At 27.8% G+C, this 53,901-nt stretch overlaps 2 protein-coding genes and 1 long non-coding RNA gene across 3 annotated transcripts; 2 read left to right on the forward strand and 1 right to left on the reverse strand.

The window, feature by feature from the left end:
• Positions 1-5,578: 5,578 nt before the first annotated feature.
• LOC124813270 (alpha-crystallin B chain) lies at positions 5,579-9,350 on the forward strand. The gene is made up of 3 exons (XM_065809323.1): positions 5,579-5,734; positions 8,128-8,275; positions 8,693-9,350. The coding sequence occupies exons 1-3, from the start codon at positions 5,579-5,581 to the stop codon at positions 9,172-9,174; spliced, it is 786 nt and encodes a 261-aa protein (XP_065665395.1). The 3' UTR covers positions 9,175-9,350.
• An 8,497-nt stretch (positions 9,351-17,847) lies between these two features.
• Positions 17,848-19,446, reverse strand: LOC100214931 (heat shock protein hsp-16.2). Its single transcript, XM_065810024.1, has 3 exons — positions 19,293-19,446; positions 18,907-19,132; positions 17,848-18,465 (listed from the first exon to the last, which is right to left on the reverse strand). Exons 2-3 carry the CDS (start codon positions 19,124-19,126, stop codon positions 17,984-17,986), a joined length of 702 nt encoding a protein of 233 aa, XP_065666096.1. The 5' UTR covers positions 19,127-19,132; positions 19,293-19,446; the 3' UTR covers positions 17,848-17,983.
• Positions 19,447-46,619: 27,173 nt separating this feature from the next.
• Positions 46,620-52,409, forward strand: LOC136087386 (uncharacterized). The gene is made up of 3 exons (XR_010641766.1): positions 46,620-47,039; positions 51,894-51,962; positions 52,227-52,409. It is a non-coding gene; the product is annotated as an uncharacterized LOC136087386 (long non-coding RNA).
• The last annotated feature ends 1,492 nt before the right edge of the window (positions 52,410-53,901 follow it).

Here is a 53,901-nt window from a genome sequence, read left to right on the forward strand (position 1 = left end):
AAAAGATTATTTTAGGGCTTGTTGTTGTATGATTGTTTGCTGTTTCGAACTGATGATTGCGGTCACGCTTTTTTTGTTTGCTCTTGAAGAATGAAAGGATAACTTTTGAGTCTTGCCTGCTATTATTGACTTGTTCTTCTTTATAAACGAGATCTTTATAAACAAGTTCTGTAGTTTTGGCTTTTTTTTTCCTATTTTACTTACATTTTTGTGTTGCTTTCGTAAAAATAGTTTGTGCTACTAGCTTCGATAAATTTGCCCTAGAGTTTGCTGTTAACTTAACAGAGTTTGCGACGTCTTTGGTCACCCACAATTTGTGAATCATAGTTTAAGAGATGGTCATTGAATCGACGTATAGTGATAATGCTTTGTTGTTGTAAATTTTTCAACAAATAGTTAATGGTTAGATATTGTTAACCCGTAAAGAGCCGAATTCCAGTCAAACGTTGCAATTACTAAGAGATTGAGTCGCGGTCGGCTTTGATCCATAAAAAAGTTTCAGTTAGGGGTTAGAGGTACAGTTAATTTCTGTTTCGCTAGTTTCTTGGTTGAGAAATGTTATATATCTCTCAATGAACCAGTTTGCCTGTCCTTAGGTAGTGTAGCTAAGAGGACTGAATTTTTTTATGTTGAGTGATTGATCTGGTTTTTCGGTTATTTCAAATCGAGTGTATTTTCCGGAGGACCCATGCAAGTACAGCGCACAGTGAATAGGTGGCCAAAAATATAATCGTTTTATATATGAGGATATTAGACCTTAATTGATTAAAATGGAGATTCAAGATAATAAAAAAAAGTTATGTGTTTAACCAGCTGATAGACACAGCCTATGGGGGGGATGGGGGAGGGGAGGGAATAGATTCACATACGCGCGAGAGGCACCAGTTGGAGTTTTTATATGTGATACATTTGAACATTGTTTAAATAATTTACAATTTTTCAATGTTCCAAACTTGTTATGTTCATGCTTAAGTCAAAATATAATGAGATGCAAAAGAATTGCGGTTATTGAAGCACGGGATTAAAAACACCCCATAAAGTATGCCTTCTTTTCTTATTAACCAATGTTTTAGTTAATGAGATTGAACTAATTAGCAGTATGTATACCTTAAATAAAAATTTCAAATAAGTTTGTTTCTCTACTTTTTTTTTCTTGCATGATGTTCACAATCAAAATTATAAATTTCCTATCGAGATTTAGCTGCTTCCTTTTTCATTAAACCAAGTGGGATTGGTGAATTAATAATAACTTTCCCAGCATGTGCTAATATTTTGTGAACGGAAGCTAGGACATTGAACCAATCATATGTCTTTAACAACTTCTTATATGTATCATTACAACAATTATCAATTTTTTTCGAATCAATTGAGTCTTTGCGATTAATTGCAATTAAAATGTTATGAAGTCTGATAATGTCTTCTTCATCAATATCTAATATTATGCTGAGTAATAGTGGATCAGAAAAGCTCGTAGGCATAATCCGCCAGGATTATTACTAGAATCATTTTTAATTTATTTTTAAACATCCTATCATAAATAATTGTTTTTCTCAATAAATAATGATCTTTTAAAACCTTTTTTACTTTCCAAGTTTTTATTTCAATCCTTAATGAAATATGTAAAATAAGTTCAAAAAACCTATTCAAGCATCTACTAGTGAAATGCTATGGCAAAATGCCAGCTTATCAGTAACAAATCCTTCTTTAGAGATTTTTAGATTGCTCATCATGTTAGGTGTGACGTGAAAAATCAGGAAACATTGTGTCGAAGAAGTGTCCGTGATGTAAACTAAGATTTTCCCATCAATCATTGGAAGGACAAAACTATAGTTAATAAAAAGATACTTATGTCCTGGAAGGTAAACTTTAATAGGATATAATTTAAGAATATCTTTTTCATGTTTTTTTTATGTTATTCCATAAAATATTGTTTAAATCTGGTTGTACATATAGTTGAAGAGGAAATGTTGCTATGAATCATAGATCCGAATCTTGAAGTTTATTTTGATTAAAATTATTAAAACGTTGATGGTATTTTGAGTGACTTAATGTTCCATACCCCAACTTTTAATTAGTATTAGTTCATCAAAGTCTTTTTTTTATCATCCAAATGTTTAAAAATATCCTTTTTCTGTAGTTTCACAAGCCTCTCGGATGTGTGATCTATAAAATCTTGTAGTTTAACTTTAGCCATTGTTTCATAAACTTTAATGAATGTTTTAAAGGTAAGCGCTCGTTTTTTATTTCGGAAATTACTTGATAAGATGAAAATGTACACAAAGCCCTTTTAAAAGTATTTTTATAAATATTTTTTGAAAGTTTGTTATTCAAGAAATATGCACAAGTTTCTTCAGACGTCATTTTCTCTTGCAACGTGGTTAGCTGAGTGTAAAGCAATCACGATTCGTGTCGTCTCTTTGTGACGACATTAAGTAATTTGACTAAATTAAAGTCACGTTTATTAAATACTGTTCTTTGCGCAAACAATATTTTTTCGACGAATTCTAGTTTTGAATCAAATGATATATATGCTATCAATCGTCATATGGTGCGAGAACTCGATTCATTAAATTCTTTTGTTGGTTGACCTCTTTTTGCTGATTCATTTATTAAACTCTCTTGATTACTTAGTGATTCAACTAAATCAGATAATTAAAAAACTGAATTAAACCAAATCTAATTTCTACTATCAAACATTTCTTTTTTTCGATATGATGCATGTCATAGTGCAACATACTTTGCAAGAGATACTTTTAATTTCTTTCTTAATAAATTTATTTTGTCTTCTCTGACTTGAATCCTAGTTATATTTTATTTAAACCCACTATCTACATTATCAAAAGTATTTTTCGAAATCTGATAACATTGCACACTTTGTCTTAAATTGATTTCCTCCAATATTTTATTCACAACAATAAACTTACAAAGTAAAAAGAAATTTTTTAACAATATTTAGAAATTCATGTAGTTTTTGCTCGATAAGTAGGGCATCAAAAAATACACTTTAGAATTATTGTTTTTAAGTTAATTGTGTATTTTAAAACCATAAACACATGAAATTAAAATTTAATTTCATGTGTTTATATTAATATAAACACATGAAATTTAAATTTAAAAAATAACTTTTTTCCTTTCAAGAACAACACGAAAACAAACTTACTTTAGTCTTTTATGTCTTAAAGTAGTTTTTTTTTTACTTTTAGTAATAAATGCAAAAAAAAGTTATTTTTATTCGAAGAAGTTTTTTATTTGTTTAAGAAAACATCAATTTTTCAAAGTTATTTAGCGCTCAATATCGCGGATGATTACAGCAGCACTTCTCAGAGTAGTTAGTAGACACTGCACTTTTAGGAAGTCCACTCTTCTGAAAAACAGGAAAGAATGTTTAGAGCTACTTTTCAAAAACATGATGGAGAAACTGAAAAATCTTTTTTTTTGCACATCATTGAATCATTAATGCACAAAAATTATATTTTCTTGTTTCTTTGCTATGTTTTTCAAAAACAGTCCTTTCTAGTTCTATTAGTTTTTTGAGCAGAGTGGATACTCTGCTATAGACTGAAAGAATATCAAAATATGGATAAGGTACAAATTGAAGCAATTTTTTTTATTCTTCATCAAAGTTAAAATTTAGTACTTTTGTGATAAATTTTTCATCATCCTAACCTTCTTTGAAACCCTGACTGATTATAACAGCATATATATATATACAGTATATATATATATATATATATATATATATATATATATATATATATATATATATATATATATATATATATATATATATATATATATATATATATATTTATATATTATAAAAAATTAAAAACATTTTTATCTTTAATATGTTTTTGTGTTTTATATGTTATTTATGATTATATGAAAATTGTTTTATCAGCAAAATAAAAGGTATAATATTAAAATGAATTTTTTACTTTAAATGCTAAAACTTGTAGTACCAACATTTTCAGGAAATTTTCTATTTTTATTTTAACAGTCTATATTATAACATTTCCGATGATGCATTGTCAATTTTTCAATGATCTATGTATTAAAAAAATAATAATTACGAAAACCCAGAATCTTGAGACAATTTATCAAAAAGTCTTTAAAAACTTTGCTTTAAAAAGCCACTACCGTTGAGCCTGCCACATTTAGAGTTTCATAAATTAGAAAATTTTAAGTGAAGGTGTTAGTAACAAATAGGGCTTCCAGTTTGAACATGTTCAGGCTCGAACGTTCGAACTTTTGCCATTTTTTAAGAAGTTCAAGTTGGAACTTTTTTTCTAAAAGTTCGAACAAATATATAAATATATATATATATATATATATATATATATATATATATATATATATATATATATATATATATATATATATATATATATATATATATAAATATATATATATATATATATATATATATATATATATATATATATATATATATATATATATATATATATATATATATATATATTACATGTATGTATATAAATTAGGTTCTCTATTATCATTTTTTAACAGTTAAGCCAAAATCTTTTTTAAACTATGACTTTTTTAGAAAACTTTCGTTACTCTTAATTTTTGTTATGCAATGCTTTTTTTTTAAAAGTAACACTTAAAGTTTAAGTCACAAATAGAATATGTAAACAAATGATTTACAACGTTACTTTTATGTTTTAAAATTAAAAGAGTTACGCGCGTTAAATATTTTTAATTGTTAAAAGAATATTATGGCGGTACCCATAAAATAAATCGTTAAAACTTCTAAATTAAAAAAAAAGACGAGTTAATATAGCTTTGACGACCTAATAAAAGTTCTAGTTGTGCGAAATAAAAAATATGGATATGTTTAAAGATGTAAGCACAACTAGAAGGTCTGAGTCATAGGGCTACTTCGAATTTTCCAAAGAATTACAGAGTTTAAAGGGCAAAATCTATAAAATTATTCTCAAAACACCTGGCTCAACAACAACAGCAATTCACGGCATTTAAAAATAAAACACAAAATTGAAGTTCCTATATGCAATAACTCTGCGCCCGAGGCAGCAGCAAACATCCCTACTGCCAAAATACCACGAATTGAAAGTTTTTTTACGGATGACCATAAAACTCTACCTGAAATTTTTAGTCGGCTATCAGCTATTGATGAAATCAGCTTTCACACCATTGCTAAAACTGAAAGCGATCAGCATTTCGTGCCTAGAGATAACAAATCCCTCAAACCATTTGGATCTTGACATTAAATACTTTAGTTTAATCAAGAAACAAGTTATAAGTTCTTTGAAAATGAAACTTGAAGATAAGCGTTAATTTAGTCTTACATATGATGAGTATACTTCAGCAAAAAAACAGAAGAGATGTAAACTTAGATCTACATCATAACAAAGGATTTCAATCGCTCGGAGTGTTAAGAATCCAAGTTACAATGCCAGCAATAAAAGCCATGAAATTGATTAGTGATAAGCTTAAATCATTTGATTTGAATTTGGACAAAGACATTGTAGCTTCTGTAACTGATGGAGTTAGTTAAATGAAAAAATTTGGTCGTGACACTTAACGTGAACATCAAATGTGTTACAACCACGCTTTTCATTTAAGTGTAATTGCTGTGCTCTTTACAAAAACTAAAGTTGATGCACATGGGTTTAATAATAACTCTGGTAATGGTGATATGGAAGCTGTAGATTATGATCAAGGTTACAGTGATAATGAAGATGGAACTGATGTTAGTGATAATATTTAAACTGTTCATGCAGTTAATGAAGAATCTATTGCATTATTGAAACTTCAATATCAAGAAACTGTGGCAAAAATAAGAAAACTGGTTAAAAAATTTCGTAGATCACCAATGAACAATGATATTAAACATTAACCAAATGTAATTGAAATGTTTGGAAAATAAAAAGCTTTAATTTGTGATTCAAGGGCAAGACGGAGCAGTACTATTAATATGCTTGAACGAATATTGGAGGTGCAAACAGAAGTAAAAATAGCTCTGTTTAGCAAGAATATTGATTCCTCTAACTAAAAATGATTCATCAAGTAGACAGATGAATCCACTGGGTGTGCATTCATCTGTTTTTCTAGTACAGGCTTTGGGTTCATGTGGAAGTTATGTATATTTCATAAAGTTAAAGATGCATTATGAAAAAGTAGTTTAGCTGCTTCACAGCCAACAAACTAATTATTGAAAAAAGTTTTATTTTCTTGAAAAAAATACAATGAAGCAGCAATAAAAACTTTACACTCGATTGGTTTTACAATTCTTTTGTATTAATTTAGGTTTAGTCTTGTTATTGGTATTCAAACAAAATCATTTTAAGGTGCATTTTTTTAAACAAGACTGAAGAAGGGCGATGCTCGAGATCATGATCGTTTTTCACTATTAACTTTAAACTTGTTATATGCTTCTAAAATTGGATGTAACTACCATTCTATAGTATAATAGTTACATTGTCAATAACTCAACTTGTTTCTCCGCGCAACTGTCTTGTTCGTCAAGTTTCGTGTTTCGGAGTTATAGAGTTGAGAGAGGATTATATCCACAACTAAGTATCCTCCTCGTCTGTAGTGGCCTACTCGGCCTTGGGAAGGTGAATTAAAATAAAAAATAAAAAAAGATTGCTTTTGTGTCTTGATGGTATGATAAAGCAAAAATAAACGCTGCTGGCGGATAATCAGGTATACAAGGCTGTTTCTTAAGTGTAAAGGCTGTAAAATAGTTAATGTATACTGCTCTTATCACAAACTGACTTTATTTGTAAAGTACATTTTGTCATATGTTAACATCATTATTGGCCGCTACTGAAGCTTGTAACTTATGCGCTTTTTAAAAAGTAGTCATTACTTCACAACATTTAAACGGGAAAAACTCAAAAAGTTCCATCAAAAAGCATTGCTCTGGTCGTTTTTAATGTGCCAAAGTCATCTTATAATGAACTTAATTGTATTTTAAAAAAGCTAACTTGTGCACTTTAATAAGCTCAGAAAACATCAAGGACTTGTCTATGAGTACAAAAACAATTTAGTGTTCATAAAAACATGACTTTTCATTAGCTTTTTAACAAAAATGTTGGAATGGCTTTTTAACACAAAAATGTCTTGGCGCTGTTCCTGTGTTAATAACAAAGCATGAAAACGCAGTAAAAATTTGGTTCACAAAAAATCAATTCAGATCACTTTCTGTTCATAACCAGCTGTACAGTAAACGACAAAATATTTTATAACCACTTTAAATACGTATAACTGGATTATGAAATGTGATGTGTGAATTGAATGCTGCATGCAGTTGAGTTTCAAAAAAGGTATATAGTAATAATAAAACAAAACCAGCAACAAAACATACAAATAAAACAGCGTTTGTAATATGCCTTTGTATATACACATTTGTTAAAAGTAAACTGCACAGCTATGTAAAACAAAATGTACATTTTTTTTTAACATTTAAAAGATTATCAACAAAAAAAAAAAAAAAAAAAAAAAAAAAATTATTATTATTTGTTAAAATTATTATATTTCACAACAGATTACTAGAAAATTTCACTCGAATAATTTAATTATCAAAAACTTGTGTTGATTTGAGCGATTGTTTAAGAATGATCAGTGAACCTTAAGAAAACAAAAAGTTCAATAAAAACGCGTATGTGTAATAACTGCAACGAAGGAGAGTACAAGCAGATCGTTCTCGAATTGTTTAGAATGTCAGAATACTTTATGACGTTAACTCTAAAAAGACATAAATTTGAAGTTTCGTGTTGTTTAGCCATAAAGCGCGACGTAACGAAAAAAAAGCTACTAAAAAAGAAGTACGAAAGCTACTAAAAAAGGTAAAGATCGCTTTTTGATGTCTTGATTTAAACGTTGCCTTGATTTTTTTACAATGTCTTGATATGTCGTAATTTTTTTTTCTAATGAAACTTTAGCGCGTGTTGCTGCGTTTTTATTTCAAGTGTGTTTTTCATTGTTATTTTATATGCATTTATTGTGCAACTTGTTTTTAGTTACGTTTAATGTAGTTGCTATTGAACTAAAATTTATTTTTTCAGTGAGAAATGTCTTTGTGGCACATTCCTGTTCGTAAATATTTTGAAACCGATCCATTCTTGGATGACATAATGGAGAACTTTTCCTCCTTTAAGATATTTTCCATTATTTAATGTTGGAACAAACGCTGTTTCAAAAAAAAAGACTCCCAAAGAAGATGGTTTTGTTGTAAATCTTGATGTTAAGCATTACAAGCCAGAGGAAGTAACTCTTAAAGTAGAAGGTAATTATGTAGGTCTAAAATTTATAAATGACAAGCTCGTAGCCAGCTTTTTATATTTCGCATTCTCTCGTTAGTTTTCCGTTATCGATCTCACATTAGTCGTCCGTAGTACTACTAATCGAGTTACGGATTGCGCTTTCGGCGTTTTGTTTTGTGAAATTGTCAAAAAGATTGCTTAGCTTAGCTTAAGAGTTGCTATATACTAAAGAACGCAAAACTAACAAGTGAAGCCAATCGTGATTGGTGGTAACAAACAGAATTATCGCTGTTGTGTCGCAAACAACGCGGGCCATTATCTATTTACGGATTATGCATTTTTTATTTAAATTGGTAGGCTCACTAAGGAATATGTTCAAGATATTCCATAGTTTTTTGTTTGTTTTTTTCTGTTTGTAAATGTTGTTTGTCGTTGTTTAGGTCAAGTTCTTGAAGTAAGTGGAAAGCATCGTAACGAAAATGAAAACGGATTTGAGTCTAGTGAGTTTCACAGAAAGTACGCTATTCCCAATGACGTAGATGCAACAGCCCTTACGTCAAACATCAGTCAAGACGGCGTTTTGCATATAGAAGCTCCTAAAAAGCTCTCTGCAACTTCTGGAGAATCAACGAAAGAGACATTTAAATGCACTTTGGATGTACAAGGTTTCAAGCCAGAAGAAATTTCGATTCAAGTAAAAGGTAGAGATTTAGTCGTTCATGGGGAAACAAAAACTGAAAACAGCGGTGAACACGGTTCAAGTTACCACCACAAGCAGTTTACCAAACACGTAGCTTTGCCAGATGATGTAGATCCATCCGAATTAAGTTCTCGCTATACGAAAGACTCTAAATTAACAATTGAAGCTCCGCGAAAGCAACTACAAGCTCCACTCAAACTTGAAATCAAAATGGAAGAATAAAGTGGTGTCTTTTGTAATTGTCCGTAGTTGTTTGTAAAGTTTATTTTAATACAAACTACATGTTAATGTTTACGCAAAAAGTACTACATTTTAAATGGCTATTTTGGTTTTAAATTATAAATTTTTGTATTGGTAGTCTATTTAAAAAAAAAAAAAAAACTTATTTATTAAACAAAGTTTGTGTTTTATTTATCGAAAAGGTAACTTGCTTAAAGAGTAGTCGGAGCAAAACACATAAAACCACCTGTTAGTGTTTTTAGTTGAAAGTTTACACAGTTTCAGTGTAAACTTTCTCGGTGACGATAAACAATAGAGAAAATTGTCGAAGTTTTATGTTTCTTTATAACAAATTAGTTTTTGTCTTATTTCACGATAATTCCATTTCAATTAAACCCGACTTTGCCATCGCGTGTAATGAACTCGAAGGAACCGTACTAAAACTAAATGCAATACTTTGAACATTCCACAAGTTGCGGAGATCATGCCGCAGTAAAGTACTTTATTCTTTGCCAGAATAAAAAACTTTACTGCGGCATAATCTCCGTATCTTCTTTTGTTGGCCCAAAAGAAATCAAATCAAAAGTTTATTTTCATCTTTAAAATACGTGTAAGCGTTAGTAAAGTTTGGATGGTTTCGTATATATCTTTTAGCATAGGGTATTTTGTAACTGTAAGTTACACGTGTATCGCCAATTACTTTTTACTTGCTAAATAAATGATTTTATTTGCTTAATGATTGAGAAGAATGAAAAGCAGGCGTGAACAAAAATGTTATGCCATCAATGTTTGACTTTGTTGCATTGTCGAAATGTAAAAAACAAAACAACAAACAAAGTAAAATATGCGAAGAAAATGTAACAGGCACTACTTTATTATGCACTCGTGCAGCATTTTGCATCTAAATAAACTTAAAAGCCCAGCAAACAGTTATGTAGTGTTAGACTTGAAGTGTACCGATGTAGGCATTTTGACGTGTTCATTAGAGCGTTGCTCATTTTGACGTGTTCATTAGAGTGTTACTTAGTCGACCATTAGTTGCAGCTGCTATAAAAGGCCAGCCGATAACTTTCCGACATGTTAATAGTTGCCATCGGCTAGCCACGCTTAGCGGCTGGCACTAAAGGTCCATTGAGTACCCAATGAGCAAAACTATAGTGGACCGCACAAGTTGCCTATATTGATTTCTTAATAATAACATAGTATTATTGTATATAAAATAACGTAGCTTTTTTAAAACTCCTTTTTATTTACAATGTGATTTAGTATGACTTGTGTTTAAAATCGCAGTTTATAAAAGCATATACAAACTTATATATACAATTTATAAAAGTCTATATATAAGTTTTTATATTAGTTTTCTTATATAATACCTATTATAAAAAAATAGAAATTATTTTTTTACAACTGATATTTATACAAGTGTAGGAACTTACAGTGTGATATTGTATGTTATCGGTCTAAACTTTAAATTTATAATAGCTTTTAAATTAGTTCTATGTATGCATAGGTGCAACTAACCTAAATAATGATAGCCGTCATAAGAAATGTTAACGTTTTTGATTTTATAACTGATATAAATTTTTATCGTAAGTCACTATATGTTACGTCTAAAGTATTAAATTATACAAGACTATATACAAGTCATGTAGTCTGTATTATAGAAGTAATTGTTCAACTAACCTTTTAGTTTATCATATATGAAAAATATATATAGTGTTTCATATAGAAAATTTAAAATAAGTCTAACAACCTTCGAAATTACAATTAACAGAATGTAGTTTAAACTAGGGTTGTTCGCCGTAAACAAAAACTTACAAAAATTTCGCATTTTTATCTTCCGTATTTCAAGTTGTTTTTGCGGAAGTTGTTCTTTCGCAAATTCACCTTCCGTAATGCGTTATACGAAAAAAATAAATAATAATTATTCCGTAAAAGCTCTTTACGAAAAGAAACTTGCGAAACAAATCATTTCGAAAGAATATTTGCGAAACAGTTCCTTACGGAAGGAGCGTTTCGGAATGTGCGCTTACGGAATAAACTTGAAAGTATTCATTAAACTGTTATACAAAAAAATATTATTATTTATTATCTAAATAAAATAATGTTGTTAAATGATTCTTCAATAGTTTTTACATATAAATCTATATATCTATATATATATATATATATATATATATATATATATATATATATATATATATATATATATATATATATATATATATATATATATATATATATATATATATATATTATATATATATATATATATATATATATATATATATATATATATATATATATATATATATATATATATATATATATATATATATATATATATATATATATATATATATATATATATATATATATATATATATATATATATATATATATATACACACACACACACACTAAAAAAAAAAGTAGAAATTTCTACCTTAGGGTAGGATATGTGATATACCTTTAGTAAGGTATAATTTTCTACCTTTTAGGGTAGAAAATTATATTAAAAACAATTATTTGTCATACAATTTTCTAACTTAAAGGTATAATTTTCTACCTTATAAGGTAAAAAATTATACCTTACTAAGGGTATATCTCATATCCTACCTTAACTAAAAATTTCTACCTTTATTTTTTAGTGTATATATATATATATATATATATATCTATATATATATATATATATATATATATATATATATATATATATATATATATATATATATATATATATGTATATATATATATATATATATATATATATATATATATATATATATATATATATATATATATATATATATATATATATATATATATATATATATATATACAGTGATCTTGAAAGATTAAGAAAGTTAGGACGAAGGTGGGGTAGGAAGGGGGGGAGGGGGAAGGAGTTGCTGAAACAGAATATAAGGGGGGCCTAACGCAACTCCAATCTAAATAAAAAAAACTGAAATTTGAGTTAGTACGGAAAGGACAATATATATATATATATATATATATATATAATATATATATATATATATATATATATATATATATATATATATATATATATATATATATATATATATATATATATATATATATATATATATATGTACTTGTATATATATATATATATATATATATATATATATATATATATATATATATATATATATATATATATATATATATATATATATATATATATATATATATATATATATATATATATATATAGTGACCTAGATAGGTTAAGAAAGTTACGCAGCTAAAATTTAAATAGAAAAAACTGAAACTTTAAGTTAGTTTTGAGGGAAAGGACAACGCTTCCTCCGCAACATGTCCTATACCAGTGTTTACATGCATTAATATTTATCAAGTACCAACTTTGGTTCACTTGCGACATTCGGTTGTTTATTGTCTTTGGCTTTTCAGAAATGGAGGTTTACTATTTATATTCTTATACATAAAAACTTAGTAAAATATTTGGTTCCATTACATTTTATGTCAATTTATCACTAATTTTTAGACTATCTACAGCTCTAAAACTTTCAGCGCTTGTATAATCCTGGTGAGCTTCTATGTTTAAATTTTTTCCCGGGGCAAAGACTTGGGAAAGGGTTGTATTTTACGTACCCGCTTTTTTGCTGCAAAATCTTGCAACTAAATTTTTACTGCTCTCCAAAATAGCCAGAGCTTTATAACTTTCAGCGGTTGTATAGTTCCAATAACGTTGGGATGTTGAAAATTGCGGGGAGGGGAGGATCAAATTTAAAGCGTACGTACTTTATGGAGTAGTTATTTTTTAGGATTGACTACATGACCTATATCTTTTTTTGATTTCATCGACAGCATTGTTTCCCAATCACGCAATTTTATTCGTATAAAACCGTTTCTTTTTTTCCATTAACTTACTGACTCAGGGGCTAATTAACTGCTCTCTCACAACTTCGGGTAAGTAATGAATATAAAGAAAGGAACAGGAGAAAAACTGCCATTGAGTTAAGCTAACGACAAGTTTACATTAAAAATTAGTTCGATAACGACCCTTTTTTTTTTAACCGATTTACTATTTGAGGCAAATCTACATGATCCCAAACAAATGACTTACATGCTCTAAATTTTCTTTTTTCCCTCAAAATGGGAAAGTTTATGTTGTTCAAGTTATGTTCACTATTTAACTCTTGTTCATTGAAAGACATTTTTAGTATATCTTATGAAAGTCTAGGTTTATTTATAAAAATTTACTAACTGAAACATATCAATAATTATTATAATAATTAGTATTTTAGTTACCTAGCTAATCATACGTATTTGATTCATAAAACGTATTTAAATACTTTTAATATGCCGCGTTTCGTAAGTGTTTTTCCGTAATGCAGTTGTTTCGCAAGTTTCAGTGCGAAAGAGTTTCGTTTCGAAAGAAATTTGGTTTTTTATCATTATTTCAAAAAATAAAACCTTAAAATGTTCATATGTTGCAATACTGAAAATAAAATTTTATTATAAACATTTTGGTATATAAAAAATTTAATTTTTACAATTATATCAGTTTGGCCAACAAAATTTTGTTATAGACTCCGAAACGTCGTTTCGCGAAATAGCTCATTTCGCAAGTGCGACTTCCGTAAGCCCTATTTTCGTATGTTACAAAATAGTTTTGTTTCGTAATTCAACTTGCGGAAGACAACATTTCGTAAGAAGCATTTGCGAAATGAACATCGGCGGTTTTTTTTGTTTCGTAAAATTCGGTACGAAAAAAGAAAATTCCTTATTCTCAATATTCTTCCGAAAGAATTTTTATTTTTCCGGAATTGTACGAAACATTCCGGTTAACAACTCTAGTTTAAACTATGTTTATTCATTTGCTTTCTATACTAAAATTGAGTAGAGAAAGCGAATCGATAAACACAATCTAAATAACGCCATTTTAAAATTTCTTTACATTTAGTCGAAATGTGAAGGTATTTATAAAATGGCAAATTAAACTCACTGCAACAATTCTTTCATCTAGGATATATATGTGGTTTAAGAAAAACTCCTTATATAACTTTATCATTTATAAATAAATAAATTTAATATATTGACAAATCTAAAACAAACAAACAAGATTTCAAAATATAATCTACAGAGGAAGCACTTTATAATTTCTTATGGAAACCTTTTTTAATAAAAAGTTCAGTTGTTTTTCAACAGATTTGAATACTTAATTTATATATATATATATATATATATATATATATTTATATATATATATATATATATATATATATATATTTATTTATTTATATATATATATATATATATATTTATATATATATATATACATATATTTATATATATATGTATATATATATATATATATATATATATATATATATATATATATATATATATATATATAAATTAGTAAAAAACACTTATCTAACTTTTATCTTCTACTTTAAGTTTCGCCATTGCTGGATCATCAGGAAGAGTTCTCTTCATCAAGAAGAGAACTCTTCCTGATGATCCAGCAATGGCGAAACTTAAAGTAGAAGATAAAAGTTAGATAAGTGTTTTTTACTAATTTATTATTGCTCTGTTCTTTAAGAACGTTGAGCACTCGTTTTGCAAAATACACTAACATAATTTACATATATATATATATATATATATATATATATATATATATATATATATATATATATATATATATATATATATATATATATATATATATATATATATATATATAAGTAATGTATATATTTATTAACAATATATATATATATATATATATATATATATTTATAAACAATATATATATATATATATAATATATATATATATATAATATATATATATATATATAATATATATATATATATATATAATATATATATATATATTTATATATATATATATATATATATATATATTATATATATATATATATATATATATATATATATATATATATATATATATATATATATATATATATATATATATATATATATATATATATATATATATATATACAGGAGCGGATCCAGACTCTAGCAAGTGTAGCAATTGTTACAGTCAGCTCTGTTTTTTTTTTCTCTTTTTAATTTTTTACATACATTTTTTTTCATGCAAAAGAGAAAAATAACTTAAATAAGTTTACAATAAATAAGGTTACAAGTTAAATGCGGCGCTTTAAAAATTTAATCAAAATTGTAGCTGAGCCAAGTTGACTATGTTATGGAAATATTTCATCGGAAAAATGAAGTACTTTATGGGAAAAACCATATTTTTAACGGGTTTTGTCTCACCAGCCCATTGAAAGAATGTCAAACATTTTGCAGCGTATCAAAATAAACTGGACTGGGAGTTAAATAAAATGGCAAGTCGACTTTAGCAACTGTAGCAAAAGTCAAAAATGTCATGTTTTGAAACAACTCTACATGCCCCCAATAATTTGTTATATATTTAAGCTATTTAGCTGCAATCTTTTTATTAACAAGGAGGTCTTATGAATTGACTGAAAGTCATCGAGAACCTTTAGCAAAAACAGAGTTTGTGCAGCAAAGATAGAAATCTGTTCTATATCTGCTCTTCGTTTAAAAAACTTTTTTGAATGAAGTGAATAGCAATCATTGAATGAAAACGATAATTTTGTTAATTGTAAAGACTAAACCAAACAGCAGCAGTATATAATAGGTCAAACGAGCATCTGCATTAATTGAGCTATTATTTAAAATGCCTGTTGGTTCGCTTATACTTCTTCTTTATTTATTCTATTATGAAAATGGTGAAACTTGCTTATGTTTATGAAAAATGGTGAAATGTGTCTATTGCTGTTCTGCAATGTATTTTTCATTGAAGAAGTCAAACGATTTAAAAACGTTTTTAAAAATTTATAGATTTCCCAGAGACAAAGAGAAAAAAACACGTTGGATAGAATGTTTACCTAATGCGAGTTTTAAAACGTCTACTTTATTATATGATCTGATTGACATCAAAACTTCGAAAAGGTTAAACTAAAATAAAATTTTGAACAATTTTCCTCTAAGATAGATTTTTAGTTTATTCGAAAATTGCAAAGAACTTTCTATTATCCTTTTTTTCTACTTTAAAAATTTCTACTAGAAACTATTATTTTCTGTAACAAGATATATGTTACAAAAATGTTATTGTATCAGGAAGTTTCTGTTTTTGAAAAACCAATTATATGAATTCTCTTTCAAAAAGTCTTTTAGATGCTATGATAACTTATAATACAAGTTGAAGGTTTGATGGTCCTAAATTTTATTTGAAAATGTTGTGAAAACCTATAAACAAGTAAATCCCTAATTTTTATGTGATCAAATTTATTTAACTCTAGAATCAGTAAGAGAGTCAAATAGTAAAGCAAAGGTATATGAAATAATTATCTGACTCATTTTATGAAAAACCTTGGTTAACTACAGATGGAACTCTTTTGTTGTTTGACTTTTGTCCACGTTATCTAAAACATACAAAATAATTCTAATAGATTAAAACTTATACTACACATGCCCACATGATTATTTTTCCCTTCCCTTTCCCGTTTTCGTAAAAAACGGATGAGTGGAAACTCACCTAAAGACATCGATTTAATAATCTTTTTAATGTCAGCCAAACAACAGTATTGATGGGGACTAAATGTGAGAAAAATCATACTAAGTTATTTATATTCTAGGATAAAATTACCTAATTAAAATAACCTGGTTTACACCAAGTTAAAATTATTTTGATCTCCATATTTTCAAGTTTTAAGATAAACGATTTAAAGTATAAAAACTTTAGGAGACCCCAAATTGAATGGTTTTTATTACTTATGTTTTCTATTTATTTAATTTTCTAATTTTTCTAATTATTTTTTTAATTATAACTCAGTTTTCAATATAGTAGAAATTTATTATTATTTTAAAGTACAAATCGCTTATCTTTTCCTGTAAATTTGAAGGTTTACTCGTTATCGCTATGGAACAAAAAAGTTATTCGAGTTACGCAGTCCGCATCTGGTACGCATTTTATCTATTAAAAATGACGATAGCCCGTATGATTATGAAAATAATGTTGAGGTGAATTTGTTGATTTTATCCAAAATAGAATTAAAATAATTTATCCAAAAAAAAAAAAATCGTTTTTAATCTATATGAAAAATTTCAATTTTATTGAATCAACCTTTTGATTCTATTAATGAGGTTTTTTATACTCCTTTTTTACACCTTTTCTTAATTCACTGCGTTGTATGCATGTCCAATTTACATAACAAAAGTCTTCTCAGATTCAGAGGCTCATTTGAGCACCTTCCACTTATCGTAAAGACCTGAATTTTATTTTTATGTTTCTCATGAGAAAAAAAAGATTATTATCTTATATATTTATAACATCGCTGGTATTTAAACTAATTGTATTAGTATTATATTAGTTGACTGAGAAAAAAAAAAAAAAACTAATTACAAATGAAAATATTTTATTGTGCTGACTTAAATCAAACATAAGTTTAAAAGTCCTGTACTGAGATTTCTTTTCGCTATCTTAATTTTTAATGATTTTTTAAAATACGTTTTAGGTAATAAAAACTATAGAACGTATATAAACTACATTTTTAAGTCTTTGCTAGGCCTGATCTTCTGCTTTTTAAGCAAACTACTTTTTGAAAAATAAACCACAGACTTCAATAAATAAATACTCTTTTTCTTTAAATAAACTATTACAAATATTTCTAATTAAAAACAATCCAAAGTAAAATCACCAAGCAAAAAATAAAATACGACTAAAAATAGTTATAAAAGACATCATAACAATTAAACTACTCTTCCATTTTGATTTCAAGCTTGAGTGGAGCTTGTAGTTGCTTTCGCGGAGCTTCAATTGTTAATTTAGAGTCTTTCGTATAGCGAGAATTTAATTCGGATGGATCTACATCATCTGGCAAAGCTACGTGTTTGGTAAACTGCTTGTGGTGGTAACTTGAACCGTGTTCACCGCTGTTTTCAGTTTTTGTTTCACCATGAACGACTAAATCTCTACCTTTTACTTGAATCGAAATTTCTTCTGGCTTGAAACCTTGTACATCCAAAGTGCATTTGAATGTCTCTTTCGTTGATTCTCCAGAAGTTGCAGGAAACTTTTTAGGAGCTTCTATATGCAAAACGCCGTCTTGACTAATGTTTGACGTAAGGGCTGTCGCATCTACATCATCGGGAATAGTGTACTTTCTGTGGAACTCACTAGACTCAAATCCGTTTTCATTTTCGTTACGATGCTTTCCACTTACTTCAAGAACTTGACCTAAACAACGAGAAATAGCATTTACGAACAGGAAAAAACTGAAATATCTTTAACGCATTTCACAGTGAGCCTACGAATTTAAATAATGTATCCACAAATCCACTAATTGATAGACATGGCCCGCGCTGTTTGCTACTTAACTACGATAATTCTGTATTACCACCAACCACGATCGACTTGGCTTCAATCGTTAGATTCGCATTTTTCAATAGCAACTAATAATAGTTTATCAGTTATCAAAAATTTTCTTAAATATCGAAAGCGTACCTTTTTTTAATTTGTAAACAAATACGGACAACTAATGTGACTGATTTCGAGAACAAATTTGTTAAGAACTACGGATAACTAATAAGATCGAATGCGGAAACTAACGATAGGATATAAAATATTAGAAGCTAGCTAAGAGCTTATTATTTATTAATTTTAGATCCATAAAATTACCTTCTACTTTAAGAGTAACTTCTTCTGGCTTGTAATGCTTTACATCAAGATTTACAGCAAAGCCATTCTCTTTCGGAGATGACTTTTTTTTTGAAACAGCATTTGTTCCAACATTAAATAAAGGATAATATCTTAAAGGAGGAAAAGTTATTTCCATTATGTCATCCAAGAACGGATCGGTTTGGAAGTATTTATGAACAGGAACGTGCCACAATGACATTTTTCACTGAAAAAAAATCAGTTATAACGTAACTTTAACGAAAGTAAATATATTACACTAAAGACAAAAGAAAAAGTAAGAAAAAAATATAGTCAAATACCCAGCAAAAAGTGCTAATTTTCTAAGAAGAGCTATTCTAAATTTAGACTTCAGAAAAAATTTTTACCTTATGGTAATTCTGACTCTCTCAAGATTTATCTGATACTTTTGCGTTTAATTCACCTTCTAATGAATGTTTGCAAATGTTGAAATTTATATTTTTCAAGAGCTAACGTCATAAAGTGTTCTAAGTATTCTAAGAAACTTCCAGAAAGATCTGTGACGTTACGCTGATCTCAACCGTTGTGCTTATTTTTTTAGTTCGTGCTAGTTCGTATTTTTTCGTATTGTTGCTTTTATTTTATTCAACTTACGTTCGTAAGTTCCAATTTTTGCTTTTATTTTATTCAACTTATGTTCTCCGTTGTCGAGGTTAAATAACGCAGATTTAGAACTTCAAATGACATCCTTACGGTAAAGCGAATTAAATTTTTGATAAAAATAGTCACTGTTATAGAACTAGTCAGCTGGTGAAGATTTCGTTGTTTTATACTATTGAACAAAGTTATTATTAAAAAACATTATTTAACAAAGTTGTTCATTAACTATTGTTTGTAAACTGTTGTTTAAAAGCTTTCGTTAATACTGAAGATTTAACAATATTATTAATAAAATAATATTATAATCGCTAACTAAATTGTTTAATACGCTTACAATAAAAGTTATATTGTTAATATAAAAATATTACATTGTTAGTTGGCAACTATAATAGATGTTTTTGGCATATTCAACTATAACTTAAAAATTTAATGTGGGGTAACCTTTTAGTTATTGTTATAAACAAATACAAGTTGCAGTGATGTTAGCAAAAATGAGGAGGCATATTTTATTTTATATACAGGTTTTCAACTTTATTTTACATATATTATATATGTGTATGTGTTTACTGTTATATGTACACGGTAAAGCTACAGTTAAACAGCCTAAATTTTTTTTTTTGCATATTGTGCTCTTGCCAGTGGAAACTATTAAACGTAAGGAATATTTATTGGCTTCAGTAAATTTGGTAGTGTCAGTTATTGGCACCTAAACGCTTTTTTTGATACTAATTTCTGTACAAAAATTGTACCAGTGAATGAAATCTTTTGGCACAATATTAGATAAATGCCTTGTAAATGACCTGACACAATTAATTTCTCATTTGCGCAAAAAATCTAGTATATTTATTAACATTATAAGTAAGTTGATTCGTTGTCCTAAGTTATTGGCACTTTGACTCAAATATTGGCATCAATTTTTATCCAGATCTAGAGAACCTAAACATCAATTATTTTTTTTTATTTTTAAAGTTTTATTTTTTGTTTGTACAATAACTACTAAGCATATAGTATAATAAATACACATAAATAGTAAAAGTTGTATTTTATCAATAAAAACCACGAAATTGAAAAGAATTTAAAGAAATAAAATTATTTAAGTGCATTCTTGGCATGCAAGAGGAAAGTTCTTTCTTTTAATAAGTTTTTTTATGTTTGTCAGTAATCCTCAGATAAACAGTTTAGGTGCATAGCACAATCACGAGTACCGCCCACAACTTTAATCTTATCTCTTCTTCATAATTTAACTTGCACACAAAACAAATCCAATTTTTATCTTCTATTGATCTATTGACTTTATTTGTTAGTGTTTCTCTATGCTTTTGTGTAGATAGAGCATATACCTAGACGTTTCTTTCTTTTATTTATAGGTTTATTGGAAACAAGAGCTTTTAGTATTTCTTCCACTACCAACATTATTGCATTATCTTGATCTAAGAAAACTTGGAAATTATCAGGAACTTCATCCATATATGATCCATAATCTATGAAGTATCAATCAAAAAATATAATTAAAAAAATATTAAAAAGTAACTGAGTTGTTTCTTTACATAAGTAATTATTATGTTGAATTACCTAATAAGCTATTATCCAAGCTAGTAGAAATGATAGAAGTGAATTTGGCTCTGAGTTTGCAGAAATCTCTGTAATGATAGAAAACATAATATTCGCGTTTTTATTACCTCAAAATAAAAGTAATAATAATGTTACTTTGTGCAAAATAAATTTCATTAATTACGTTCTTAGTATTTAGTATTGGCTGACTGTTTATAAATCCTGGAGTAACAACAAAATCTATGACTGATAAAGTTGCTAAAAATCAAATTTCACTTAATATTTTTCCTGAAACATATAAATATAAGAATACATACCTGCGCTGTCAGAAGACTTTGATGATACTTCTGCACCCATATCTCTCCATATTTCATATAACCTGCACCAGTGCTGTAAACAGTTAGTACTGTCTTTGTTCCATACTTTAAATTGCTTGAGTTCAAATTCTGACAAGCTTTTCTCTAGGCCTTCTAATGCAAGTTTTTTAGCCACATCAAATGTAAAAATTGGCTGCTTAACTTGTTAATAAGTTGAGAGTGGCTTGTTAAAGTTAACTCTATCTGGATTAAATGGGTATAAATTGCAGCACTCAAAAGCTTTTTTCATGATTAGAGCAGTTATTTGAATTATAGCATTGCCATAGCAGGAAATTCTCACTTATAATGGCAGCTCCTATGTGGCTCGTTCTGTAAATCTGCACTTCATGTGCCCAGTAACCTTGAAGTGAGTTCATAACGCCAACATCAGCAGGTTGCTGCACATGTGTAGCATTTGGTACAAGCAGTATAGTACGATTCTTATATTTTCACAATACTTATATGCACCATAGCTCAGGTGACTGGAATGACGATCAACTAAAAGTATAACTTTTTGATTGTCTTTTATGTTAAGCAAGCCTTTACCAAACAAATACCTTTTGAACTCTTTTAAATAATAAAAGAAAGTTTTCCCCTTCATCCATCCACTAGAGCTTCTCTGAACTATCATTCTAAGTCAAGCGCATTGCTAAAGATTTGATTGCAAAAAATTGATTGCAACTGTGACATTTTCTTTTTCACTAGTACTGCAAACCTGTTGCATACACTCATGCTTTCTACCAATGAATTTACCTCTGTTTGAATTTATATAAAAAGTAGTTTCATCTAAATTAAAAATGTGTTCTGGTGACTGAATCGCATGTCTTAACTCCTTATCTTCAAAGAATTTTTTTGAAATTTCTATACCATGCCAATATTTGGTGACATTGGACCGACCTAAAGTCATAAGTCATCAGTGATGCTCTGATGTTTTAGACTTCATGTCAGGGTGCTTATTTAGATATCTGTATGCCCAAGTTCTAGAAGGGATTTCATTTTTAAATACAGCAGGGTGCGAGCTTTTATGTTTTATTTCTGAAATAATTATTCGTAAGTCATTTGTTTTTAGAAGAAATCCTTTTCTTGTCATTTCAATAAGATACTTCTCACAATCATCTTCTATAAGTAGTGGCAAAGTAGGTGCTGGTCCAGGCCTATACATGAGGCTGCTTAAACCAGATAGTTTTGTTTGTAGAGTACTGCGAGGGACATTGTATTTTTTTTGCAGCTGATTTTAAAGGCATCTTTGATTTTTTAAGAAGAGTCAATCGCTTTCTGTATGCTCCTATAATCATACTGCTTTCTCTTAATTTGTCTGTTGTTACTAGTCTTTTTTGATTTTTGTATTTTAGAATGATAAATTAATAGAACACAAAGTAACTCAGATTTACTGTTAGTAATAACTTAAATATAAATAATGCCAATATTGAAAAATATCTCAAAAGTTATAAACATATCCATTTAAGAACATTGCTGTGCCAATGTTTGAGTTGTTGCCACAATTATTGGCACCCAAATTAAAAAAAAGAATAACTCAAAAAGTTTTTATTGTAAAATAATTTTTTTATTTTATTTTTAAATAACATTTCATATAACCTTTGGTGCCATTTTTGACTTTTGATTATAATTAATAAATTATGGGATCAAAGTAATCTTCTCAATTTCTTCTGAAATAAAAACTGTATCAAGGTTAACATATGCGCCAAATTATTGCGTTTTTTTCTTATATTAAAATTTTTATGAAAGAATCGACAATCAGCAAAAATTTTCGTGCTCAAATAATAGACAATAGATTACTCTGTTTATATGGTGATGATTTTTTACTTTTCAACTAGAAATAGCTTTATTTTTTTTAACAAAATGAAAAGTGCTAATAATTGAGTCATGCCGATAACTGTGACACTACCATACATTGATCATCTTATAGCCGACTGCTGAAAGGGAGTGTGCTGCTACATCGACTGAAGGTTTAGCATCGAGCAGCATCTTTTTTCTTTTATTATTTAAATAAATATTCCTTATGTTTAAAAAATCTCCACTGACAAGAGTGCAACAAACAAAAAATAATATTATTTAGGTCTAACAACTTTAACTTTAGACCTAACCCAGTTTTACAGTAAAAGCCAATTATTTCAAATAGAGTCAAGTATAACAAAAAATGCATTAAACAAATTGTAAAAATTGGCAGTCAGCAATCTTTTGAGAGGGAAAAGCCAAAAGTTGCATTTTACAAAGTTAGTCAGTTTTTAAAGAACTGCCAACATCTTTATTTCAATATTATATTAATATTTTTGCATGTAGCTAAATCTTGACATTGAAAAAAACACATTGGGCTTGCAAGCCACAGGTTGCCAACCCCAGGTTTAAACATTTAAATAGTCCATGTACTTACATAAATCTTTTTTGTTTGCACAGCAGAGTGATCAACAACAACTTTGAAAAAATAATACTGCTACAAGTAAATATCTGGTGTATGCTTAATTATCTGTATGTGTCAGTTCTTTTTAAAGCACAACAGGGTTTTTAAAAAGTTGGAATATAAATAGCCTTACTAAAATACTAAACGTTGGGCTAGTGTGAAACGCAGGACTGAAGATGCTGCCTTATTTCCTTTTTTTAATTGAGTTTATTTAAAAAAGCAAGATTGTTGATGACAACTTGTCTTGACCTCCCTCCTCCTCCCTTTGTCAACAATTGTCAAAAAATATTCAAACTCCCCCTCCCCAAATTTGTAGATATATTTAATGGACAGATATACACACACACACATATATTTGTGTGTGTATATCTGTCACACAAATATATGTGTGTGTGTTGTTTATTATAAATACACTTGTGTTTATATATAATAAACGCAAGTGACAATAGTTAAAATGATAATGGTATAATAGAAGGTATATTTACAATGATAAACATAAGAATCAAAATAATAAGAAAACAAAAACTGATAATAATAACAGTAAAAATATTAAGTCACTTGTTTTTTATATTATAATGATAATAAGTACAAGATATTACTACTGAGAATCAGGTGTGGAGTACAAAAGTATATTATACTATGACAACTACTATAAGTTTAGTGATGAAAGTTGTTTATAATATCACTACATAATCTGTTTAGATAATTTTTGAATTCATCAATTGAATCAAATGCTATGATTTTCTTTGTCAAGTTATTCCATGCTCATGCTCTGTTGTTCATGCTCCAATTACTCTGTTGTAGAAAAAGTTATATTTATACTTGTCATTAATAAATATTAAGAGCAAAAGTGGCCCCAAAGCAGAGCCCTGAGGCACACCACTGATAACTGGTAATCAGTTTAATATGTAATCACTTAGAATAACTCATTGACTTCTGTTATGTAAAAAATATTCCATCCATTCTAAATATTTCCACCAATACCATACAGTGGTGTACACTGGATTTTTAGATGTTTGAGTTTTGACACTTTTTTTTTTTTTTTTTTTTTTAGATTATTCACCTCCCCAAGGCCCGAGGGGGGCCACTACAGTCGAGGAGGCTACTCATTTTTTTGTGTTTTTTTATTTTATTTTTTTAGTTGTTATTTGTGGTGCAACCCTCTCTCAACTTTTTAACTCCGAAACACAAACCTTGCCGAGCAAGGCCGCTGCGCAGAGAAACTAAGTTGACTTACAGGCATTGTGCAACTTACAGGCATTGTGCAACTTACAGGCATTGTGCAAACTCCAAACTTTTGTATGTTTATGCTTATATCAAAAAAGAATGTTTTGCAAAGAATTGGGGTGATTGGAGCTTGGGAACAAAAAAACTCTAATTTTTGGGTCCACCTGGCCCAAAAATTAGGGTTTTTTTGAGCAACGAGTTTATAAAATATTTTCTTTACTATTTTTATTTAAATTCATATTCATCAACAAATTTCAAGTTTCATGCAATAATCTATTAGTGTTCAGTTTTTATGACCCTGCAATGTTTACAGCCCCCTCAAATTGAGGGGGGTTAAAACTTTATTTGGTCATAGTTTTTGAAAAATAAGAGATTATTGCATGAAATTTGTTGATGAATATAAATTTAGATAAAAATAGTAAAGAAAATATTTTATAAATTCGTTGCTCCCACGTTAAGGGTCGGGTGGGCCCAAAAATTAGGGTTTTTTTGTTCCCAAGCTCTAATCACCCCAATTCTTTGCATAACATTTTTTTTTAATATACGCATAAACATACAAAAGTTTGGAGTTTGCACAATGACTGTAAGTGTCAAAACTCAAACTTCTAAAAATCCAGTGTACACCACTGCCATATGATCTTTTTTATTAATCTGGCATGCGGCACTTTATCAAATGCTTTTTCAAAATCTAAATATAACAAATCTACTGAGTAGTTTTTTTCTAAAGCATCTGAAATTAAATCTAATGTAATTATATTCAACAAATTGGTGACAGTTTTTATTTTTCCTAAATACATATTATATATATATATATGTATATATATATATATATATATATATATATATATATATATATATATATATATATATATATATATACATATATATATATATATATATATATATATATATATATATATATATATATATATATATATATATACATATATATGTGTGTGTGTGTTTTAAAAGTTATTTTAAAACAAAACTCCCATATAATTTAATAAAAAATTATTTAAATAAAAAAAAAAAAAATTGAAAGAATTGAAAATAAAACTGGCTTATTCATGGCCGATGGCACGGGTTTCGAAGTGGGAGGTGCACAACCAGCCATTTCTTAAAAAAAGTCTTCTTTAAAAAAAAACCAAAGAAAAGGGCCTTTAGAAAAAAAGGGGTATGTGTCTTCCCCCTCCCTCACCCGCGTTGTCAGCACTGTTATTCGACATACCATTTAAATAAGATGTTTGTCAATAAATAAAGAAACGCACATCAACGTTTATTTAAAAAAAAAACAATTTGTCGCATCCTGTACATTAAAAACAAGAAAATATGAATATTATAATAAAATTAAAAATAATAATGATGACAATCCCATGATAACAATGATTATAATGGAAATAACAATATTAAAAAAAGATTGAAAGCATATTTAAAATTAAAAGAAGTAAAACTATCAAAAACCCAAAATCAGCCAAAGACATTGAAAAGATGATAATGAAATAAAGAAAAATAAATAACCTTAAAAAAAAGTAGAAAATTGTTACATGCATACACAATAATATTACATGCATACAGGGATGCTGAGTCCCAAAAAGACTCCGGCTTTATATTACTTTTTCCAAGTCTGTAGTGTCCAGAAGCTCTAAACATGTTTATTGACTTATGATATGCTATAAGAAAAAAATTCATAAGATTCAAAAAATGATTGTTCCTCTAACTTAAAAGTCTTAATTTTTTTCCTATTAGTAGTCCATAAACTTATTTATATTTTTAGATCTCCTGGATACCAAAAACTAGTATAAAGTAATCTTTTTGTGACTTTCAAATCCGGAGTCCTTTTTGGGACTCCGCATCCCTGCATGCATACACAAACATACCATACACATGCATACACAAGCATACCACACACATCCATACACAATCATACCATGCACATATATACACAATCATACCATGCACATGTATACACAAGCATACCATATACATGCATATATAAACATACCACACACATGCATACACAAACATACCACACGTGCATGCACAAACATACCATAAACATAATATATACACATATACAGATATATACATATACACACATATACACACACATGCATACATAATAAATAAATAATAAATGAATGCAAACATGCACTCACATTCAAATGTATGCATACACATAGAGATGTAAAGTTTTAAAAATATATGCAACTTTAAAATGTCCGACCAACATTAAACAAGCTTTTAAAATAAACAACGAACAATTCAAACAATGCACAAAAATACATGGTTGTATGAACAAAACATGACAATCCCTTAAAAAAAAAAAAAGCAAACAATGCGAACACTGCACAAAAATACATAAAAAATAATCAATATACAAAAATACAGGACAATTTAAACAACACACATAAATACCTGACAACATAAATAATGTAATGTTTTTTTTATTATTATTATTCTTGTTTTTTTTTTGTTTTGTTTTGTTCTTTTTTCTCTTCTGTCATTTTATACATTGAAATTGTTTTATCTTATTTTTTCTTCATTCGTTGTTGTTTTTTTATTCTTCTATTGTGGAATAGTTTTGTGGAAAATGTTTCAATAAAAGAAGTTATGGATCATATTCATGCAGTACATTACAATCAAAAAAGTTTAGTGACACAATGACTTCATTATTATTTGGTAATAAAATTGCATCTAAAAGATAGTGTTTTATTTAGAAATTTGTTAAGATATAAAATAATTGTTTTTTTAATGGTTTCTTTCATGATTTACATTTTAACAGTTTTATAATAGCCTTATTTTACATCTGATTACAATCAATTCTATTCAGATCTAAACACAACAACAACAACAAAAAAATATTAGGCTACAGTTGTTTATGCTTTATATGGAATGACTTCTTTTTTTTTCCTTTTTTTTTTTATTAATTTAATCATGTCAATATCTTTAATTCCCCTACAAAAACTTCAAGTTATCCAAAGAAATAAAATATCTAAACTTTCAAAAACTTTGAGTTATCCAAAGAAATTTGCTGAAAGTTGACGAAAAATGGTTCAACTTAATGAAGTTCAAGTTATAACAGGTTTAACTTAACGATAGTGATAATTAACATTAAAAAAAACTAACGATTAAGATAATAATCAAAGTCAAAAATACTCCTTGTAAATTGCTTTAAAAAATTATCTTGAAATGCTCCTAAGACTTTCTTAGTCATTCAAAATCTCTAGAAAGTAACCAGAAAAAATTAAGAAATGTTTTAACTATGATTATTCCCTAAAGGCCCTAAAATTAATCTAATTTCAAGAAAACCAATGAATTTCATCATATTTAGAAATATGAACTGATAGACGCTGGGCACCAAACAATATCCTAAATATTTTCTACTCTTCAATTTTATTAAAATAATTTTTTTTTTTTTTTTTTTTTTTTTTTTTTTTTTTTTTGTAATTTACCTCCCCAAGGTAAAGAAGGCCACTACAGATGAGGAGGCTACTTGTGGTTATAACCCTCTCCTAACTCTATAACTCCGAAACACGAACCTTGGCGAACAAGGCCGCTGCACGGAGAAACAAGTTGAGGGCAGTACTACCAGGGACATGGTGGGAATCGAACGCAGAACCTCTCGCTTATGAAGCGAGCGCTCTACCACTACACCACTACCGAATTAGCATACTTCTAAATTGTTAATGTTTTTTATCTTATTCCTCAGAAAGCATTGTATAAATTTCCAAAACTTTATATTTAATGTCAAATTTTTGATAATTTATCATTTATTTGTGTCGTGTGTTGTGTAGTAGATTTTTACCTCGGTCTAAATTGTCACCTCCCCCAAATTTAAAATACAAGTTTGCACTTTTAGGTTATAGATGTTAGAAGTGTACCAAAGATGTCTGTACTACCTTAATAAACATAAGCAATGAGAAAAGGTGCTTAAAGGATAAGAATTCTAAAAATTAAGTTAACTTGGTTTGTTGTGATATTACAAATCCATACTTTTAAAAGATAATTTAAAAAAGGCAATATTGAAAATAGTGATAGTGGTAGAAAATGTACAAATATAAATTAATCAGTTATATCTTTACATAGAAATACATTTTAGAAATAATTTTTGTGTCTGAATTTATTAGATTCTTCAAGTAAATCATAAACTTGCGTCTGAATTATCACCTCTTCTCTAGTAAATCACTAAACACTGCACCTGAATTATCCCCTCCCCTAGTAAATCATTTAATATGAGTGTATGGTAATGGTGTTATGATGAATGATGGTGATAGAAATGATATAACTATATTATTATAATAACATCTTAATGTAGCTATATATTATTTGTACTGTAATTAGAATTTCTAAAGCTTTTGGTATGACTTTTTCTTTACTTTAGAAACATTGGAAAAATAAAAGTGTCAATCATATTTTAATTAGTATAATTATTAGTTCAACATATCATAGTAAGTTTAATTTAATGATATAGTAATGTTATATTACTTTTTACATTTACACAAGTTTAGAAATAAACTTTTTACAATATTAATTTTTAAGTTCTATCTTTGCCATTTTTATTGTCTTATATTCTTAAACTGGTATTTTATATTTTATTAAAAGGATTATATAATTTTATTCGAATTTTAAAATGTCTTATTATTTTGTTCTTTTTTTTCCTTTTTTTTTTTTAGTTCATCCTTGAGATTCTGCCTTCGTTGTTTATATTTAATTTGTCTGCTGTTGAAATATGATTTAAATTTAGTAAATTTTCATGATTTGAAATTTACTTTATTGATCATTAGCTAGCAGTTAAGGTAATAAAATAGATTTCAACACAAGGTAAGAAAAATTTATTTTCTGGTAACACCGCTGGTAACACCGCTAAACAGTTTTTTGTGATTTATTAACATTTTATTACTATTTTCACTTTTTTTCTTAAATTTTACATTTTTTGTTGAAATTTACATTTTTGTTGAAGCTATCCTTGCAACAAGTTTTAATGGTAAGCCAAACCAAAAATAATGGCTGGTAGAAACAGGGGCCGCTGAGAGGGAAGGGCAAAAGGGACAGTTTGTCCCGGGCGGCAGATATCAAAGGGGCACCAAATGAAAAAAGGGTAACTAAAATTTAAAGAAAGAAAAAAAAGAAAGGAAAGATCCTGCATTTGTATTACATCTTACATCTCAGATTTTATACTTTGTTAAAAATATAAAATAGAGATTTTTTCTGAGGATTGTGGCAGCCTTTTGAAAGCCATATTAGCAAAACAAGTAATCAGCAAAAAATTATGATAATATACTGACTGGGGTTAACCAAGTTTTAAACTCTTAAAATTAAAACAGATGGTTTTGAATAATGATGATAGAATAAAAAGAATGGTAAATGATTGTCTTTAACTCATAGAATGAAAAATATCAGTTGTGTGCCGATTTTTTCTGTTATGTTGTAAGGGAAAGGCGCCTATGATGGCATACTTAACTTTGAAGCTTCATTACTCAGTATCCTGAAGACCAATAATAAAAGTTTTGATATGGATACATTCCTTGTTACATCTACAACAATAATTACCTTGAGAGTTTTCATCAGTTTTATTTTTTTTATAAGTTATTCTTATTGTAAAAAAAAGCACAAGTATGCCATCATAGGCAACCACTGCTCCTATGATGGCATAGGAGAGGATGGGGCTAGTTAGGATCGAGGGTAACTTAATGATTTCATTTAAGCTTAGATTCTTCCCTCAGAAAAGACAGAAATTACTCGAAACCATCCTAATTTACCATTTCATGCTACACACCAGCATTGTAAAATTTTGCGCATGCGCATAGGATATATTGCGTTTTACGTATTTTTTTGACCAAAAAAAAATGTTGGAGCTTCGCTTTCTTTTAACTTTACTTAAAAATAAGTTTTTCTTATTAAAAAAAAAGGTTTTTCCAACTCCTCAATATTTCAACACCCCTAACTCGTCAGTATGCCATCATGGGTAAAAGTCATCATTTTTATTAAAACAAGCTGTGTCTGCTTTGTTCAAAAGATAAAATTAAAGTAACTATTCCACTAAATGCACAAAACTTGAATATAAAATGCATGAAAATTTCATTTCTGCACAGTTAATAGTAAAATCACAATCTTAAATATACGAAGGAAATAAAACTACAACAGCACATCCCAAAATCGATTTTTGTTGATTATAAAAACAATATTTGTGCACAAGGGACGTTTTTTCACTAAAACTAATGTAAATTCAGTATAGTCATGTAGGTCTAATCATTTTTTTACTAAAACCAATTTTAATGGAAATGTGAACGGTATGCCATCATAGGCGCTATGCCATTATAGGCGCCTTTCCCCTACCTGTTGGTAAAAATACTGATTTTAACAATGTTAGCGTTTTAGAACTTTTTTTAATTTTTTTTTTTGAAACTAGTAAAACCATTTAGACCTATTTGTTTGAGCTTTGCATTTTGACTAAAATCAATTTCATTTGGTACGTTGGTTTGTCTGTATTATTTTATACAACGTTTTTTGTGATTTACCATTACGCAAAAACAGCCAAAAAACATAATTGTTTATAACTTTTTTAAATTCTATGAGATGTTTTTTTTTTCATATAAAGTTTATTGAAAAAATACTTTTACCTCACTATTTTCTGATTTTTCTTCTGACGTGTGTCATGAGATTTTGCACAAGGTAAAAACCATGCTCTGTAATCTCGGTGTAGTTAAGGCAATTTTAAAATATCAGAGCGTCTGTATGATATTTTGTTGACTGCGACATAATTCCGTTAAATCATTAGATCTATGAATTATGAAAAGACGAAAAAAATTATGATATATTTTGCGGTATCATAAAATATAAATGTTTATAGCAAAAAATCACAGACATAAGATTATTATTTTTTAAAAATCTTCTTTAAATCACAATCGCTTGCCCCTAATTTGAATAAGATTTAAAATAAATACTTTGTTTAGGTAAAATGTAAATCATCGTTTAATAGTATGATCTGTTCTGATCGTTTATTAACAATTTTTTTTTAATTATAAGCTCTTTCTTGGTCGCAATTCTAGTATTTTTTGTGAAACTGATAGAAATATTGTATTTTGACAAATATATATAGTTAATATACGTCAGAACCAATTAGAAATAGAATCAATAGTGGGTTAAGGCACTTTTTAAATGATTATAACTAAATTCATGTTAACGCCGATGAGCGAAAGTGATCTAAAGACTCCAAAATGGTGTTCTTTAGATTTACTAATAGGGGTAGTAAAAAGGTTTTGAAAATTATATATAAAAAAGAAAAATTTCTTTAAATTTAAATAATCTAAAGCTAAAAAAACTATACAATCTAAAGCTCTTGCTTGGACACAATACGCTGATAAAACCATTCTAATTCCAAATAAAAGAATTCGAATAATTTATAAATCACCTTAACTACACCGAAATAACATTATCCTACTTCTGCTAAAGTCAGTGCTTGCTTTATTTTCCCTGAACTTCTTACGTAATTTGACTTGGATAGTTGCCAAATATTGTTCATATGGACAAAGTTCAGGTCTTTATTGATGAAACACAGTATATATATATACATATATATATATATATATATATATATATATATATATATATATATATATATATATATATATATATATATATATATATATATATATATATACATATATATAATATATATATATATATATATATATATATATATATATATATATATATATATGTATATACATATATATATATACATATATGTATATATATATATATATATATATATATATATATATATATATATATATATATATATATATATATATATAAGCGATTTAATGATTTTGGGAGGTTGTAATGTAACTTTGTTAACTTACAAACCCCAAAACCACACTCGCTCGAGATCCTCTTGATGTTGAGTTTTTGCGCCATTGAAATGTCGTCAAATAAAGATCCTTAAAAATTGATTTATAGAAAGTGGACATAAAAGTGTTAACAAGTCTGTATTTCCAACTTTATTAAACACTCTTGTCAGTTAGATAGTATATTCCTAAGAAGTGATTTCAATGATAGTGGTTTTTTACCATGTTGGCAAATCAAAACAAATATAAAATTAGTCAATACGCAACCGAAGCGTGATGAACCAGAAATTTCTAATGTAAAACTAAACTATGTTGTGGAAATCTTACAGAGAGCAATTGAATCTGTCCAACTTACAACTAACCATTAAGACAACATTTACAAGTTTAAAAATACTTCTAGCACGGGTCCAAAAAAATAAAGGGGGAAATTTTCACAACAGATGTGGCTAGGTTAGAAAAAGAAAGAAAGAAAATAAATGAAAATGAGACAGTGTCAGAAAGAAAAAGGAAACAACTAAACATAAGCAATACACCATTGGCATTTGAGAACATTTTAGATATGTGAAAATAGATATCTAGGAAACCTACACGATAAATCAAACGTGTATTCATTATACCCCACTCATGGGTTAATATGTATATACAAAATATATGTAGGGGAGAGTGTGTATGAAAGAGTCAGGTTTTGAAGGAGCCAATACCATTATTTCTAACTTACAGGCATCCGATCCTTATTGTATTTAACTCATTGTGTAACAACACTGGATATCTGTAACCCACAAAAATTGTACAGTTCTACTAAAATAAATAGCGTCGTAAGGGAGCACTAAAGATTTTGAAAATGAAAAGTAATTTTTTGGTGGTTTACTTATTTATTTTTAAGATTAAGTGTAATGTTTTATTTGATAAAAGAAATATGCTGCATTCTTATATATATATTTGCCCTTCATTTACACAAAAAATATTAGATTAAAGCTTTTGTCAAAATTGTTTAATTTAAGGTTATGTATTTAAGCAAGCAATTTTTTGAAAGAGCCGACTGTTTGTGCTATGAATAAGCCGAGTTTTTTATTTACTTTTTTTTTATACTTAAATAATCGTTTTGCGCTTTAAGGACTTCATACATTTTTTGTAATGCTTCATTGAGCTTATTCTATCGAAATTAGTGGTTTTAATGACTTTTCCTGAAGTTCTAAAACATAGCTCCGTTTAAATTTAAAATAATATTTAATAACATTTTTAAAAGTCAAAGATCTGAAAAAATCATTTTTTTTTTTTAAAGTGTAAATAATTTTTTAAAACTTTTTTTGTATTGCTCGATTCATTTTATTATATTCTATCGTGTATTTATTATATTATTATGTATTTTTATTATTATGTTATTTCATTATTCTCATTCTCATTTAATTTTTTGATTTTGAATAATTTGTAAAACTATTATTAAAGCTGTTTTATCATTTGTTTTATCATAGAGTTATAAAACTTTAAGTACAATCTGATTTTGAAAAGTCTATTTAACAGTTTAATATTTTTAAAAGACTTAATAGTGTTCAAAAAAAAGTTACGGCTGATAGTCGTTCGAAAAAAGTTACGGCTTATTCATGGCACAGAGGTGGCTCTTTCATTGACACAATGTTATGAAAGAGCTGTTTTCTTTCTTTTTTTAAAACAGGTGTATGATAGATTATTAGCATTGTTATTTGATCTATTTTAGTTTTAAAATATCACCCAATAATGTAATTACTGAATTAAAAAAAAAAAAAAGAAAAAAAGTTATTACAATTGAGTTTTTTTCACGCCATTTTAAAACTGGCTCTTTCATACACACTCTCCCCTATCCTACCCGTCTTAATCTTGCCAAACAGTTTTCTTTTTTCTTTTTTTTTTGAATTAAACGTTATTAGTTGTGTTTATCCAGGCGTTTACTTCGACAATAAAATGCATTGCATTTTTATTAACTTGATGATGTTATCAACAAAAAAATAAATACTAAAATTTTTATTTAATTTTATTTAACTTTCATTAAAGTATTTCATGTTTACTAAGCCCTACAAAAATGTTTAGTAAAAAAATGGTCAAACCAAAAAATAAAAAAATAGCGGTCCTGTTTTTACGACTTGCGTTTTCACGACTTGTGTTATCATTGTGCAATTTGTATATCCTACTTTAAAGTTTACACTTTACACTTAAGACAAAAATTCAAAAACGATAAATCGTGAATTATAATTATACTAAGATTTAGGCATAAATCATTAAGAATACAATTGTTTATGTTATAAATTAATTTTTTTAGGACTCACTGTTGCGGTTGTAACAAAATAAGCAACTTTTTTAAGCTGAGTGTCACTTTTTTTTTTTTTTTTCTTCTTTCTTTTTATTTTTTGCTTGCAGAAAGACTAATGGTTTAGTTACAGCTCAACAACAACAAAATCTTGCGCGCCACACGTGATACTCAAACTGAATTTATAGGATAGCCAGATCATGTATGGTTATGCTATTTATAATAGGTGGTTATAAAAGGTAGTATAACTATTATAGTCATATGTGGCTACCACCCAAGTATTATAAGCACCATAGCCAAAAGTGTCTAACATTTACGCCATCTCATAAATAGTGTGGTTATTTTTTAAAGACACTTGAGGCCCACGTCAAGTTTTTTTGACGAGAGAGTACGCGAAGTAGTATTTACTTCGAAAGTTTACGTCGCCTTAAATACCGTTGTCACATATATGGCCAGAGCAGGCTTCAAACATCGGATCTTTCGATTTGAAATAATTTAAGTGATGATTATACTAGTTTATTATAGTGTTTATACTATATATTAGTTGATGTCATAATGTTTGTTCGACAGTGTTATATAGATGATGTCGTAGTTTTTATACAATAGTGTTCAATAGTTGATGTCATAGTGTTTAATAGTTGATTTAATAGCTTTTATACTATAGTGTTATATTATTTAAACCATATTTATGCAAGTTTATAATATTTTAGTGATTTTACGGAACACTTTTTTTCGTAACGTCATAGTTGTCGACGAGTTAATATAATATCAAAGAAAATTTAAATAAATAATAATCGAATAATAAATATACGTAGCAAAATAGACTTGCCATGTCAATAGAACGCAATTATTTGTTTAAATTTGATTCCAGCATTCGTAACATAATCTAAACTTGGTTTCAATATTTTTTGTAAATAAAAATTTTTGACCCATATTTTTTAAAAATAATTCTCTAATACTCTATACAGTTGTCAAAAGAAAAAAAGACAGTTGAAGGTGCAAAAAACGATTAGATTTTTTTAATAACATATATGTGTATATATATATATATATATATATATATATATATATATATATATATATATATATATATATATATATATATATATATATATATATATATATTCAATGAATGTATGTGTGATAAGTGATTAGACATAGGTAGATTTATAGATTTTAAATTTAATAATTAATAAACCTTGTTATATGGATTGTAATACTGACATTTTATTTAAAATTTATTCTGAATTTTTATTTGAGTTAAACTTAATAAAAAACAAAAATTTAAAATCTACCTGTCTAATCACAGAGTACCGAAAACAAGCATTCAACCAGGTAAAGCGTAGTGGCGTAGTGGTAACTAGCCTCAGAAGCAAAGGATCCGTGGTTCAAACCCTATTTCTGGCGAAATCGGTTAGGAAGGAGGCGTGAACTTCCAATTAAATGCTTATCCGCGGTGCACTGTGATAAGACCGTAAGGACTTCTTGGGGCACCTAAATAAAAATTAAAAAAAAAAGTTCACGCATCCTTGCCAACGAATGTTGTTTGTATCGAAACTCTGATTTCTTGGGCAAAACTCTAATTGCTACGCCATTTTTCTCATTCACGGCAGTTCTAAATTGAAAAAAAAGTTTCTTGTTTTGTACCTTATTGTTTTAATTTTTGATACTATACCTGGAATAAAATATTATCAACAAATGTGTAATGTGCCCCCTACACCTATGGACTGTTTTGGAGAAATTTGGTATTATAGTTTGTGCACATTACAACTGTATTACTTGTCTGGAAGTCGAATCCTCACATATTAGTGTAATACAATTCTATATTGCTACTGACTTTTTATTTTCAGAAACTTTAATGAAATCTGATTAATATTTTGCATTATGTTTGAAAAATTATTATTCTATTATATTATTAAATTGTTTTAGGTGCCCCCAAGAAGTCTTATCACAGAGCAGCGCGGATGAGCATTAAATAGGAAGTTCACGCCTCCTTCATAACCGATGTCGCAAAACTTGCCCAGAGGTAAGTTTGAGCCACGGATCCTTTGTTTCTAAAGCAAGTGCGCTACCACTGCGCCGCGGCTGCAGTGTTATGCAACTGTGTTGCTGGATTTGTTGTACAAATTATAACGTAGTATGCAGTGGCTTAGCTAGCATGGTTGACACCCAGGGCAGATATCGATGGTGCCACCCCTTGAAAACGGTTAAAATCAACATTACGTAAAAGAAAAAAAAGCAGATAAGCTTGAAGTATGATTTTAATTCAACAATTTAATTAAACATTACAAAAAGTATTCCTGTACCATTTATAACCGCATATAGTAATGCTCGTAAAATAAGTAAAAAGTTAATAAGGAAAACAAAATGAACAATATATCTTCAATACTTTAAGCAAAACATAAATTAGGAATTTCGACATACTCGGAAAAAATTAAACTTTTGTTAGTTAGCATTAAAATATCAGTTATTTAAAAGTTTCCTTTTCTAGTCTTCAAGGCTGCAAACCAGTCAATCACATCATCAAAATCAATATCTTTCACCATATCACTTCCAATTGATAATATAGCCAGATCATAAAGTCTTGATTGTCCCATGGTTGATCGCAAATAGTTCTCTATAGACACAGACACGCAGATCGTAAGAAATAACTGTAAGCTTAGTAAGAGTATTGGGAGAGATTCAAGGAAATTCCAGTCAGCTATGAATTTTAAAATATCAAATATTTACAGTCTTTAGCTTTATGGATATCAACATCTGCTGCCGTCATGTGTCTTCTCAGCCTTGGTATGTCTTTTAAAGGCTCTACTTCGGATTGCTCATCATAGAAAGTTTCGGAACTGACACCCTCAACTCTTCCTTAATTGCTGATAGAAGACTATTGGCTTGAACAGCCTCAAACATAAAACATGATCTGGTCTGCAGTTCAGAAATAAAACGATCAATACACTCCAGCATCGCCCTATTGCTTTCTTTTTGCATAGTGAGTCCAGTATCTCTGAGTTGTTCCTTTAGTCACTACTTTGTCAAGTGTTAAGCCTTTAGTTTGCAGATACTGCTGTGTCAAATTAACTTCCTCAATAGAGCCTCAATCGCCACCCCACATTCATTAAACTTATCTTTCACCGGTTTAACTGCAGCATGATGTGCACTCCAACGTGTTGTTGATAGCCTTTTAACCGACATTGCAGTGTGTTCAATTAAAATATCCCATCAATGGGTGGAAGTAGCATTATCATAATATTTTGCTCTGCACATCATTATGTTAAGTCCATTACTTTTCTAAATTTTTAAAAATGTCTAAACAGAGGTCTTCAGCTTTTTTACACTTTAAAGAAAAATATCCTTGAAGCACTTCTCTCACTTCAACTTTCCTGTTGTGGATTTTCACAAATCTGATTACTTCAGACATCTGGTCAGTATAGTAATATGTCAGGCGTGGTGTCAAACATGATTCCAAAATACCTTGTAGCCTTTATATCAGTTAAAAGAATTTCCGTCACATGATTTGCCAGAGCAGTTATGAATTCATTCTGAGTTTCTGGTGCAAGGTAAGATACAGTCACAGATGCTTTTACTGTTGCAGATGTACTTTGTTTTAATATCATCAAGTGTTCTTTCATCACAGGGTCATATTTAGAAAGCATCTTAACCATCTCAAGAAAGTTTCTTTTATTCAAAGAAGATGCATCTTCCTTATGGCCACGAAATGCTAGACTTTGCTTAGCAAGAAACAATGTGATATCAAGCAACCTGTGCAAGATATCTCTCCATTTTTTTATCTCTATTCATTACAGCAACACAGTCGGCACCAATTGTTTTGCAAAAGCTCAAGACCTGCTGCCAATGTTTTCCATTTTTCAAGGCAATCTAGATGGTCATCTGATATCTCATGATTATGTAATCTTGGGTTCAGTGACAAATTTTGATGTTTGTTCTGTTACATTAACAGTAAAGAATCTGCAGCAAAAACAGTATAATTTCTCACTGATGAGCGAGTAAACTATCCATGACCGCAGTATTTTCTCACCATTTGACATTTTCTTGTAAAATCATTCTTTAGACAGATGGCACACATCTCCTTTAGTCTTTTTCATCTCTTTTTCAGTACTGTGACAAGGCACCTTGCCTTGTCACAGTACTGAAAACCCCATCCTTGTTCTGAAAAGAATCACTTTCTCTTTTGATAATTTCAACTCTAAAAAGATCTAGAACCGCTGCAATCCAGAAAGAAGCATCAGATATAATATTCCATTTTTTCTCATCTTCTTGACTCAACACGTTTACAGTATCATGACAAGAATGATTTTCAGCATGCATTTCTGTTTCAAAGTCATTCACTGCTACCACATTGTGTATTTTTGCATCAATCTTATGATTGCGATTCTCTTCCATTTCTGGCTTTAGTTGTAATTTTGAAGATTGCGTGCTGTCAGGATTTGAGGAATCTATATCAATTGCAGATTGTGGAAGAAGATCATTTGATGAACCTTGGCCATCAATCGGTCTCCTGACATATCGAAGCATGAATCCAGTTAGTGATTTTAGTAATTCACATCTTTTTTTCTTAGCTCTTTGCTGCTCGCATCCACTTGGCCTCTTTGATTTATGCACTCCATGTGGCATGGTGGAATATTCTAAACTAATATATATATATAAAATGGGAATTAAAAAAATACAACTAAACAAAAAGATATTATATATATATATATATATATATATATATATATATATATATATATATATATATATATATATATATATATATATATATATATATATATATATATATATATATATTAGGGTGCATTGAAAAACAGAATTTTTTTAAAATTGCTTTGTAATAGCTCTAAATATATGCAATATAATAAAACATCACTGAATTAACAAAAAATTTCGAAATTAAAGTATTTTTAGAGTTGCCTCTAGTCCCTTGAACATTTTAGGGTCCCTAATATTCTGGGAAAAAAAATTCTTCAAAAGAAGATCAACCTGGTACTCAAAAGAAGTGAAACTTTATAAAAAGTTCAAAAATAATAACTGTTTTATAAAAAAACTTTATAAAAAAAAAATATTATCGAAAAACCTGTAAAAATGCACTTTTTTTATTTTTAGTTGAAAAACCATAGTTATTATGCAATGAATTTCAAAATAATAATTTTTACATAAAACAAATATTATTTTCAAACATTTTATAAAATTTTGCTTCTTTTGAGTACCAGGTTGATCTACTTTTGAAGAACTTTTTTTTTCCCAGAATATTAGGGGCCCTAAAATGTTCAAGGGACTAGAGGCAACTCTAAAAATATTTTAATTTCGAAATTTTTTGTTAATTCAGTGATATTTTATTTTATAGCATATATTTAGAGCTATTACAAGACAATTTTAAAGAAATTCAATTTTCAATGCACCCTAATATATATGTATATATACATATATTAGGGTTGGCCACAATATCAAACAAATGTTCAAAATAGGTAATTCTGCTACTAGCTGCATCGAATATTGTTCCTTTACTCTAAAAAACATTTTTTGTTATGAAAATATTCTTGTAGCACATCTTTAAGTACTGCCGCATTTCATTTTTAATGTGAATTTGAAATCTAAACGAAAAACACAAATCCTCCATTATATCTGTTCTGTTATTTAATTTATTCGGTTAAATACAAACAAATATTAGCGTTTTTTGTAAACAAACAGAATATGCGCTGTTTTTTATAAAGCGAAATTTTTAAATCAGACTTAATTTTGCTTATGCAAAAAGTACTAAGAGTTTAACAAAGATGCTTGAGTATCTTTCTAATAAAATATTCATATTTTAATCCTTTTCTTGTAAAACAAACCAAAACAAAAGTTAAAACTCATTATGTTTATTTTTTTACAAATTGTAGGCCTAGATGCTTACTTACATACGTACTGACTATTTATTATTATGAGCCAGGTTATTGTCTATATAATTAAGATAATTAAGTGGGTAATACTAAATGCTTATCTTGTTTTCAATTCCAGTTTATGTAATTCAAAGTAAATATTTGGTAAAGAAAATGTCACTAATTAAACCAAAGAAAAATGACATTGAACCAACCAAATTAAAAAAGTCGGTAAAAAAGAAATACTTAAAAGTATTAAAGTCCACTAACAAAATATGGTTGGTTGGATATCCGTTAGAAGATTTAAAAACAAGCTCTTTGCCCACTACCAGAAATGTTTATAAATTTTTCAGGTTAGGCTTAATACTATATTAAGACTGAAGTTATAACTTTATGTTTTTGAAAGATTATTTAAAGTTTTGAATTATTTGCATCATCCATTTCAAGGTATCATTTGCAAGTTATTGATAGCTCTTATGAAGAGTTTAATAAAGTTAGGGAGGAATTGCACACTCAAAGCAACATTCAAAATCTAATGTTAGCTGCATTGCTTACTATTAAATCAGTCAAGCTCTTTTGGGATAAGGCTGGCATTCCTTATAAACAAGACAAGTACAGTATTGACAATATTTTAAGGCTACATGAAAAATGGAGGTTGCTTTCAAAATCTAAAAATAGGATTTCTAATAAGAAGAGTTTACTTGAACAAAACTTTATTCAATCATTAGATGGCATTTTTGATATTAGTTCTCCTAGTTTAAAAGATGACATTAGAAAAACCAGATCAGATAAGGATGCAGATGAAGATATTGTCTGGTTTACAGCTCTTGAAAATGGAATAAAAACTGGAGTAATTGGGGTAAAAGATAATTTGCTACATTCTAGTGTTAGGAGAAAAAAAAAAGAATCGAAAAGAAACAGGTGGCAACTGAAAAAGAAAAAAGAAGAAAAATAGATGATGACGAAACTGTTAAGTTGGTTGGTTATAGTAGTGACTCAGATGAATATTCTCATGTCACTAAATCTAGTCATTCTATGAGTTCTGCATCTCCAAACTCTCCTAAAATTGATCCTGAGTTTAATATTTCTAAAAAGCAGCAAGGAGAAAAAAAAGATACCGGATCAGATAATATCACACTGGTTTTGCCAAAAAACTTCATTTCGCACCCAATGATAACAGCAACTGCAGATAGAACTAAGTTATCAAACCCTCAGCTGATGATGAATACTTCTGCAATTTTAGTTTTTGGTTCGTTTTTTATTAATAAATAAACAAGATTATTGTATTCAAATTTAAAAAGCAATATATATTTTTTAATTTTATACAGGTGGTGTTAAACCTGACGATGTTAGCCTTTCAATAAATACTACAGGAAGATCAAGAAAGCTAAATAGGGAAGTAATGGCAAGGAAAATAATAACAGAATTTCAAAATAAGATCAAATCAGATTACTTGACACTTCAATGGGACGGAAAACTTTTAAAACAAATCTCAGGGCAAAGGTTTGAGTATTTAACTGTTTTGGTCAGTGGTTTTCCTAATTGCGTCGAAGGAAAAATATTATCAATAAAACCTATTCAGTCTTGTACAGGACTTTCTATTTGCAAAGGAATCTTGGAAAACTTAGAGAAATGGGATCTCAAAGCTAACATTGTTGCCCAGGTTTTTGATAGGACTGCATGTAATACAGGAGTTAAAAATGGAGTTGCAACTCTTTTAGAGGATTGCAAATCAATGAAAACTCTTCTTTGTTGGCTTGTCGTCATCACATTTTAGAATTAATCTTGGGAGCATTTTGGAACTCCTTATTTAAAAAAGAAAAAAAGCTAATTATAAAAAAGATTTCAAAGACTTTCAACAAGAATGGATTTGCGCAGAGAAGGCTCCACTAAAAAAACTAAACAGGTTTCTAGATCTTGAAAATTCTTTCCTTAAAACGAAAGCAGACAAAACTCGTGTGTTTTTAGAGAAACAAGTAAAATGTAAGCATCGCCGAGGTGATTATAAAAAAGCTGCAGAGTTAGCACTTTATCTTTTAGGCTGACCAGAACCTAAAATCTGGAAAACCTGTGGAGCAAATCATCATGTCAGATAGATGTCACACTTGTTATATGCACCAAAGATGTTTATCTTTAAAGAAGATTTGCTCGATTCTGAATTAACAAATTTAAAAATCTTTTTTGACTTTTAGCTCAGTTTTATATGTTAAAGCTTGGTTAGAAGCAACAAAAGGCTCTGATGCACCAATTAACGTTATTCATTGATAAAATGATCTAGGCGTTCTGGGGTAGATCTCAGGCTTCTCTAATGCAGCTCAGAAAACTCTTGAAGATTTAAACAAGCACTCATGGTATCTAACTGAGGTGTCAGTCTTCAGTCTCTTTTCTAATAATGTTTCTGCTAAAGAAAAGGCTAATATTGCGTTAAAAATGATAAATGTGGGAAAGCCACTTGCTATCAACTTTGGAAAACCTAATCTTCCATCTATTCACAAGAAATCAGAGATATTGTCATGTATTAGGAAAAGATCTTGGTTGCTCTTTCATAACTTAAACGATAACGGTAAATGGCTCAAACTTCCTCCTTCAGAATGGGAGGAAGATGGAAACTTTTAAAAGATGAAACATTTTATTAAAACAGTCAAGGTTACAAACGATGTTGCAGAGCGAGGAATCAAGTTATGTTCAGATAATCTTCAGATACTCACAAAGGTGAGACAAAGGTATTTTAAAAAAGTATTTAAAATTTTATTCAGATGTTTTATACACAATGTTTGGCTAATTTTAGGATAAGGAAGTACGAAACAAAATAAAATAAATTGTTAAAAAACATAGAAAACTTGTTGGTAATTTCAATAAGAAAGAGTTATTCTCTGACTTTGTTCAATTCAAATAACAATTGCCGTTTTACCATGCATCACTGCACCAGATAGCACCTTGGTGATATAGAATAAATGATTCGTTTTTTAATGTTAAAATATATTTTGTGTGATAATTAAAGCATTTTAAACATTTGGAATAGATGCTAAATGTTTCCCAATCCTACATCACCTAATTTTTTGTAGTGATATTTTTGTGTAAAAACACGATTCTTTAAATTAAAAGCGGCAGTACTAAGAAACATCCTAGAAAACTTTTTTTTTTTACAATAATAATTTTTATATGGTAAGGAACAACTTTTTATGCAGCCGCGTGTAATTTTCAAAAAATTTACTCTTTCGCTAACCCTAAAATATCTATATATATATATATATATATATATATATATATATATATATATATATATATATATATATATATATATATATATATATATATATATATATATATATATATATATATATATATATATATATATATATATATATATATATATATATATATAATATGTTGGTAGCAACTGAGAATTGGCTATTTGGCAAACAGCCAATTCTCAGTTGAATACGATAAGTCAATGCTATGATCAATTTTAAGAAGATTTTTTTCAATATTACTTGTTCTTGTAATTTTAAAATAATAAAAATGAATGGGTTTTATTAACAAAGTATATAAATTATTATTTATAAGATCAATATAACTTAAATTAAAAGTACTGCTAAGCTATAATGCTATAATTGTGCAAATTCAAGGTAACCGCGTGTTTTATTTAAATTAATTTAAAATAAATGTTTATTTCGTTAGATTTTTAGAATTCGTTATTTTTAGAATTATTTTGGAATTCGTTATTTTTAGAATTCAATTTTAGAATTCGTTATATTTTTGGTGTATTTCAGTAGATTTTGGTAAAATAAATTAAATTTTTTATTATTTTTTGGTGTTAGCCCTTGATGGTGTCACCCGGTGCGACCCACTCCCCCGCATCCCTTAGAGACGTCCCTGGTAATATGTTGTACAAATTATAATGTAATTTTTTTTTTTTAGTTTTTATTTATTATATTTCCATAATATAGTTTACATAGTTTACATTTTTATCTTTAAAACTTGTTAGTAGTGAAAATGTTTACTTGCAGAACTTGTGTGTCTTTACTTAGAAATTTGTTTTTCGAGTTTTTATATCCGACTATAATTTTGTTCAAATTCACAGTTACTATTAGTTTTTGAACATCCAAATTTCAGTTTTTTAAGAAATTAATAATCTTTTCTCCTTTCATCGCAATGTTTGTTTTTCAGTTTTAATAAAATAACACTTCATTTTTTATTATTTTTTCTACTTCTTCTTCTTTTAAATTATCTCAAGTTTTTGACAATCAATAAAGAATTAGATACTAAGAAATTGCTGTTTTGACCAATGTGTTCCGGTCTGATTATTATTTTTTTTTAATTTTTTGTTTGTTTGTGTGTAAACGCATATATAAATACACACACTTACAGACATACATATATATTCACACATACTTCCATACATTTTGTATGCATAAATTTTCCTTTTTTTTTTAATATAAAGTTTTACAAATGTAACAAAATACATTTACAAATATTGGAAGTTTTATACTTTTAATAAATTATAATAGAGAATATAATCCCCACATCAATAAGATTAAAAATAACAAAAAGAAAGTTTAAATAAAAACTTGGTATCTGATAGAAGATCTAATGATCTTGTAATAAAATATAACTTTATTAAATATAACTTAAGCTATTAATAAATATAAACAAATAAAAATGGCAAAATACAAAAACAAAAGAGGTGTTTATATAAAATTCTTATTTTTAAAAGTATTTCAAAACATTGTCATTAAAAAGAATGAACTCTTTTAACTTCTTTTTAAAGACTGGAAAGGTAATTGATAAATCAAAATTTGGTAAAAAATACAAATTATAACGTAACCTGCAGTGTTGTACAAATTATAACGTTTATAGTTCTTATCGAATCTCTGCCTTCTCATCGTTTTCATTGATGATAAAAATATATTCATATACATATTTTTTTTTTTTGCAAAAAAATTGGATGTGTTTTTCATTAAAACTTTGTAAGTATTTAGAGCCTATAAATACAATGCTTTTTTTTTGTTCTAGAACGCGCAGAAATGGCTTTTCGATACCTTTTTTTGTTAACATCGTTTATTGTTATTGTTTTTACTATTATTTAATAATCTTAGCACATTTTAAAAGCTTAAAATCGTAAGTTTGTTTCCAATTCATAAAATTCATTTAAAAAATTTGGTTGCTAATTTAAATTTTTGACATATAATATAAACACAAATTAGTTTCGGCACCTTTCGTTTTTTTTACAAAAAAACATAATAAAAAACACTGTATATAAGATAAGATATAATAAAAGTTTAAAGCTTTGATATAAATGACAAAAAACTAACGAAGTTTTAAAAGCAAATAAACTCTATAAAAAAATCTAGAAAAACACACAACATTATCGAAATTGAAACACACAACAATATTGAAATTTTTCTCATAAAACAAAAATCAAAGATTATACAGGATTATACAGAATGTAAGAAAAAACCCGCAACTTTACGAGATTATCATCAAAAACATGGCGCAGATGCGCCCATTCAAATCAAATCAAATCAAATCAAATCAATATATTTTCACTTAAATAATAACTGTATATATACAATCGTGCGGGACATTTACAAACAGTTATAAACTGACCCAGTGAAAAATAAAACCGCGTCCCACATGGGTTCCGCATGGGTTCCGTGTGGGATTGATGGGATTTATGTGGGACGGATTTTCCCATGTGGTATCCGTATGGAAATTTGTCACCTTAAACCCATGTGGGTAATCCCACATGGGTTACATGTGGGAAACATATGGTATTTACACACATGGGAAATCCCACGTGGGTTTCCTGTGGGATTTGCATGGGATTTAATTTAAAAGCTGGAAACTAAAAAAAAATTTTAAATCGACATTGCATTGCGTTACGTTTATATTGTGTGAAAATACTTTATATTAATAAAGAGAATGGCAAGCAAGCATGTAAGTGCCACGAATAATTTTTATCTTTCTTTATAGAAATAAGATTGAGATTTGTGCAAATAGACTTATTATTAGGATAATATAATAGTTATTTGAATATAGATCTTGAGTAAATTATTTGCAAACAACTGATGCAAGTTGAAATGTTGTCAAAAACCAATCTTGGATGCATGGGACACTGCAGTGTCCCACAAAGAAATGCAGGTTTGAAAGTCAAAGAATTCCCAATTTTCTTTATTAAAAAAAGAAAAAAATAGGATGGAGATGGGTTTCTGTAACTTTTTTTATGCTCCAAAACTTTTAACTTTAGATATAATAAGGTCCTTAAGACTTAAGGGACTTACGAACTACATTGAGGAACAAAAACAGGATATTTACAGAAACTTTTCAATTTTTAATCTGGAGTACCACAGTGTTATTGAGAATAAAGCCTCTGGGTCCAGTTTTCAAAGTAATATGATCTAAGTAATGTTTAAATAAAATAATATGCTTTAAAATGCATATAGTTATACATATAACTCCTGATAGTTAACTATATGTATAACTAGTTATACATATAATTATTATTAATATATAAGATATACATAAACTTATTTTTTAAGGTTATGCTTGAACAAATTAGTACCAATTAATTCAAATTCAAGGTTTAGTTAAAGTTCAAGTTAATGTTCTTATTTATTCATTGTTTTTGTTAATTTTACATTTATTTGTTCAAATTTATCAGTTAGTACTATATTTTACTACAGCAAGAATGTTTATCATTGTTGAACGTGATTTTATTAGTAACTTAATTTTATTTTCAACATATTTTGACAACACCCTTTATATTTTAAATGATGACAGCTTTACTTTTCTATTAATGTTAAATTTATTACGTTTCAATAACTCAAATTAAATCTTAACTGAATTATTGTAAGCTTTGTAGGGTTTTGTTGTATATCAAATGGTGTTGTAAATAAAGTAAAAATAATATATATATATATATATATATATATATATATATATATATATATATATATATATATATATATATATATATATATATATATATATATATATATATATAAATATAACATTAAAACAATAAAATTGATACAAAATTTCACTTTAAAACGAATACCATTAACATTGTGATGATAACAGCATTAGGAAACTAGTATTTATGTATTATTATTACTATAAAATACTATAAAAATATATGTAATACTATAAAAAAATAGTTTTTTAATTCATTCTATAAAATGGAGACTGACAACTGATGATTAATGGAAATAAATACAAATTATAAAAATCATGTATTATTACTAAATACTATATTAATGCTAGTCTACAGAGTTAAAATTAATTTAGAGCATTGTTATTAGTTCTTTTGCGATTCGCACTTCCACTTCTGTCTCTCAAATTTATAAAATAGGTGGTCAAAGCTTGCTCAATAGGTAGGTTCTCAGCATAACAATGCTTTTTTCTTACACTTTCTAAAGAGGCAAATTGATTACTTATTTTACTTAAATTGTAGGGTTATCTATGCATAATGATGTCAGATGATGACCCGGTTTATTGAACAACTTCACCCTTTATCAAACTCAGTCAATTTTTTGCCATCTCCCATTGAAAATGATGTCAGTTTTTGTTATCGTATTATGATGATATATCTGAATTGTTAATATAATATAAAAAATGCATATACCATCAATTTTTTTCTGGTTCAATTATACATTTATTCTCAACAGTACTAAAAGTAAAAAAAAAAAACATAAATTGTTTTTTCAGATAAGCAAGCTAATTTCTGAATTTAAATTGTTTTTCCTATGATCCTCTACAGTTTTAAGCAACAAAAGCAAGAAGTTTTTAGACCACATTGTTGGTGTAAATACCTCTAAAACCTGCTCATAGCTAGCATAAATTGTTTTACTTTTTTTTTAAATGAAATATTTTACTTTTTTTTTTAATTCAATTTTTTAATTGACATTATTTTGGTCTCAACATCCCCTCCCCATTGTCAATTATTGTTAAACTCACACTGCCCCTCTATCTATTGGCATCATTTATGGATGATCTCATAGCCTAAATACTATATATATATATATATATATATATATATATATATATATATATATATATATATATATATATATATATATATATATATATTATTTTTACTTTATTTACAACACCATTTGATATACAACAAACCCTTACAAAGCTTACATTAATTCAGTTAAAATTCAATCTGAGTTATTGAAACGTAATAAATTTAACATCAATAGAAAAGTAAAGCTGTCATCATTTAAAATGTAAAGGGTGTTGTCAAAGTATGTTGATAGTAAAATTAAGTTACTAATAAAATCACGTTCAACAATGATGAATATTCTTACTGTGGTAAGAATTAGTACTAGTTAACAAATTTGAACAAATAAATTTAAAATAGTAAAAAAACAATGAACAAATAACTTGAACTTGAACTAAATCTTGAATTTGAATTAATTGGATCTAATTTGTTCAAGCATAACCTTAAAAAATAAGTTTGTATAATAAATTTTATGTATAACTAGTTATACATATAGTTAACTATCAGGAGTTATATGTATAACTGCATGCATTTTAAAGCATTTTATTTAATTTATATAATACTTTAGATCATATTACTTTAAATACTGGACCCAGAGACTTTATTCCCAATTACACTGTGGTACTCCAGATTAAAGGTTTCTGTAAATATCCTGTTTTTGTTCCTCAATGTACTTCTTTAGTCCCTTAAGTTTTATGAACTTATTATATATAAAGTTAAAAGTTTTGGAACCTAAAAAAAGTTACAGAAACCTCCCTATCTCCCCCCTATTTTAATTTTTTTTTTTTAATAAAAAAAATTTGACTTTCAAACCTGCATTTCTTTGTGGGACATTGCAGTGTCCCATGCATGCATGCTTGGTTTTTGACAACATTAGATTTTGCAACAGTCAATTGTTTGCAGATAATATACTCAAGAACTATATTCAAATATCATATGAACATGTTAGAGAATGTTCATATGATATTTGAACATCACAAATTTAATAATATTGTTGTGATATGTTATATAAATAATTCCATAATAGATTATGATATGAAAATAAGATAGGATATGAAGGCAATGATCAAAGAATAAATTTACTTATAGAAATTTAGATGTTTGTTTATTAGTTTCAGAATATTATATTATGTGTGACCGCGGCCTTCTATAATAACAAGCCTTGACATCGCGCAACAAAGTTGTTAAACTGAAGGCCAATTCCTAATACTGTGTTTACATTTTCATCTTTTAACATTAGACGAAAGTTTGTGTTCACGCTTTTTTAATAAATCTTTAAAATGTGATTAGTTTATAAATTAGATAGCCCAACATCAAGATGATAATGTTGAAAGGTTCAAGGCGTTAACATTGTAAGGTAATAATATTGTCAAACTAACGATAAGTTTTTTTAATAATTAAAATGCCTTAAAAATGCCTTTAAAATGCTGTGTATCTCTTTGCAAGTCGAACTATCTCAACTACAACAAAAATATCAATTTATACAACTACAATATCAATTACACTACAACAAAAATATCAATACTCAACTACGACAAAAATATCAATTTATAAATTCCCGAAGAATCTAGAGGAGAGAAAAAGATGTAGTGAAGCTATCCCAAGAACTGGTTTTATTGTTACAGACTATACAGCATTATGTCAACTGCATTGGCCAAATGAAGCACCTTTTGAAAGCAAATATGGGAAGCAACGACCTTTAAACCCACCATCTGTTTTTAAAATATTCCGCCTAGTTGTTTTGCCACACCAGCAAGTAAAGTTAGAAAAAATGTAACTTTAAGCGGTTTTCGAAACATTTTACCAGATGAGTTAAATGATTTTCTAAAAGAGGATGAACTTATATTTGACGATATTCAATCTTTGTTAAGTGATAATAACGATGTTATTGTTTTCCAGCTTAATAAAAAAAGTTTGCACATACAATCAAAATTGTACAAACTTGGTGTTCCATTATTTATTTTAGTAATTTTCAATGATTATTCATTTGTAGCTAACCATAATGGCACAATTTGTAATATTTCATATTTAGCTGTAAACAAATTAAAGTTAATTAAAACAAAATCAGCTTTATTAGAAGCAGTTAGATTTTTGAAAAATAAAGAAAGTTCGCTTCAGTCAAATATTCTATTCGAACACCTTAATGCTATGAGAAAAGTTAATGTTGGTAAAGTTTTATATACTTCAGATATTATATGTAGAGCATATGAGTATTTTGCTATGCGACGAAGTTTATATGATTGTTTGTGTATTGACTACAAGTTGCCAAGTATAAGGACTTTAACCCTGTTGAGATATATTGATAAAACTTTTTTTTTGCTTGAATCAACTTTTGTTGGTGTTTTTTATTGTTGGTGATTTTTATTGTTACCATTTTTAGCAAAAAAAATTAAAAATACAGTTATCTTTTTAATATATAGATATATACTTTGTTATGGTTCTGCTTGTTATTGATACTATTTAATATTACATAAATATTCTTAATGAAATTTGAAATACGAAAAATATGATTATCTTTTAACAATTTTTTGGTTTTCTTTTTATATTTCCGTCTTTTCTAGAGATTATTATTAGAAAACATAGACTGCCATTACACCCTACCTAATATAAAAATATATCAATATAAGTAAAAGTGAAAGTTTAATCGGCCTTCAGTTTTTACGGCATTTTGCGCGATGTCAAGGCCTGTGATTATAGAAGTCTACATCATTGAAAAAGTAGGTTTTTACATTTTTGTTTTTGTTTTTTTGTTTAACTACTTATCCTTATTGATCACTTTTTTTCAGGATTCTCCTCAGGGGTTCAAGCTCATTACGCATAATATGTGTTTAATTACGCATAATACGTTAGTCATTGTAAGTAATAAATTAGGAAATAATTATTTGTGAAATATTGTAGTCATTAATGACTTCAAACTGGCTAATAATTAAAATTGCTCTCTCTCTCTCTTTCTCTCTCTCTCTCTCTCTCTCTCTCTCTCTCTCTCTCTCTCTCTCTCTCTCTCTCTCTCTCTCTCTCTCTCTCTCTCTCTCTCTCTCTCTCTCTCTCTCTCTCTCTCTCTCTCTCTCTCTCTCTCTTTATATATATATATATTTGTATTTATATATTATTTTTTTTAGAAAATGTTTGAAGAAAGTTAGAAGATACCAAAAACCTTGGTATTATACAAGCCGAAGCGATTTAATTAATTCAATTGACAAAAAACGGCGTGTAAATCGCAAAAGAAAAAATAATATTTTTAATATTCGTTTTGGATGTATTGATTAATAGCATTTATTTTAAAATAAATTCATTTTGCAACACGTTTTTTAATTTTATAAAATTTCGTCATAATAGTTTAAGGTAAATCCCACATAGGTTATAGGTGGAAAACATCACATGTAAAAGATCAAAAATGCTACACGTTTTGAATACCAAATGGGATAAAGTAGCAAATACCAGATTAAGTTAAGCCTCTCTGAAAGCTTCGATGATTAATTTTAAATTACTATTTAAGTAATTTTTAAATTAAAAGAATTTTAAAAATTATCATAGAAGCATTCGGACTTTCATTTGTCTAGTATTGACTACTTTTATACCATTTGGATTAAAATATGTGGCATTTAAGATCTATAACATGTAGTATTTTCCACCTATATCCCATGTAGGATTTACCACATAAAACCCATGTGGGATTTACCATATGAAACCCACATGGGACAAAATAATAATCCCCATATGGGTTACATATGGTAAAAACCCACGCGTATCCCATATGGGATTTACCATATGGAATCCATGTGGGATTTACCATATGAAACCCACATGGGACAAAATAATAATCCCCACATGGGTTACATGTGGAAAAAATCCACGCGTATCCCATGTGCGCTTTTTCACTGGGGATGACGCGTAAAGACCTATGATGGTATAAATATAGCATAATAATAATGATAATAATAATAAGTAATAAAAAATAAATAAAAATAAATAGTAATAATAATAGTAATAAATAGTAATAATAATATTAAATACAGTAATATAATAAGTACTATCTATATATTTTACTATATATAGGTATATATTTTACTATATATTTATCTATATATATTATAGTGATTATCATAAGGATAATGCAAAAAAAAATATATATATATATATATAAAATATAAAAATCATAACAATATCAATAACAAAAAATATAACAGTAAAAAGAAGGAAAGAAAGGAAGAATAGTCAAAGAAGTAGAAGTCATAGGAGTTTTGTTGTGATCCAGCATTTTTCAAGCATAGAAAAATTGAATATGAATTAAAGAAAAAGAAAAAAAAAAAAAAAAATTGTTATAGAGAATTAAGCGGGACGATTGCATAGAAAATAGTTTATTGTTTATTTATTACATGTTATATGGTTTAGTAGTGCCACAAATTTTAGAGCCATATAACTTTACAGGATGATGAAAATGAGGGTACTTGATTGTGACTAAATGAACATTTATATATTTTTATGTTTTATTTTTAGTTTTATGTTTTTATTTTTATTTTATTTTTATTTTATGAGTTTTATATTTTTATTTCTATTTTATGGGTTTTATATTTTTATTTCTATTTTTGGTTTTATATTTTTATTCTTATTTTTATTTTTATTTATGAGATATTTTAATTTATTTCTATGTTACTTTTATTATATTAAAAATTTAGTTATAGAGAATAACTAGGGGGTGATTGCATAACTTATAGTTCATTGATAATTTTTACTGAAGATAAATTTTTTTACATGGGTTATAAAGGCATTTCTATTTAATATTTTGGAGAATAT

This window comes from Hydra vulgaris, chromosome 11 (genome assembly GCF_038396675.1).
Source record: "Hydra vulgaris chromosome 11, alternate assembly HydraT2T_AEP".
In the NCBI taxonomy this organism is placed as follows: domain Eukaryota; kingdom Metazoa; phylum Cnidaria; class Hydrozoa; order Anthoathecata; family Hydridae; genus Hydra; species Hydra vulgaris.

Coding starts and splice junctions, on each gene's coding strand:
- LOC124813270 (XM_065809323.1), top strand. CDS start 5,579: ATGTGTTACAACCACGCTTTTCATTTAAGTGTAATTGCTGTGCTCTTT. Junction 5,735..8,127: donor ATAATGAAGATGGAACTGAT/GTTAGTGATAAT, acceptor ATGACATAATGG/AGAACTTTTCCTCCTTTAAG. Junction 8,276..8,692: donor AGTAACTCTTAAAGTAGAAG/GTAATTATGTAG, acceptor GTCGTTGTTTAG/GTCAAGTTCTTGAAGTAAGT.
- LOC100214931 (XM_065810024.1), bottom strand. CDS start 19,126: ATGTCATTGTGGCACGTTCCTGTTCATAAATACTTCCAAACCGATCCG. Junction 18,466..18,906: donor AGTTACTCTTAAAGTAGAAG/GTAATTTTATGG, acceptor CTCGTTGTTTAG/GTCAAGTTCTTGAAGTAAGT.